General features: G+C 40.5%; 3 protein-coding genes across 5 annotated transcripts in view; all 3 read left to right on the top strand.

Annotated features, from left to right (window-relative positions):
• The first annotated feature begins 6,178 nt into the window (after positions 1-6,178).
• fam171a2b (family with sequence similarity 171 member A2b) lies at positions 6,179-22,234 on the top strand. Of its 2 annotated transcripts, none has more exons than XM_078279595.1 (8): positions 6,179-6,439; positions 11,765-11,992; positions 13,186-13,278; positions 15,479-15,637; positions 16,482-16,661; positions 16,774-16,887; positions 17,840-17,987; positions 18,135-22,234. In XM_078279595.1, the coding sequence occupies exons 1-8, from the start codon at positions 6,343-6,345 to the stop codon at positions 19,615-19,617; spliced, it is 2,502 nt and encodes an 833-aa protein (XP_078135721.1). In that variant the 5' UTR covers positions 6,179-6,342; the 3' UTR covers positions 19,618-22,234. The 2 variants fall into 2 exon arrangements, with proteins under 2 accessions (XP_078135721.1, XP_078135722.1); XM_078279596.1 differs by having other exon boundaries at positions 6,180-6,439; positions 17,840-17,966.
• A 1,630-nt stretch (positions 22,235-23,864) lies between these two features.
• Positions 23,865-46,751, top strand: grnb (granulin b). Of its 2 annotated transcripts, XM_078278923.1 has the most exons (17): positions 23,865-24,016; positions 24,275-24,357; positions 27,745-27,885; positions 29,534-29,680; positions 30,544-30,657; positions 31,525-31,666; positions 32,088-32,179; positions 32,972-33,101; positions 33,211-33,302; positions 34,777-34,927; positions 37,579-37,676; positions 38,716-38,949; positions 39,275-39,511; positions 41,321-41,584; positions 41,937-42,173; positions 43,270-43,527; positions 44,416-46,751. In XM_078278923.1, the coding sequence occupies exons 2-17, from the start codon at positions 24,355-24,357 to the stop codon at positions 44,563-44,565; spliced, it is 2,490 nt and encodes an 829-aa protein (XP_078135049.1). In that variant the 5' UTR covers positions 23,865-24,016; positions 24,275-24,354; the 3' UTR covers positions 44,566-46,751. The 2 variants fall into 2 exon arrangements, with proteins under 2 accessions (XP_078135049.1, XP_078135050.1); XM_078278924.1 differs by lacking the exon at positions 24,275-24,357.
• Positions 46,752-51,614: 4,863 nt separating this feature from the next.
• map3k14b (mitogen-activated protein kinase kinase kinase 14b) overlaps positions 51,615-66,417 on the top strand; it is an 18,588-nt gene continuing 3,785 nt past the window's right edge. The window contains exons 1-11 of the mRNA XM_078279943.1: positions 51,615-51,655; positions 51,757-51,820; positions 53,851-54,130; positions 57,155-57,230; positions 57,392-58,199; positions 62,452-62,586; positions 62,740-62,869; positions 63,708-63,836; positions 65,399-65,503; positions 66,112-66,275; positions 66,379-66,417. The exon at positions 66,379-66,417 is cut by the window's right edge and continues 112 nt beyond it. Of these exons, the coding sequence (XP_078136069.1) occupies positions 51,615-51,655; positions 51,757-51,820; positions 53,851-54,130; positions 57,155-57,230; positions 57,392-58,199; positions 62,452-62,586; positions 62,740-62,869; positions 63,708-63,836; positions 65,399-65,503; positions 66,112-66,275; positions 66,379-66,417 (1,971 nt within the window). The remainder of the gene's footprint in view (positions 51,656-51,756; positions 51,821-53,850; positions 54,131-57,154; positions 57,231-57,391; positions 58,200-62,451; positions 62,587-62,739; positions 62,870-63,707; positions 63,837-65,398; positions 65,504-66,111; positions 66,276-66,378) is intronic.

Raw genomic sequence — 66,417 nt, 5'->3', positions numbered from 1 at the left:
CTCATCAGCCCTCATGTCACCTGTGTCTCATTACAACCCTCGTTGTTGTGTATTCGGTCTGTGTGCTCCCTTTGTCTGGTGTCAGTTCGTCATCGTACTTGGTGTCAAGAAGTCCTGCCTGTTTTCTAGTGTTCCTGGTTTTATCCCTGTTTTCCTGGGTTTTTTTTTTTTTTTTTGGATTGCTGCCTGCTTACTTGGACTGTAAGTCCAAGTAAACTTCAATTTTTTTAATCATTGAAACTCTCCCTTGCATTGCATATTTAAAGGATGATGTGTTGTAGAAGTATGTGTGGCCAAAAATGTACTTATATCTGCTCATAAATGCATTTGTGTGTGAAAAACAATCATGTGTTTTATATCCGGACTAAATGCTAAACAGGTGGGTTTAAAGTGTTACCAGATAAAATGTTCACCTTCCAGTTGCTTTGTGATTGAGTTCAGCAACAATATTACGCCGTCTCCCATAACGAAGAGTGGATATCTGCGCTGAATATGAAATACCAGCAAGCTTTTTTATGGAACGATAAATCTGCTGACACCTCTCCATACTGCCAGGGAATAAAATACTTGCAATACGGCATTTTAATTAAATACTAAAAATGATAAATAAGTTGAGCAGCTGCTGTCGGTGGTGAAAGTCTGCAGAAAGATACCTGGAATGGTCCAGAACTCATCTCTTCTCTAAGATTCAGCTCTGATGTGAGAAACAGACAACAGAGGGAAGTTCGATCACAACCAGTGGTGGAATGTAACTTTTTTTTTTTTTTTTTTTTTTTTAAAGTTATATATACTTGTGGTCCATTTTATTTGTCGTTTGATTTAGTTAGTTTTATAATTAATTGTAATAGCTGTTTTTTTTTATTCTAGTTATCTATATATCTGTACTTTTTGTTTTAACAATTTAAAGTTGATGTACTTATTAGCTATTGTTCAGAGCTTGTATGTTTTAAGTGTCTTGCCACTGGTGTTTCCTCACATATGATGGTGTTTCCCCAGTTTGGTTCAGCTTGTTCTTGTTTGGAATGACATCATTTCTGTCAGTTTAGGGGTGAATGGGGCCGGGGGGGGACATTGTGATAAGTATGCAATATTTTATGGAGCGCTGCGTCCCGTCCGTTGACTGTGTGGCTTAGTTGTTTGATTTAGACCCCGCTTGAAACGCTGTAATGATCATCATTTGATTGGCCAGTTACCGTGCCACTTGCACATGTTAGTGCACGTCAGGGCACAGGTCCACTACGTGACAAACCCTATGGAGCGTACCACGCAGTGGCGTAGGCAGAAATAGTATTTTGGGCGGGCCGGTACACAAGTGAGTGGGCCATTTTCAAAAGACGAAGTAGCAAAAAGGACCAACTGAAAAAACTGCAGCGATTTTTACCTTCAACATACTGCATTACAACGGCCATAACAGTACTGCCCACAACCTGCTCAACCAACAAAACTCAGTCTAAGAAGTTTGTACACAAATATACAGATTAAAAACCTGTCGGTTTTAACCTATTCAGGCTAAAATATATTTGCACCGGCAGAACCAGCAGCATTGGCTCTGCACAGCACTGTTATAAAATTAACCTTTTTATTGCACAAAGTGGCAACTAAACATGAACCCACACAGCAGAGAAGGCGTTTACATACTGCATGACAAATAATAGCCTACATCAGACAGAAATCACACATGTAACGATGCAACAGCATTGTTGCTTCAGGACTATGGTCAGATCATGAGCAGCAAATGGCTACCAGCAGTAAAAGAAAATCAAAGAATGAAAACTTCCAGCCGAGCATTGTTTGAATTATGAAAGATATCATGAAAAGTGGCACCAAATCTTAGTTTATGGAGTCCACGGCAGTGACAGGATCAAAGAAAACTAAAAACTACATCACTCACAGATAACTTATCATCTTATTTAATGTGGGCAAAACACAAACGTGTTTCAGCTAGAAGCCATCATCAGTGTTCCCCATTTCTTACTAAATAGGAAGGTTACTAGGTTAGGTTACTTAATAACACAAGAAGCGTGAAACACGTTTCTGACGGCCTCCTCTCTGGCTGATGGGCTGTCAGCTCCGCTGGGGAAATGTCTGCACATGCTGCAGAACAGCTCGTCCTTATTTACACTGTATTCCATCCAAGAAAACTGTCCATACCACTTTAAAGAGAAGCCATTGTTGTCGCGGTAACTTTTAACAGTACATTGCTTAACACATCCATGGTGCATTGTCTTAAAAAGCTGGCTAGCTAACGTTAGCTGCTGAAGGCAGCCCGGAGAGTCTGCTTGTTACCATAGCAACCAACTATGTTCCGAAGGCGTTTGATTGAAGGGTTAAAAACTGTTTTGTTTTAATCAGAAGAAAATACACATTAAACACACACACAACTAGCTAGTTCTGTTATTTCTTTTTATTTTTTTGCATACATTTGAATATTTTTCATAACAAAACGTATTTTGCTGGCTCGTAACTTGGCTGGACGGGCCAGTGAGTAAAGTGGGCGGGCCAGTGAGTAAAGTGGGCGGGCCAGCGCCGCCCTGGTACCACGTGTGTGCATATTTAGACAGATTGACAGTGTAAGTGAAGAAAAAGACAACGGAACGAATCAGAAGCGAAAGAAAAGTTGTGTCCTGTTCTCTTTATTTATATATTTAATACTGTCCAACCAGTAAACATGTCCTGTTCTGTAGACATGGGCCTTATTTTTTTTATTCATGTTGTACCAGTCCAATATGACATATGATAGTCAGTTGAAATACACCTTGTGTTGTAAGAAAACTTGTTTAATTCGTTATAAATCTATTTTGATGTTTTCCCATAACTTTTGTCATTTTACATATGTTTAACAATATAGAAATCAATATTGATTATTCGTGTGTGTGTCTAAGTTGATTGCAGTATATATACTCCAGTACTGTACTTTTTTGAGTCTTTTCAGGCCACTTTCTACTTCTACTCCGCTACATTTCAGAGAGAAATATTGTACTTTTTACTCCACTACATTCATCTGACAGCTTTAGTTATTTTACACATTAAGATTTCTGCACACAAAACACATGTAGTTTATAAAATCTGATGTTTTATTCTAAAGTAAACTAGCCAACAATATAACGGCTACAAGTCCAACTGAAATGAATAGAACATTGAACACACAACTGGTTGGCTCCTTTTACACTTTCTACAATGGGAGGATTTTTTTGCATTGAGTACTTTTAATAGTTTAACCCCTTTTTTCTGATGATACTTACATACTTTTACTTAAGTAACATTTTCAATGCAGGACTTTTACTTGTAACAGAGTATTTTTTTACAGTGTGGTATAAGTACTTTTACTTAAGTAATGGACACTGACTGCTTCAAAACAACAAGGAACATTTTCTCCTTAAACAAACAAAGAATACAAAATTTTAATGCATTTATATTTAATTTTACTAAGATCCCGTTGTAAATGCATCAGTGGTAAAAGGAGCAACACAATAGAGAGTGATAATAACTTGTTTGTACAAGTTAAAAACAAATCTATAGTATTTCGACCTTATATCAATTAGACTTTATTGATCCCAGGGAGAAATTCCTAAGCTATCCAGCAGTGTATAAAGTTTGTGTGTGTGTATGTATGTATGTGTGTGTGTGTATATGTGTATATATGTGTGTGTGTGTATATATATATATATATATATATATATGTGTATATATATGTGTGTATGTATATATATACACACACACATTATATATACACACATTATATATATATATGTGTGTATATATGTGTGTATGTATGTATATATATATATATATATATATATATATATATATATATATATATATATATATATATATATATATATATATATATATATATATATATATATATATATATATATATATATGTGTGTATATGAGAATACAGTTAAATTAGCTCCACATTAATGCATCAATAATTTAAATCCAGTAATGTATGGTCATCACGGGGCTAAAGAGTTAAAAATCCTTTTTTAATTTGAACGATTTTTCATTCATAATTTTCCAGAAAAAGTGACTTTGTGATTCAGGAGATTAGGAGCAAAGTGTTTCTCATGTATAGAGAAAACTGGTCTGTTGATATATGATGTAATTAAAAAGAATTGAAATAGTTATTGTCTCATAAAGAATATAGTGTATAACTTTACATGCAGTATAATTCAATTTAAACAGTTTTACTGTCCTGTCTACGAGGACATAATGTACTTTTTTATGAAAAATGACCATTTATGTTTTCTTTTGGCTGGATGATTTTAAACAATTTGAGTTGTACTTCAGGATGGGGAACTTTTTTGTAGCAGATTTTATTTTGCTCAGCCTAGCAGAGAAGGCAGAATATTTTGGTTTGTCATTTAGTAATTAAATGAACACTTTACTTCTGGTGTCTTGTAAATCCATGAGGGTTGTTCACTTTGTGCGTTATACAAAAAAAAAAAGAAAATCAAACAATCAATCGTATATATTAAACATTCTAAAATGGACTTTTCTACTAAATGAGTACTTTTATTTTATTGTACTTTAAGTATATTTAAATGCTAATAGTTTTGTACTTTTACATAATGAAGGCTAGACTTTTGAATGCAGGAAATGCAAGAGTATTTCTATGTGCTATATAAATACTGTGAAAGTATCAAAACACTCACGCAACTGTGCCTTTAAAGCTATAGTGCGTAGTTTTTGTCGCCCCCATGAGGAATTCTAAGTAATGACAAAAGTGACTGTTGGCGCATCCACATGACGCAACACACATTATCTTCACTCAAGTTTCTGCGCGGGAAAGTCACCGGACGCCACAATCTTCTGATCATAGTCACACTGAGAAATCCAGAGAGAGTTGTGTGGAGCTGATAGTCTTCATTAGCTTTGTAGCAACTCATTTGGCAATGGTTGAATGTAACGGACGTTCATTAATATCAAAAAGTTAAGCACTTAAGCTTTACGTACGTGTTTTAATAATGAGGTAATGTGGGGAGGGTTAGAGGTGAAATGGGATTGGGTTTGCCTGAGGGCAATAATGTGCAACGAGCTGGGTAAAAAATAGCATGTTGACAGTGTAAGGGGACTGTCATCCCCAATCAAGATTACCTAGCTTGTGATATTCCCTAAACCCCAAATGTAATATCCAGAGAGCCTACCAATCTGTCTGCGGAGAACCATGTCAAAGTCAAAAGTTCTGTAATGGCCTGCCCGTCTAACACACAGAATACAGAGTTGTGTTTATTTTTGGGATTCTTAATGGTGAATAGGGCTGGACGATTAATCGAAAAATAATCAACGTCTAACCGACGTATTAAGGGATTTTTAATCCTGTTAATACTTCTCACACTGTGCGTTCATGTACTTTGTCCTTAAAAACATGCTTGTGACTCACACACACACACACACACACACACATTACAAGCCCTGCGTACACTCGGGTAGTGACAGCGCTGTTATAAAATCTCGTATGTGCACGGCTCGGCGCTCAGACCGTCCGCAGACCCTCCGCACACAGTCGCCCAGGCTGCAGTTGCACAATACCGCCGTCCAGGCCGCAAGAAGCATGAAACAAATTTAAAGGGACAGGCACTAAAACGGAGTGTTTCAGACAGAGGGTGACTACAGATATATTCAGACAGACAGTATGACAAAAAAATAAAGTGTATTTTCAACATTAAAGCATGTAAACATGTTCTGGTAGAAACCCAAAATGCAAGTATGAACCTGAAAATGAACATCATATGGGACCTTTAAGCAAAGTAAAGTACTTTTTCCAACACTGGGTTAGCCCTCATTACACTGGTCACATGTGGGCAAATATTTTCTGTAAACATTTAAAAACCTGTTTCGAAATTAATTTCCCATGCATCCTGACATGTTCCCCACAGTCTTAAAATACATATTAGGAACAGTGTTATGCAGAAAAAAGAAGCAGTTGAGTCGATATTCCACTTGAGATCATAAACATTTAATTTGGTCTAACTTGGTTTGTATTGTTGTAAAAAAAAATAATAATATCATTACTGTGTGTATATGTATTTAGCGTTTCTAAATGAATTCCCCATGCATCCTGACATGTTCTCCATACAGATTAAGAACAGTGTTGTGTGCAGAGTAAGAAGCAGCTCGAGTCGCTGTTCCACTTGAGATCAGCAGAGGGAAACGTTGGACACTTTTCCTCTCCAGCTCAGACAATAAAAACAAGGCGAAGCCCACACACAGACGGCACGGCAGCATCTCGGCACCATTCAAAGCTAAATGTCTGAGGAGTGAAACAGAGAAACTGCTGCTGGGTGAGAAATATGGACACACGGCCGCCGAGCTGGGACTAGAGATGTAGTTGCAAGGATGCCAGCCAGCTCCATCTCTCGTTTGCTCCTGTTCGTCTGGATCTGCGCGGTCCGGCAGGCGCTGGCCAAATCTCTTCCAGATCAGGGAGCATTTGGTAAGCTCGCCATACGGGGGGATGCAGCACAATGAGGAGATGGGAGTGGTTGCATTTTTATGGCTTTTCGCGGAAAAAAAACGTCGGTTCTTTGCACTGCTGCACTCTGATATCATGCAGTCTGAAAAGGCGATGGATTTTAAGGGGAGGATTTTCTCATCGTATCCGCTTGATAATGTTAGTTTGATGGCATATAGATTCATTAATATCAGCGTGGTGGGCCACACTTGTGTGTGTGTGTGTGTGTGTGTGCTGTGATTCTGTTCAGATGTGTGGTGTGAGATCTGTGTTGAAGGCCTTAAACAGTGTCTGTAATGTCAGGCCTAACGTGCTGAAACACAGGCCCTACGTGTCTCTTGTGTTTCTGCTTTAAACTACAACAATGCCAGAGAAACCAGGGTGGATATGTTTCAGCCTCTAAGACAACAGACACTTTTCGTTCTCATAAAGCCCCATAAATACATTTTTGCATGAATACAAACATGAATGTCGACGTAGCAGCAGCTTTAATTAAAAGCAGCAGTGTTTATGTTATGGTGTGCATTTTGAAGGACATTATGTAATTACATTGCAATATGCATGCTTCAAGCTATTTTAGGCTGCATGGATGGTCACAGACAGACCCTGTCAAACTGTAACTAAGTGTCATTTTTCTCCACTACATTTTAAAGGGACATGTTGTACTTTTTACTGCACTATATTTGTCTGTGACAGCTGTAGTTACTTTACAGTACATACAAAACACATGATCAACTAGGGATGTAACGATACACTCAAGTCCCAATTTGATACGATTCACGATGCTTTTTCTCACGATTATTTTTAATACCGAATGAGCTGCAGACAAATGACTGAAAAAAATGACATTACATTTCATTTAGCTGACGCTTTTATCCAAATCGTTCACACACCGATGAATTCTTTCCGAGCAATTCGGGGTTCAGTGTCTTGCCCAAGGACACTTCAATGCTTCGACACAGGCTGCAGGGCCAGGAATCCAACCACCGGCCATCCGATTGGTAGAAGAACGCTCTACCACCTGAGCCACAGTTTTTTATATATATATAAATATAAATTATATATATATATATATATATATATATATATATATATATATATATATATATATATATATATATAAACAGATGTGTCCTCTTATCAAAAGTGCAGCTGACATTGTATTTATCACAAATATTAAATAAGAAATGAATAATTCAGTTTCTTAAACAAATCCCACATCACAATAACTAAATAAATAGAAAAAGAATCTGTTCACATTGATGAACTAAGAAGCTGAGTGACGTCTGAAGTCAAACAAGTGCCGTTTTAAAATTGCATTGTGATTCGTTTTTCATTTTTTCACATTTATATAGTTTTTTAACCGATTCGAGATGCATCGTCACATCCCTACTGTGTACTGTACCTTGTCACGGGGTGGCCGAGTGCTGAGGCAGGAAACAGGATTTCTGTTACAACCCCCCCCAATAATTAAAACTGGCCAGTGCAACCCACCCCAAAAACCTAATATAATTTCCTTTACATACATAAAGACCTTTGCACCAAAAGTTGATGCAGAAAAGGATGAAAAATTCACCAGAATGCAGAAAATGAAGTTGTTTGAAGACCAAAAATTTCATTTTGCTCCCCCCCCCCCCAATGTTGAACCCAAAGTTACGCCCTTAGGAACACATGATGTGTCTAATTCTTTTTCTTTTGTGAATGCAATGCGCTTCTGTAACTTTGCACTACAAACAGTATACAGAGTTCCTAAAATTAGCTTCACCTGCCAGCTACAACATGAACAAGCTGCTTACACATTAATGATCTGATTATTTATATATATATATATATACACACACAACATATGGTGAAAATGAACAGGGCATGAGTACTTTTACTTTTGCTACTTTAAGTACATTTAGCTACCAATACTTCTGCTCTTCTACCTCAGTATCATTTTAAGTGCCAGACTTCTACTGGTAATGGAGTCATTTCTGTCTTTTGTTTGTCTGTTAAAAGCTAATTTAGATTACATTGGGATAGATTTTGCTCTCCAGCTGCTGCTCGACTGATTAAATCCTCAGTTAATTGATGCCTCAGAGGTGTGTTGGAACAGCTCAGATGTTCCTCTCCTGAACTGCAACAACTCGCAAGATATTGTGAACTTAGAGCCGGGCCATATGGAAAAAGATCAAATATCACGATATTTCTGATAGGGATCGACCGATGCTGGTTTCTCAAGGCCGATACCGATTATTAGTAGTTAATGAAACTGATATTTGGAACCGATATGCATTTACAGTGAAAATGAAAATCTTTAAGTCAAAATTATGATTTTGGAATGTTACAAACTCCAACACAAAACTTAGTTTAAATTAGTGCTGTCAAACGATTAAAATATTTAATCGCGATTAATCGCATTAATGTCATAGTTAACTCACTATTAATCGCAATTAATCGCACATTTTTATCTATTCTAAATGTCCCTAGATTTCTTTTTGTCTAATTATTTTTTTCTCATTTTAATGCTCTTATCAACATGGAAAAGTGGATCGGCTTACTTTGTGCTTTTGTCGCCTGGCTTTGAGGGGGGGAGGGAGAATTGGCATCAGCTGTGTTCTTGGCCATCAAGTGGTATTTCAGACTGGACGTGCTGCGATGATAGCTCAGTTCACAACGACAACACACACAGATCACTTTGGTCTTGTCAATGGAACCATTTGGCAACTTTTTAAAAGTAAACTTTCCATTCAGAATCTTCTTGGCATCCATTACGGCGTCTCGCGCTCGCCATCCACTCAAAACGTAACGTTAGCCTACTACTCTTTGGCCAGCTCGCAAGCCCAAACAAGTGTGTGCGGCGTGCCTGTTTTGTTTCCGGTCTAGCTAGATCCGGTGTGGTGTTGTAGTTTTTCTAACGTTACTAGTTGTTGCAACAGCATGTGAAAAAAACTACAAAGTTTGCTAGGCCAAAAAGAACGTTAATCTCTCGATAAAAAAATGTACGCCGTTAAAATGGGTTTGCCCTAACGCCGTTAATAACGCGTTTAACTGACAGCACTAGTTTAAAATATTAACATATATATGTGCATATAATGACTAAGTGGGTAAAGGCAAATAAATAGAACAGTCTGGTAAGTTTAGAAAATGACATCACTTTACTGTAATGCAGCCTTTAAAACCAGAAAAAAACAACACGTGTGTCATATCACAATATTGCAATATCCAAAATCTAAGACGATATCTAGCCTCGTATATCGATGTCAATATAATATTGATGTATAGCCCTGCACTGTAAGAAAAAAATCTTTTCCCTTAAATTAAGACATTTCTGTTAATCCAAAAATGGAAAATTCTCAAAATGTTAAGTGTATCCTCAGTACCTTTAACTAGGGGTGTGCAAAAAAAAATCAATTCATGCTCTACCGATTCAGAATCAATTCATAGACTTTCCAAAAAAAAAAATCATTTTTTTTAATAATTTTCTATTATTTATATATAATTAATATATAAATATTTTTTTTATTGTATGTCTACTGCAATCACATGGGGAAAGTAACTACATTTACATGCTGTGAATCGTTTTTTTTAATCGAGAATCCTTTTTGAATCGAATCTTGAGTCTAAAAATCGATATTGAATCGTGACATTTTCTGAATCGTGCACCCCTACCTTTTAACGGACATTTCTGTTAATCAAACAGATGACAAACAATCAAATCTGTCAGTATTTCTACGGACTTTTCTAACAGTGTATGTGAAGTAATTATCTCCTTAAGAAATCTGCAGTTTTGCACGGCATCATCAGCTGTTCATTGATCAGCCAATTCAATCAGCAACTTTTTTTATACTGAAGTGATTTTTTTTATTTTTAAACCAGTAAAGTCAAACACTCACCACTTCCAGCCCGTCGGAGGTGAATAATTGCTGGTTTTCTTGGTCTGTCTATGAAAGTACACAGAATTCTGGGGGGGGTTACTTTTCACTCTTTCCTGATATGTTTTAAACTAAACAATTACATATTCGAGAAAACAATCAGCAGATGAATGGATGATGAAAATAATCAATAGCTGCAACCCTATTGTGCTCTTAGAAACCAGTGATGATGCGTAGCAGTCAAAGCTGCAGTAACTGTTGATTAGATTTAAAGAAAAGGGCAAAACCTAAAAGTGAAATGACTACATTCTCACTGAATATCAGTTTCCTCTCTCTGACTTTGAAAAACCACAGTGTCACAGTCATTTTTTTTTATCACTCCTCCTTGACAGTAAACTGAATATCTTTGAGTTGTGGACAAAACAAGACATTTGGCATTTTACCATTTTATAGACCAAACTACTTGATTAATCAAGAAAATAAGCAACAGATTAATCAACAATGAAAATAACCGTTAGTTGCAGCCCTAGGGAGTTTAAGTTCTAAGGATTTGTCTGAGTTTTTGGAAGGTTTCCACTCCACTTTCTCAGCTGAATTTATATTCAGGCTCTGTGAGTGGGTGAATTCCCAGACTCTTGATGTGACACTGTGTCTCTCAGTGTTTCTGTCAATGGAGCTGCTTCAAGCCCAGATTGAGGAAATCCACTTCTCTCTCTCTCTCTCTCTCACTCACACTCACACTCACACTCACACACACACACACACACACACACACACACACACACACACACATATACAATCAATCTCTCTCTCTCACACACACACATTCGGGAGCTTTTATTGAACCAATTATGGTAATGCATGTAAGCATTTACACACACACAATGGGTATGGACACACACACACACACACACACATACATGCTGTTTATGATCTGAATTAGTGCGTTTTTCGAGGGGTTTGTCATTAGAGGCCTGGAGGGTTTAGAGGGCGACAGCTCATGTAGTGCTACATGAACTGAGCCAAGTGAGGAAGCAGCAATAACAAGAGTCAGTGTGTATCCATGGAAACATCCCCCAGCGTGACCCACATCTAGCTGTCCAAGAAGCAAGACGAGAAACAAAATGTTCCGGGACTGAAAGACATGGACGGAGCAACGGCGCCTCTACAAAATAGCCTCGGGAACAAACTTGTTTTGGTGGAACGTGTGTACGTTCAAAAGTAGTTTTAGTCGAGCAACAGAAAACTCAGATTGGACAGATAGTCTAGCTAGTTTAAAATTACAACACAAAGAAAGTGGAAGGTAACGGACATCCGGCCGAAAATGAGGGACATCCGGCGGAATTTCCGGCGGCACCCGAACAATACCGGAAGTTAAAACCTCGTCGATATAGACTACTTAATCACTAACTGTTTCCGCGTAATGCAACCTGTCTTTCTGTTCTTCCAGAGGTGCAAATAAAAGTCCAGGTGTTCGACAACAGCGACCTGTCACCGCTGGTGGACGCTCAGGTGGAAGTCCACAGCAACCAGACCATCTTAGCGTCCAGCAGGGCCGGCAGCGATGGCGTCCTGAGAGTCAGCTTCCTGTACCGCCCCGGAACATGGGTCATCATCACAGCCTCCAAACAAGACTACGTCACCAACTCTGTGCCCTGGCACTCCAGCCGCATCCCCCGTAAGTCACAGAGGAAGAAGGTGCAGTTTATTAAGCGGGAAGAGCACTTTCGTTTGAGCGACATTGATATGAATGCCAATAGATTGAAAGTAACGATTTAAGTTGAATACAATAAAAGTTCAATTATTTGTCCTTAAAGTTAAAGCCAAATGAACTGTTCAACTCTAGCTAGTGCCACAAAGATTAATCGTTTAGTTGTCAATTCAATCATTAGTTTGAATTAGTTGTTGGAAAAAAAATGTAACAAGTTCTTGGATTCCAGCTTGTTGTGAATGTGAATATTGTTCTAGTTTCTTCTCTCCTCTGTGACAATAAACTGAATATCTTTGAGTTGTGGACAAAACAAGACATTGAGGACGTCATCTTGGGCTTTTTGGGAAACACTGAACAACATTTCATAGACCAAACAACTAATCGATTAATCGAGAAAGTAATCGACAGATTAATTGACTATGAAAATTATTTGTTAGTTGCACCACTAAACTCCTAGCCTGACGTGGTCATACTCAGATTCTAGTCAGAATATGAGTCTGATGCCGCTCCATTGGGCTGTGATTATGGGGCGTGTTTCAACCCAACCAAGAAAGAAAATGCCTCTGCACTCAATTGGATAGACCTCCAACCAATCAGAGCAACGGATACAGACGTCACAGAAGCTGCCAGTCGAAGGCAGGCTTCGACAGAGCAAAGGCAGAGGCGGCAGTTTCCGTGTCGTGCGGACGGGTGTAGCAATGTGTATACATACGTGATCGAGGTTTTCTGTTCCTCTTTTAAAATGAATGCGCTGTCGATATCTTCTATAACAGACGCGATGGCAGCCATCTTTGTTGTAAACAAATTCAACCCAAGTGCTCTTTGGTGACGTGGTTGATTACGTTACTGTTGATCGTCTGTCCATCGTCGTATAAAGCCCGCCCTGACAATTTGATTGGTCCGAACAGCTCTGGCTCGAGCATAGTTGCTCCACAAGTCCAGACCGAACTTCCCAACCTCAAATGTTGTGGGCGGGGCTAGGTTCGGCTAGCCTCCAGGCTACTAAACTCCTGTACGTGTTCCAGTTTCATTTTCTGTTTATCATTCATTTATTTCAAATATTTGACTTGAGAAAACTGAAACTTTACTATACGTTGGCTGACATGATGGTAAAACTTCTGTTGAGTTAATTTACATTTCTTCCTTTTTTTTTCCTCCAGTGTATGCATCCGTCAGCCTGTACCTCCTGGTTCAGAGGCCAGGAACACTTATTCTGTACGATGACGTGCTGCAGGTGCTGTCTGGGTCACCAGGTAAAGAAAACAACACATTTCTCTCTGAAGAAACATGAATGTTTGATGATAAGCCGTGTACGCTCACTTATCCCGTCCCACCTTGAATTAATGAGGGACTCTTGGCTCACTCCAAGGAACTGAGACACAATTTATGAGTCCAATGTTTTAAAATTATGAATCACAACGGACAGTTTTACAAAAATGTTGAGCTGTCGGGTAACGTTAGTCCTATTTTGGGGTCTGTCAGTGACCCCTTCAACAGTTATTCTGTCATCACATCTTAAATTAGTGCGTCTCCAGCAGAGAGTGATGATATATTCACACCCCTCTCCTCTCCCTCGTGTCTACTCACGCCTTCACAGATTTAGATTTAGATGAGCCTGTGTTATTTGCTGCTACTCACCATAGCAACAGCTGCAGCAGAGTACTTTTTTTTTACAAATATGGGTTATAGTGAGTTGCCACCCCATTAACTTTAATATAACTGGCACCAAAGTCTGGCATCAATGCTTTTCCTTCTTTATATTTTCCTTGGTATCTGTAATTCACTAACTACATTTACATGTACATAGTATTCCTGTTTTTGCCCTTATTTCGCAAAAAGACGACATTCCGACTCAGCTGTTTGCATGGCTAATGAAAGTGAATATTCCACTAATGTTCCTGTTTACATGTAGCCGTGCAAAATGGGATTTTAAAAAAAAAGTTTCCCAAGGGTGGCGGACTTGTTGGACATTGTGAACACAGCATCCCGCTTTCATTCCTTCAACCAGCTTCTTGAAAAGGTCGCCGTTGCGATGTTTGTGCATATCCAAAAACCCGTTAATATCCAAGTCTTTCATAATGTTTGAAATTAGTTGTGTTTGTGTGTTGGGCATGCATCTCAACCATAGAAACACACAGAGCTGACCGTAAAGCGAGATTTGTGGCCTGGAGTTTATACTTGTGCGTCTCTTTAAGAGAATAGCAGGGCTGACGTGTGTGTGTGTGTGTGTGGTAGAGTGAGTGAGAGAGTGACGGTGATTAGCTTCAGAGCGAGTAGTGACTCTAGAGTCCTAGTGAGAGAAACAAAGTGTCTCCCCTGTTCTTTCTCACCACGGTGGGAAATCTGGAGCAGGAAAAGTTAACTCTCTCCTTGATTTCATGTTTATGGAGAATGAGAACAAGGAAATGAGTCGGGGGGGGGGGGAAATGCAACTCTGCCAAGCCACAGCCGAGCGATGTGCATCGCCGCGATGTGTAGTTACATTTTTCAAGAGGTGCACGTCAGGCTACGGCGTTGGGTCTGTGTTTCCACGTTCTTATGTACGTAACCACGGCGTAGATTTAATGCAGAAGCATAAATCACGCTTCAGACGTAAACAGGTAAGAGGCCATAAACTGTCACAAACTGCGGTAAAAAAACACGATTGAGACGCATATTCTGAATGCACTGTATACATGTCCAAGAATGCCTCTTAAACCCAAATAATACAGGCATATCCTACATGTCTTAATAATAAAATGCTAACTTCAGAAAAAGGCCTTATTCTGAATATCCAAATGGAATATGCTGTTTACATTACCTGTATCAAATTTGGAATATCGTCATATTCCAAATAATAGTGGAATATTGGTGTGCATGTAAACGTACTCACTAAAATACCCGTATGTTGACATCTTTAAAGAGACATTAAAGGTCCAGTGTGTAACGTGTTTAGTTGTTCATTATCAATATCTGTGTTGCCCGTTCACAAACTTGTTCTTTTTCATGAATATTTACCACCATCAATTCCAAGTATTCCTATTGCATGTTCCATCTTGAAATACGTTAGCCGGTAAGGGACATACAGGACATACTGCTCCGCCTTTCGTGTTTTCGCTGTCACATGATACACTCACAGGTGCTGCTAATGCTGCTAACGGGGATCGTAGCTTCCCGGCCCCGGGCAAGTTTGAAGAAGGAAACATGGAGGACCACACGTATTCAAAATCCAAATTTCAGGAACAGGAGTCTTCTTCTTCGCCCAGAAAAAGAAAAAGGAGATTGAAAAGAGCAAGAGACCGGCTTTTTGAAGCGTGAAGGCTACCGTAGCTGTAATACATACTTTGAACTGCGTGGTGTGAGAGAGTTGATTGTGATATATGATCTCAACGCTAGATGGGAGAAATTCCTACACATTGGACCTTTAAGACATGAGCTGGTTGTAGGATTTACATACGGATTGTTTCTCTGCAGGAGCTCGTAACCAGCCACTTGTGCAGCTCCAGAGGAAGTCCCTTCAGCTGCCGTCTGACTCCAACTACACAGCGCTGTCTGCTGCGCTGACCACAGCCAGGACTCAGTATGAGATTGGCGGTTTCCCGTTTCTCCTGGGCCAAGAGACCAACAGCTCAGGTGGGTGTCGAGAATGATCTACTATCTGGCCTGAGGTGTGTGGATACGTACGTTTGTGTACTTTACGGGGGACAATATATCGATATCATATCATTGTCGTGATGAGAGACTAGATATAGTCTTAGATTTTGGATAACGTAATATCGTAATATGGCTTAAGTGTCTTTTCCTGGTTTTAAAGGCTGCATTAATTAATTAACATAAGTTATGTAATTTCATGAACTTACCAGACTGTTCTAGCTGTTCTATTATTGCCTTTACCCACTTGATGATGTGAAGATATTTTTTTAAAGCACCAATTGTCAACGCTATAATATCGTTGCAATATCGACATTGAGGTATTTCTTCAAGAATATCGTGAAACCTGATTTTCTACATATCGCCCAGCCCTAATCTAAGCCACGTTTTTCTATCGAAGGGAAATGTTAATGCTACATCACACCATGATATTTTATACAATAGTGAGCTCCCAACTTGTGTCAGCAGTTCAAGGAAGGCTCTTTCTCATTTCAACATGACAAAGCCCAGGTGCACAGATTTTAAACAGATTAAAAATACATAAAAAAACACTTTTTCACCCCAAGAAGAAAACTGTCCCCCAGATTTTCATTGTGGATCACCGCTGAAAACTGTAGTTTGGGTCTGCTGATCACCCAATAAATCACCACAAAATGATGATTCATATTAACTGTTTACTATAGAGTGAAATACTGATTGTTTGTTTGAATAGTGAAAGAGTGAACAAGGGAGTGATGCATCTGCTTCAAAAATCCTGATTGTAAGAACACAACATTTTACAGATTTGTAACAGACGTGTTAAAGCTGATATCGGTGACTTTTTCAGGTGCAGAAACAGGGTGGACAGACTTGACAGCTTTGGCTGTGGTCAGCATTCAGCTCTTTGACAAAAATGGCCGTGAGATCCAGGTCTCAGATCCGATCCACGTCTCGGTGCCACTGCCGTCCGACACCCGCAACAGGATGGCCACAAGTGTTCCTGCTTGGCTGTATCAGCCTAAGACGGGTAAGGGAAGCACAAAAAAGGTTTTTTTTTATCTATACTTTCTGTAATGTAGGCATCAGATTTTCTTATGCGGCATATGTAATAACAGTGATAATATTTTACATTTCTGCAGGACTGTGGGTTAGGAACGGGACGGGCTACATCAAAAAGGACGGCCCACAGTTTGTGTGGAATGTTGTGGTTCCTCAGATGGGATACTGGTTAGCTGCTTTCCCTTCATCTTCAGGTACTGTAATCAGGGTTTTTCCTACCATTATAAGACTTACGTGCAGCCGTTTTGGGCACCATCTAAGCCGAATGAATGTTAACTCAATGTGAGCATCAAAATAACTAAATGACTTTCTCAGATCTAATGATTGTAGTTGGTCCCTTTGGACTTCATTAGCAAGTTTTGTCTTAAAGCTTTTTGAGTGTTACTTATTTACTATGTGCTTTTCCAACATTTTAGACACAGACGGATGGTTATAATTATGGTCTGAAACAATGTAAAAATGCATTTTATATTAAAAAACATAAAATTTTCTTGATGGAAGACCCTTTAAACCCCCTGCCAAATATGTGCACCTAAATTATCCACAAACCTAAGGAAAACGCTGCCGTAACTCATCTCCCCCTCCTGCTCTGCTGCCTGTGCTGTTTTTCATCTTGAGTGTTGCTGCTGTGCCAGCAGATGTTCCTGTTTGTCTCTTGGAGAGAAACAGAAAAACTTAAACTGTAATGTAATGTTCTGTTTGGTGCTGAAGGTCAGGCGTCATTGCATAGTTTAAATAAGTCCATAATAACATACTGAAATCAGTACAGGGAAAGATTTGTCGGGTGGTATTCTCATGATGCATCAAATCTACAGTATGACATTTTGTCTCTGGAAGAAGTTAAATCACGTAACCCTCCCATTCAATGAGGATGAGGCTGGTGATATTCTTTGTTTTTCTTGTCGTTAACACAATAATAATCTCATAAATGCCTGATATATTGTCTTCCTTTATGCCATGGAGCTCCATTGTTGTCCAAAAACTATTTAAAACGCATCAATGAGCCACACTGTAAAGATTTACACCCTCAGTAGGAAACAATGGGCTTGAGGCTGAGTGCCACAGACAGGGTGGTGGGGATATCAGATCATTGAGAGACGCGCTAACAATGATTCAGACGTCTTTGTGCCATGAATTGTCTTGCAGGATTGGGTTTGTCTCATCCAGGCTTGAGGGACATCACCACCTACCACACCCTGTTCCTGCTCTCCATCCTGGGCTCGCTGGCCCTGCTGGTGCTCATCCTGCTCTGTGTGCTGCTCTACTACTGCAGGTGTGGGGAGCGTAGGCGCAGGTCTCAGATTTAGGTTCCTATTAATAGCAAAAATAACGGTGATTTTGGTGATTTTAGGCTCTCATTAGATTAGACTCCTATTGTAATCCCCAGCAGATTAAAGGTGTTTCTTTCATTTCTGACCTTCAGTGTCTCTTTACCTTTTAGGCGGAAGTGTTTGAAACCTCGACGGCAGCAAGGGAAAGTCCACACTTCCAATCTAAATGGTGCAAAGAGAGACCAGGGAACATCCACTTCGCGCCTAAATCTGATCTGTGGTGGCCACGTTGAGTCTGGCCCTTCAATTGACAAATCTGAAATGTCCCCATCTCGAGACTACCAGAGTTCACGGGAGGACTTAACCAAGCATGTTCCAGCTCACATGCTGCGACACGCAAAGGGAAAAAATATTTCAGGTCCCCAACGGGGTGAAAGCTTCCCCATGAAGGTTACACGTGCCACAGAGACCAATAACCTGGACAACCCTCTGCTGCATGAAGACTACAACCGGAGCTACAGCCCTATGGAGAGCAAAGAGTCTGAATATCACCGACACCACAACGCCAACGACAATCGAGGGTACTCCTCTGATCCCCCGTCCCCGCCTCGCTTTCAAGGCTACGTGCCAAGCCAGTCTGACAAACCGCCCGAATATTCGGCAGCAGCTGTAGACAGCCTTGCCAGACCCACCTCCCTCAACACCCAGCCAGGTCAGATCATCTTCTGCAGCTCCATTGACCAGATGAAGGAGAACATGTACCGGAGCATGGTGCCAACCCTGGTCATCCCAGCACACTACATGCGCCTGCCCTCCGAGTTTCCCAAAGATGGCAAGGACCAGAAGGACCAAGATAAAGATGGCGCGGGAGGAGGCCAGCAGCACCATCACCACCACATCCAGAAACAAGGCCAACAGCAGCAGCAAGGTGGCTCCCAAGGCGACGACTCGGAGGATCCGAGTTGGGCATCCGACTCCTCTGGCGGACCCGTGACCATCCCGGTGCTCTTTAACGACTCCACCATGGCTCAGATGAACGGTGAACTGCAGGCTCTGACTGAGAAGAAGCTACTGGAGCTGGGTGTTAAACAGCACCCAAGGGCGTGGTTCATCTCCCTGGATGGACGTAACAACGCTCATGTGCGCCACTCCTACATAGATGCTGGGAATGACCTCAGTGGTGGAGGCGTTGGGGGATTCTTGGGGGGTCCCAGCAACACTGGACGAGACGTCAACCTTGAACCACCTCTGGAGTCCCAAGAACGCAAGTCGGCAATGAACAGGAAGGGTAAAGACGAGTGTTGGGGGACGGGAGGACGGAAGGGCCACGGTGTTAGCAGCAGTGGGGGGAAGTGTTACTCCAAGTTGGCATACCCCGACCACAGCGAGCCCAGCAGCAGCGAGGGACGCCCGGTCTCACCCGAGGAGAACTCCCTCACCCCTCTTCTCGACGAAGGTCCATCCTCCCGAGGATCCACCATCCCCAGACGAGGACGCAGCCGCGTGAACAGCAGCCGCAGCAGCAACAGCGAGAACCGCCGCGACTCCTTGACCAGTCCTGAGGACGATCCCGACGACAAAGACGGGAACAAGAAGAGCCCCTGGCAGAAGATTGAAGACAGGCCTCTCATGGTCTTCCACCCCAGGAAGTGAGCTGTTTTTTGAACTTACCGAATGCTTCTTTTCAAAAGGGGGAAATCTTTCCACAACAATCATGGGAGAAGAGTGATGTTTTCACCCAGAGAGATCACGATAAGCACAACCATGCTTCACTGGTCCATTTTCAGGTTGTTGTTTGACCTTTGTGTTTCTAGTGAGGTGCTTTTGCACTTTCTGATTACTCTCGTAGTCTCACTGTCAGTTAATCTCACTGGATCCCACTGAGATGATCTATTGTGTACTGAAACGTATCCAGTTTATTGTGAATTCTATCATCTATCACATCACTGAACCATCGTCTGAGCCGTTGCATAGACTGACTGTGGAAATAGCCATTTTATAGAGCAAAATATAAGAATAAAGCACTTACTAATGATTTGATAATTGATTGATTGTCCAAGTATTTGGAAGTGGATGACATTTTTTACGAGGTTGATGGTTGTTTAGGTGAATTAGAATTCCTTCCTTGGACTTAAACTACACAAAGGCTCATATAGATGGTAGAAGATGTGCACCTGTGTTTTCCTTGACTACTCCCATGCCCAAAACTGTAATTAGAATAAGTTTTCTTTCAAAGGAAACAGCTTCCCAAAGCTTGAATTTGAAGGGAACTTGTCTCTTTTTTTTTTTAGCCCCTGTGAACGGATAATGCAATTAGAGCTGCAAAGATTAATCGATTAGTTGTCAACTATTACATGAATCGCCAAGTATTTTGATAATCAAGATAAAAAGTAAAATTTCTGATTCCAGCTTCTTAAATGTGAATGTTTTCTAGTTTCTTCTCGCCTCTGTGACAGTTAACTGAATATCCTTAAGTTGTGAACAAAACAAAAAATTTGAGGACGTCATCTTGGGCTTTGGAAACACCGATCGTCATTTTTCACCATTTTCTGACATTTTATAAACCAAACAACTAATCAATTAATTGAGAAAATAATCAACAGATTAATCGACTATGAAAATAATCGTTGGTTGCAGCCCTAAATCCAATCTATAAAGTCCAACGTGCGACTTGCATTTTGCTCCTTCAGGGATCTACTTGATTTCCTCTTCCTGCTGTGCTGTGTTCATGTGTTCAAATTACTTATTCAGATAGTATTATTTTGAAATGTTGAGCATTACCATTCTGTCATCCTCTCTGTCAGTGATTTATTGCCAAAAGTTGGACTTTCTGCCTTTCTCCTGTTTGTTGTTTAGTCAACAGAGACAGTTTCCTGTTGTGTAAATAGTTTCCCAGACATTTGAAAGACCATTTGGGTTTAGAAAGGTTGCATGCATATGAATGTATGAAGGCACCAAAAGCCCCCCCACAGTTCTTCAGGCTGCTGCGCATAAGACAACCCCTAATCGCCAAGAAACGTGGGTAAGTCTAAACAGAAAAAGAACCACTTTACTTGAAGACTTAACCTGTTTAATATTCTACTGAGATCCACAGGGGTTGTTTTCAGACAGGGCCTGCACCACTTCTCTCCTGTAAGTGCCTTCTTTCACATAGGATCCAGTGATAGGCATGCAGGTCCCTTTTTTAAAATGCAGTTAGTCGTCACCAGGCACTAATAAGCACACTGCATTGTGGTAATAACAGCAACGCGTCACTCTGGGGAGCATCGCTGCCAAAAAACTGACAACTTTTCTTGCGGCTCTTACGTCCTTTAATATCTTAATTTCTTGTATCTATCCTCTTTTTCACCAAACTTGTAAATGGTATGATGAACTATATGAGATTTTATGTGTATACGACGTGCATGTAACATGTAGAATAGGGTGTTTTTGATGAAACCTGCTTTTGAAAATTGATCCAGGATGTTTGGCACAAAAATGTGATGCTTTGAATCGTGTTGCCAAAATGAACTTGGTTATATGAAGAAACACTGACTTTTTTTTCCCTTAATCCAGTTCTAACGAAATTCACTTCCGGTCGTAAATGTTTACAACGACAGCATACTGACCAACACGCGCCCGCTGAATCCTCAGCATCATCACTGCCTACGACGCATCAACAACTGTGAACTTAATTGTGTCATCTAGCAGATAAAAGCTCACCAGTTTAGAAAACTTGAAGATGTTTTTTTGTTTTGTTGCAGAGTAATATGTTTGATTATGAAGTGAAGGCTTGTATAAAAGTCACGCTGACTTGTTGGTCCTTTTCACCATTTGCTCGCTGTTCATAAGCCTGTCAGTCGCCTACGCTACAAACTGAAAATGTGATGTAATTCAAAGTCTGAAGAAAAACCATGACGCCATGAAACGATTCCTACTGAACTGTTGTGTCCCCTGCTGTAAATGTACTTCTGTTTGGGACCATATATGGAATTTATAATGATGAGTTGTGCAATTGTGGCTTCCCTTGCTTGTTTTTGTTTACCATGAGAAAATGTGTTTTCTCAGTAGAGGAAGTGTCAGTGACCCCGAGAGGACACACTGAACCTGTCGAACCACTTTGTTGAAGTTTTGAGTACAAATACTCATGAGGGTGGGGAGGACTGAACTGTAGGCCTTCATCCTGTGCAGTAAATCATTTGCTTCATAAATCTGGTCAGTTGTTTGTAAACTGTATATTGATTATTTCTGTACATGAGACGAAATAGAAATAAACTTGTTCCCACGGTCAGTCAGCGTGTGTGATTTTATTTTGAGAGAAGTTACAGAACCCCTCCTAAAAAAATAAAAATGAATGCACAATTTTCTATGAAATAACATGAAACTGACAAAGTAATTGGCACGCACCATCGTTTATTTATATTTATTCATATTATTTATTGTATAGAGCCAAATCTGTATGTATTATTGATAGCTTAATCGTTTAATCTCTTTTTAGAGTGACCTCATACCACCAGTCCAGGGACAGCGGATGTAAAATAGCCTCCAGGCTAATTCTAGCACATTTTACTTTTATGTATTATTAGTGTGCGTTGTCCCTGATAAATAAACCTGAAATAAATAAATATTCCATATTTAATAGAATCAGGCTTTGCTTCTTTAACATTTTGATAAAACAAATGAAAATGGCATGGACAAAAATGATGGGAACCTTTACCTAATATTTGTTGCACAACCTTTAGAGGCAATCACTGCCATCAAATGTTTTTTGTCGCTCTCAATGAGACGTTTTTTCCTTTATTCGGATCCCCATTAGCTGCTAACAATGTAGCAGCTACTCGTTCTGGGGTCCACATAAATCAATCACAACACATACATAAAAATACCAAACGTACATTTAAAACAAGACATATAGTGCAAGTAAAAGAATATCACTGTGTACATGTTTCGTAAATTAGGGTCAAATAGAATAACACCACATTCCGACAGTTATAGTCCATCATAGTTAAATTATATAATGTTTAGTTATTGTTTAAGTTTTTTGTAAGTAGTCTTAAAACTGGCCTTACTGGATGCCTCCACTATGATAGTTGGCAAGCTATTCCACATTGCTCTAAACATTACAGACACTGCCTCGGTCGGGGTCTTCTGCACCTGTTAACAGGTTGATTGGCCCACTCTTCCTGAGCAAACTGTTCCAGCTGACTCAGGTGCCAGCTCCTTAGTCTGTCTTTTTTTTTATGTTTTTCTTTCAAAAGTGGAGTCCTCCTGGGTCTTCTTCCATGGATCTCACTTTCCCTCAAAAAGCAACAGAAACTGACCTACCTTGACCCTGGAGTTAACCTGTATCTCTTTGGCAGCTTTCCTTGGTTCTTTTTCTACCATTCACACTGTCCTTCTGTTTAATCTTAGATTGATGTTCGTGCTTGTGACAGTGTGAGATGGGCCTTTTTCACGGCAGACATGTAGACATGTCATAGTAGGAAAAGCACAGGTGTATTCAGAACCATTAATGATGGCTGCATTCCACTTAGGAGAGGTCCTGGTATTGTGCATGATGACTCACTGAAATAGCTCACTGGGACACTTGATGGAATTGAGCCATCGTTAAGGTTATCAATTTCAGCTGTGCTTTTCCTACTATGACAAGTCAAAAATGTCTGCTGTGAAAAAGGTCCATAGAGTACTCCTCGGCTGAGCTGTAATTAGCTCATGTGACCTAACAAATTTAAGTAAATGTACTGAACGTTGTTACTTTCCATAACTTTGCTGCTTTAGTCATGAATATGTCATGTTAAAATGAATAAATTAAGGTTTTTAAGATGGCGTAAAGGTGCATATTCACTTCTATTTTAATATTCAGTCCTGGTGAAGATTTCCGTTGTAATGTCCCTTTAACGCTAAACTGCTGAGTCACGTGTATGACTGTGTCATGTGATAACTGAGTCAAAAACAGCTTCAAAACCTTCAGACTCTTTACATTCAATTCTTTGTTACTCTGAATGTTTGTGAAGCAGCGTAAATACACAACATATATGTTTACAAGTTGGGCTCATTGGATAAATCCAACCAGGTAAGAAAAACACGTTCGCTTTTCCGTTATCCGCTAACAGTCATTCAAACAGGCAAGCTTTATTGTTAGCCAGCATGCTAAGCTACCTTGTTTTTCTATGGATTAGCTAGTTGGAAGAAAGCTACTCGTCTGATGTTAGCTCGCTCATTCCAGTTAACGTTAGTTTAAAGTCAAGTTATTATACGTTAAGTAATCTATGCATTAGAGTATTTTATGACAGTATGATGGTGAATAATGGTGTTTTTCGTGTCCTTTTAGGTTGTAGGAGGAGTATGCAGTACAAAGCTGTCTGTTAATAATTGAGCTCATTCTGCCTGTCTCCAAGTCCTCTGCTTATAATGGTAAAATACTCTCACTACTATAATAATAATAATAATAATAAATACTACAAAAGCCACAGTTGTAAAAGGTAACTAAGTGCATTTATTCAAGTAATGCACTTGGGTACAATTTTGACTGTGGTGGAATGTAACAAAGTACATTTACTCAGGTAGCCTACTGTACTTAAGTACAAAATTGAGTTCCTTGTACTTTACTTGAGTCTTTTCTTTTCATGTCACTTTCTACTTCTACTCCGCTACATTTCAGAGAGGTTTTATTGCCACAATAAGTTACACTTATGTGGGAATTGCCTTGGTGAATCAGAATCAGCTTTATTTGCCAGGTATGAGGACACACATGAGGAATTTTGCTTTGGATTATACATTGCTCACAATGTGCTTACTCATACAAAACAAACAAAATATATATATATATATATATATATATATATATATATACTATAAACAGAAACAATATAGACAGGTTGAGGCAGTAGTGCAATGAAGAGTGCAAAGTGTGCAGGAGTGAATTATTTTTGTGATAAATTATTATTTTAATTATGGAGCATAGTGCAAAGGATGCTGGAATAAATAAGTGTTATGTTATTATATAAGTATTATATTACAGTATGAACAGCTCTGAAATAGAGAATGATGAATAAATAATAAGTGGAACCAGTAAACAGGTGCTGATTAGAGACAGTGTTGCTGGGTTATTACACAGGAATTGAACCTGACACTGAGTCAGAAGTCAGCTGTTCATCAGAGTGATGGCTTGTGGAAAGAGAGAAAGGTGTATAAACAAACACGCATATTAAACATTAATATAAAATTAACAATAAATACAGGCACAAAACAAATGTATATACAAAGTAACTGTTGCATAAGAAAAACAAAGGTACTAGTTACTTTACAAGTTAAGATTTCTGCACACAAAACACATTTGTTTATAAAATCTAATGTTTTTTTATTATAAATGAAACTAGTCAACAAAATAACTGCCTACAGCTGAAATTATTAGCCAATTAAACTGAACTGTTTTGATAATTTCCAGTTTCTAAAATGGGAGGATTTTTTGGCATTGAGTTCTTTTACTTTTAATACTTTTAATGACATTTTCCTGATGATACTTACATATTTTTACTTAAGTTCAATGCAGGACTTTTACTTGTAAGAGAGTATTTTTTTCAGTGTGGTGTTAGTACTTTTGCTGAAATAAAGGATCTGAATACTTCTTCCACCACTGAATTTCGAGGTACTTCAGAATCCGCTTTAATGGCAAAGTAAGTGTGAACAAGTACAGGGAGTTTAACTCTGACTTTCTCAAAGTACATACACAGAAAAAGACATATGGCTAAAAACAAGGGCAACAAAGCTGAACATAGGTAAACATGAACATTTGACTACTATGTACAGATAAGTTTGTATATAAAGCTGTAAACAAACGGCTCTATAAGGATTTAATTGGAGTTATGCAATGACCTCAACCATTTGCTGCTTCCAACTATAGTTTGTTTTTGTAAATGGAATATTTTGGGTTTTTGGGCTGTTGCTGAGACAAAACAGTGTTAGACTTCTCTTTTTTTGCTATTTTCTGTAGATCAAACAACTAATCAATCAACCGAGAAAATAATCAGCAGATTAATTAATCCTCCAAATAATCATCAGTGGTAGCCCTACTTGTTCATATACCTGATGAAGCTTCTGAGACGGAGTTCACTTTTATAAAAGGTGTTTCTTTCTTCAGTACATTATCAGTTGCCACATTTCTACTGCTCTAATTAAGTTGACTGACAATAGTCTTGCATTGCCAGACCTTCCTCCACAGTGCGGAGGAGGAGGGTCTGGCGAGTCCACGCAACATTCCTGGATGGGAGAAAACATGCTCTGGTTTATTGGCATTTCTTTAAACCAATCACAATTGTCTAAGCTAAGCGCTGGACGGAGCAACGATGCCGCTGCAAAATAGTCTCAGGAAGGAACTTGTTTTGGTGGAACGTGTACGTTTTAAAAAGTAGTTTTAGTCGTGCAACAGAAAACTCCGATTGGACAGATAGTCTAGCTAGCTGTCTGGATTTACCCTGCAGAGATCTGAGGAGCAGTTAACCATAGTCCTCACAAATCCACCGGAGGTTAGAATTACAAAACAAAGAAAGAGGAAGGTGACGGACATCCAGCCGAAAATGAGGGACATTCAGCCCGAATTTCCGGAGGCACCGGAGCAATCCCGGAATTGAAAGGTCGTCGATATAGACTAAACTGATCATAGCTCCGCATTTTTTTTTTTTTTTTATATTTTTTTGGGGCATTTCCCTTTTTTTATTTTGGAAGTGGATAGCCATGAAAGGGGGAGAGAGATGGGGGGTGACACGAAGCAAAGGGCCGCGGGTCGGATTCGAACCCGGGCCACTGCAGGACTCAGCCAACATGGGGCGAACGCTCTTACTGGGTGAGCAAGCGGTCACCCTCTACCCCCGCATTTGTGCAGTCTTTGCTCATGAAAGATGAAAACGTGAGCTCAAATCAATGCTCTGTTATTCCTTTAATGTTAAATAACCCTTTTGTCTTCTTGAATTGAGCAATTTTCTGTTTTATCAGACATTGTTACTCAATAGACGTCTTTTAAACACTTAAGTTATGGACTACCAGAGCTGCAATGATTAGTCGATTCTTTGAATAGCAGAAAATTAATCAACAACTATTTTGATAATTGATTGTTTCATTCATTCCTAAAGCAAAAATGCCAAAATATTCTTCCAGAAATGTTACGATTTGCAGTTTTTCTTTGTGATATATGACAGAAAATGTAGTATCTTTAGGTTTTAGTTTACTGTTAGTGAGACAAAGCAAGCAAATTGAAGACATTACCGTGACATTTGGGTATATGTGAATGCCATTTTCTTCACTAAATGATTAATCGATGATGAAAATAAACATTAGTTGCAGCTCTAAAAAATTACAAAATGAGTGCTGGAGGAACAAAATCCCTAACAGTATATTCATTAAATCTTCGACAGTGACTTTGGGCATTGTACAGCAGTTGTTAAGGGATATGAAATGTCAAACATACCATGCTATACACGAGAAAGGGGACATGAACTTTACAGGAAGAATGTGTTTGGTTAGTGTTGAAATCATAGATATAAAACAGGTTTTTTTTCTGTTTTTATATCTATGGTTGAAATCCAGTTTATCAGTAGGAATTCCTGCTGAGCTGCTGTACATGCCTATCTTTGTTATCCTTCTCCACAATGATTTAACTTCTCACAACCAGAAAGAAACACAGAAACCAGGAAGATTAGAGGGAATTTGTTAACAGAAGTTCAGGCTCTTTGTATATGGTCAGACCACGTAGCATCATGCTCCATTGCTGACAGCCCTCTCCTCTCGTCTGCTGCTTGTGTTCAGATGCTGCAGATGGGGATCTTGTGTCTGGCTCTGCTGGGCCTGAGCTCAGCGCTGGTCTGTCCGGATGGAGGCATGTGTGAAGACAAAAACACCTGCTGCAAGAACACTGTGGGAGGATACGGATGCTGTCCACTACCTCACGTGAGTTACCATTAAAGCTGCACAATATATGTTTTTTTTTTTCTTCTTATCGTCATCGCGACATCAACTGGAGCAAATAAACATCGCGAAAGGCTGCGACATATCACAAACGACACTGATATTTTTTGAGTTAGTTGAAAGAAAATGTCGGCAGAAAACTGCACTTTAAAATGTAGCTGTCATTCTTTTTTAAGTGCTGCCTTTTACATAGTTATTTGTTCAATCAAATAATTTTTTCGTTTGTCATTCAACGATAAGCAAAAGTTGCATTTTAGCAGAATACTGAAAGGCAGAACTGAGTACACTTTAATATGTTTGTTTATTGCAAGTAATATTGTTATTGTGATACTCAACAACGTTAAAATGTTGCATTATTTTCCTCACATCGTGCAGCCCTAGTTATCATTCAGTTAGGCGTCTGACACAGGAGTGACTTATTTAAATTAAAGTCAAAGTCAACTTTATTATCCCGCAAGAGGAAATTCATGTGGTCTACACGTCTTACTTTAAAAAAAAAAAAAAATAGTCTGAAGGAACAATATAAATACAACACATACATTAGACAATTAGACAAACCTTTATGCCTTTTTTCTACTGTCCAAAATTGAACCAGATAAGCTTCATGTTTAAGTTTTTGAAGAAGGTTCTCTCTTTGGCTGACGGCTCTAAGAAACAAGTCGGGCCCTATTTTAACGATCTAAGCGCACGGCGTGAGGCGTCTGGGGCAGGTGCGTTTAGGGCGTGTACAAATCCACTTTTGCTAGTTTAATGGCAGAAAAAAGGGTCCGGGCGCATGGTTCTAAAGGGTTGTACTTCGTGTCTTGATTAATCATAGGTGTGTTTTTGGGCGTAACATGCAATAAACCAATCAGTGTGTCATCTCCCATTCCCTTTAAAAGCCAGGCGTGTTTGGACCTTGGCGCATTGCTATTATGATGGCGGATTTGCTGAGAGATTTCCTAGAGAAGAAACCGATCTGCTCGTGCGTGAAGTGAAAGCGCGCAAGCAGATCATATCTTAATACTATTTCTCATTGTAATATTTTTTATTTTTAATCTTTTGCATGTTTGTGTGCTGCTGCGCTTCCCTGTGTGTGTGTGTAACAAGCATAGTGTGCGCACACGAGCCTAGGCACATTTTACTAATGCGCTGTTAAAATAACAATGAAATGCTGCATTATTGACTTTAGACCAGGTTTTTGTTGGTCAATGGCGCAATCACTTCCCGCTGCCACAAGATAACAATCCGGCCAAGAATGCACCTGAACACACCTCCCTGTAAGACCAGCACACCCATGGGCGCACAGATGGGCACAGGTGCATCTGCTATTTAAACGACATGGGCGCTGGACAGGAAATTGACAACTGCGTCGGTCTTAAACTAGCAAAGACACTTGCGTCGGGCTTTGCGCTGCGCCGGGTGCATGATAGGACCCTTCGAATTATAGACCTTAAAGAATGATGAATTAAATGCTCCTGCCAGGTGCAAGATAGGGACTGTCAACACACTTATTTAAGAGCGGATTGACATCAGATGACAGCAATTTCTTTGCTCCTTTTTCTTCTGAATTTAATATTTGAAATATCATATTGTTTGAGTAAACCCTTTGTTGTCTCTCACCATCTCTTTGTTTTGAATCCACCTGCAGGCTGAGTGTTGTTCAGACCATCTCCACTGCTGCTATGAGGGGACGGTTTGTGATCTCGTCCACGCCAAATGTGTTAATAAAACAGTGTCCCTGCCCTGGATGAGACGCGTTCCCACCAAACGGGCTCTGCTCGGCCCTCGGGTAACGGTAAGGGCTTCATCAAGTCAAAGACATGTTTTCGTCGCTGTTACCCTGAAACCTCACATCTCATTTTAATTTTCTTTTCATAAATCAATTGTATTGTTCACCCTTTACGTTTGTCTGTGGATTTTACAAATATTTAAATATTTAATCTGACTGTGTCGAAGGTAAATGGCTCAATATAATGTTCTTAATGAGCTTTTTATTTCCTGAAAAGCAACGGTTTGAAAAGCATACAAGGTTTTTACCCGACAGCGATGTTATTCTTTTGTTTACTGTCTCTTCTGAGCTCATTAGACTTTTAATTTGTAGGATGTTTGAACTGTTTCTTGACCTTTACACTAGAACTTATGGGGCATAAAGTTCTGACAGCCATTGATTGTTTTCTGGACTTCATCCTTTAGACGTGCAAATGTCGTTATTTAAAGAACGTAGGTCAAACAACACATTTAACACATAGACACAAATGTATCTGCTGCACTTTGTGAAGTCATATCTCTCTTTACTGTTATCTAATACACAAAAAAGCACGCAGAATAAGCTCTTTTTGGTTGAAGTGTACTTTAACACCTAAAAGATTAGTACAAATTGCAAATGAGACATAAAACTTCAGCGTAAACTGAAACAGCATAAAGATGCCACAGAAAACCAGAATCAAGAAAATCCAGTGCATGTTTGAATTTGGAAACTAAACACCTAAATAATGTCATGACTTGAATTTGTTTACAATAATTATATCAGTAGAAAAGAAGGCTACAAATTTGTTTCCGCAAGTAACTACATTTCCAGTCCTGCCATTTACATGTTGTTTTTTGTTTCTGTCTTTTTGTTCATTGGTATGCGTGGGCTGTGACGTGCGACGGCTTCAGCTCGGGGAGAGAGTGAAAGCAGTCACTTGTCCGGACGAGGAGTCTGAATGTCCGGATGACAACACTTGCTGCCAGCTTATTGATGGCTCCTGGGGCTGCTGTCCATTACCTAAGGTGATATACATGAGCTCACCCTCGCATACTAAAACACAATCCCTTCACACCAAGAAAGGCCATTGTAGGAAAAAACAAATGTTACAGACCCCGGAGAGAGGGGTAATATTCATAGAAAAAACTCTTTCTAAGATTAAAGTCGTACATTTACAGAAAATAACTCTGATATTCTCTGAGAATAAAGTTGTAAATTTGGAATTGGAATTAATTACTTCTCTGCAATTTGCAAAGTCAACCAGTGGGCCTGATAGGACCCTTTTGGCAGGCCGGTTCTGGCCCACGGGCCATATGTTTGACACCCCTGATATAGAACATAGGTCTAGCTGTTTTTAGACATTTTAATGCCAAAAGAACAAATTTGATAGATTCTCATTAAAAACATTAGTTTTTTATTAATTGTTTATACAAAAAAACATAAGAAATCCAGTAAAATTACCCCAAAAGATATATTTCCTTCATTAAAAATGTTGGTGGTAGTCATTCATATCCAGTATTGAAATACTAGCTGATCATTTTGTTTTCTTTACTACTTAAAGCTAAAATGCAAAGTTGTCAACATAACTGTCCATAACTGTTTTGGTCAAGGGGGAAATATGTTGTTTTAACACTCAACAGTATTCATTGGTCACGGTGCTAATGTTGAAGAGAGGCGTTTAATTTGAAAGTATTTTATACGCTATTTATCGGCAAACAAGTGTTACGTACATTTGATATCTGGTAATTCAGTTTCCACATTATTGTTTGCTTGTTATACATTGAGAATCCTCTACCACTGACGGCATACAACATGAGCATCTGTTAATTTCCATCTGCAGGAAACTGACGAGTGTTCCTGACTGTCTGAAATGATTTTCTTCTCTTCTACAGGCAGTGTGTTGTGAGGATAAATTTCACTGTTGCCCCGGGGGAACCAAGTGTGATCTTGCTCACTCAAAGTGTGTGTCTGCCTCGATGGAGTCCTTCCCCATGCTGCGGAAACTGCCTGCCAGTAGGAGGGTGAATGATCCAGGTGGGGAATTCATCATGTAGATAGTAGAAGGTCTGCTTGAAAAATCCCATGTGATAAAGATATATTTTCAAGTGCTTGCTCTGGGGGGGGGGGGGATTGTTGGGTCTCTGTAAATTATAGTGTGGTCTAGACCTACTCTATCTGTAAAATGTCCTGAGATAAATTCTGTTAGGATTTGACACTACAAATAAATTTGAATTAAACACTTCCTAAAACCCATCTGTCACTCTACAGTTGTATGCTGATACTGTACTAATAACTAAAGACATTGTTCCTTTTTAAAGTTTGTAATGTGTCTGTTTATGCCGATGATACTGTACTAATGACTAATAATGTTTCTGTGTATGCTGATGATGCTGTCCTAATAATTAATGACATTGTTTCTTTCTCCATGTTTCTGTAACGTCTACCGTCGGTTCAGTGACATGTCCTGGTGGGAAAAGCAGCTGCCCAAAGAGTTTTACATGTTGCCTTCTAACCAGTGGAGACTACGGCTGCTGCCTTTACACAGAGGTACATTTGAGTCTGTTGCAAATATATTACACAATTTCTCAATTTATTGATTTGTTGATCTACAGAAAATTAAGCACCAACGGTTTTAATTATCAGTTATTTGTTTAAGTAATGTACAATTGTTTTTATTTGTATACATTGGCAGTTTATAATGGTCATATAATTGGCATTTTATTCTGTTTTCTGACATTTTAGTGGCTAAATAACAAGTCGGTAAATTGAGAAAATTAGTTAGCTGCAGCTGTAAATACATTGTTGTGTGTGCTTTAGATGAGACAACTTTTTCTGTTTTGCAGCAAAAATGAATGTTACGTACTGTTTTTTTTTAAATTATTTTTTAATTTTTATTATGCCAAATAATGACCAAGTCGTGTAACTGTATCACACCAGAGAATATTGAAAAACTGCATGTTGGGAGATACTGCGAAGGGGATTTTATTGTCAAAGTTGAGCACTGTTTTACCAGTTAGCTTTTGTATTCCATTTCATCAAATTAAAATCTTCACAGTGGATCATTGCACAGCTTGTTTTTAATTCACAGCTGCACAGTGATGCACCCCTGTGTATTCCAACTTGGATATTCAGGATGCAGAAATAGAAAGTTATACGTTGTTGTGGTTCGAGGGCTTGATTGGAATAAATTAAGGTTTATGGTGTGAGACTCGTGAACATCAATTAAGGCTGTTGCATACTGTTTTGTGTGCTTAAGTGTAAAGAAAATAATGGATTTTGCTTCTTAAACAGCAAACTTTTTTTTTTACTGACTCTGTTTGATATTTGAATCTTGTGCAGGCTATGTGCTGCAGCGATCATATCCACTGTTGCCCTAGTGACACCATATGTGACCTGGAGCATGGTATCTGCAAGTCTGGTGACACGAGCGTGCCAATGCTGAAGAAGATCGCTGCCGTACCCAATGACGGTCAGCACTTATTACTGAAAAGGGACTGGATGTATTTTTTTTAATTGCTGATTTAAGATTAAACTGTGTGTAAGAAATAATCATTTGTTCTGGCTTCTCGTTCTGTCAGTTGAGTGTCCAGACAAGAAATCGGCATGTCCTGACGAGACAACATGCTGCCAGATAACCAATGGCACATATGGCTGCTGTCCGATGCCCAATGTGAGTAACCTGAACTAACCTGGATACGCATTTCTGCCCAAACAAAACCAGAACCTGCAAAACCCAGAGTCCTAATCTCTCATAAATGTTGTTGGGTTATTTGCAGGAGTCTAGTTGACACAAGTGTTTGTTGTGTAGTTGTTGTCGGAAAATTACAGCTTGCATCACTGTAGCACTAAGCAGTTTCTTTCCTTAGTTTTTTTAAAAGACTTAGGTGCACGTATCTGGCGGAGGGTTTAGGGGTCCTCCCTCAAGAAAATGTTACGTTTTTCAATATAAAACATATGCAAGATAATAGACCAGATAATAAATAAATAAATAAATAAATAACACTCAAAAAGCTTGAAGAAAAAACTTGCTAAAGAAGTCCACTGGGGACCAACTACAATCATTAGATCTGAGATAAGTCATTTAGTTAGTTTTGATGCTCACATTGATTTTACATTCATTCGGCTTAAGCGTGATTATACTTCTGCATAAAATCTACGCCGTGGCTATGTACGTCAGTACGTGGAGACACAGACCCTACACAGGACCCTACGCCGTAGCCTGACATGCACCTCTTGAAAAATGTAACACGTCGCGGCGACGCACGCCGTATCTTGGCAGTGTTGCATTTTCCCCCAACTCATTTCCTGGTTCTCCTTCTCCATAAACAACATGAAAAAAAATAAATAATAATAAATTTAATTTATATAGCACTTTTCACAGACTCAAAGTAACTTGAACATCAAATCAAGAAGAGGGTTAAGTTTTCCTGCTCCAGATTTCCCACTGTGGTCAGAAAGAACGGGAGAGATACTTTGTTTCTCTCACTCTACTACTACTCACTCCGAAGCTAATCACCGTCACTCTCTTACTCACTCTACCACACACAAATGCCGGCTCAATGCGCACACGAACGCACAAGTATAAACTTCAGGCCACTTGCGTAGGCTACGGCGAAAGCTCTGCGTGGAGCCTCTGCAGAACCATAAATCACTTTTTAAGATGGTGCCCAAAATGGCTTGAGTGCCGTGCCTACGCCTTATAATATTAGGGAAAACCCTGGCACCAGTGTCATCGTGCTGAGAGAAGGAAAAAGTTTCCCATGGAGAATCAAAACCATCTGATTTTCAACTCAATGCAGAATTAAAACCTTATTATTTTGAAACGAGCTCAACATTTCTCAAACAGTTTTGAAAACACATTAAAAAACAGTTTAAAGATATTTTTTTATGACGCCACACTTCACTCAGTTCTGTGTCTGAAACGTTATATTAATGTGAATATAAGTAGCAAATTAATGAGGACCACATTCTTAAGTCATTAAGGAGTGCCAGCTTGTTTATATCATGTGTGAAACTATTTATTTCTTCTGCCAAAGTGCAGTAGATTACGAGTTTCCCTATTGACTCAACACTTAAAACCAATAAACTGCCCTAAAGTTCAGAGGAATAGACCCTGATTTAGATGCTTTCCTCGTTTCTTCCAGGCCGTCTGCTGTTCAGATCACGCCCACTGTTGTCCTGAAGGAACAGAGTGTGATCTCTCCCACAGCACCTGTGTGTCCGCCCGAGGAGAGAACACTTTGACCTCGAAGATCCCCGCTGCTGCCACGGAACTGGTGGCCGTTCAGAGCAAAGGTCAGAGTGGGACGGTTGCCATCACCAGGGGAGATCCATCTTAAAGCAGACCTTCTCGTGATCCCACTTGGCATTGACTAGTTTTCTCCAGCAGCTTTCATCTAATATAGTGTAGATACTGAATATTATTGCTTCATGCAGCAGTTTAACACTGAGATTATGGGCCCTATTTTAACGATCTAAGCGCACGGCCTGAAGCGCCTGGCGCGGGTGCATTTAGGGCGTGTACCCAGGGTTCAAATTACATGGGAGCCAGTGGGAGCTGAGTTCCCATAGAGAGAGGATGAGCTCCCATGAAAGCAGTAAAATCATACACCTGTGGGGGTCTCTAAAAATCATCAGCACCATTATTTAAATCACAAATAAAGCACTTTTCCCAAACACACGGAGCTCTGAAGCAGACCGCTTAGTGTCCACTCTCGCTGTAAAAATAGAGATGAGCAGCGCGCCTTCCGTCCGTAGTTTGTACAGCTTCAGGTTTATAAAGGACGCGCTCTGCTGTCGACATGCTGCGGCAGACGTGTCACGTTTGTGCTCCGTGTATTTCTGTCGTAGTTTCGGTTTCCCACCTCCGATGTAGAGCAGCGTACAGCCACTTCCCTAAACTTTGTCTCCTTCAGAGACCAGAGTCTCAAACGGGGCTCTGAGTCTGTCAGGAGGTCTGAGATCTACCGTATCAGCAGAGCAATCACGTAATGCACAGCAGGCTATGGTGCAGGTGGATTATTTTCTGAAATATAGTGACTTTATTCTTGTAATAGCCTATTATCACTTTATTTTTCTCAAAATATCACGACTCCTCCAGAACACAGATGAGATCTATTTTGAATGTGCACAAAGTTTTGAACATGAGCAGTAATCTTGCTCAAACACATTTGAAATATAACAGTCCAGGGCTTTATTAATCCATTAAAATGAATAATGTATAATTGCAGTGAATAATTGTCATGTGCACATTTAAGGAGGTTACTTCCTCAACAAAAGATGATAAAGTAAATGATGCCTCTAGGCTACATGTGTGCTGACTCAGATATAATAAAGTCGATCTACAGGAGAATAAATAGCAATACAGAATGCCTGAGAGCCTTATTGTAATATATTCCATTATGTTTTTATATTTGGATTGTAATCTAGGTTCCCTTTACATAAAGATATTTCCAGCATACATTGATTCAGAAAAAGGTGAATAGGTGCATAAAAATTCACCAGAATGCAGGAAATGAAATGTTTAATGCTCAAAATTTGCTGCTCATAGTACCAATCCACTTTTGCTAGTTTAACGGCGGAAAAAGGGTCAGTGCGCCAGGCGCATGGTTGAAAAGGGTTGTACTTACTGTCTTCATTAATTCATAGGTGTGTTTTGGGCATAATATGCAATAAACCAATCAGAGTGTCATCTGAGAGATTTTCAGGAGAAGAAACTGATCTGATCTGCTTGTGCGTGAAATGAAAGTGCACGAGCAGATCATATCATAATACTATTTCACATTGTAATATTTTTATTTTTAAACGTGTGTGTGTGTAACAAGCATAGTGTGCGCATGCTGTGCACGAGCCTAGGAGCATTTTACTAATGCTCTGTTAAAATAACAATGAAATGCTGCGTTATTGACTTTAGACCAGGTTTTTGTTGGTCAATGGGGCGATCACTTCCCGCTGCCTCAGGATAACATTCTGCCAAGAATGCACCTGAACACGCCTCCCTGTAAGACCAGCACGCCCATGGGCACACAGATGGGCGCAGGTGCATTTGCTTTTAAACAACACGGGCGCTGGATGGGAAATTGACAGTTTTTGTCCATTTCCCGTCCAGTGTCTTTGCTAGTTTTAAACTAGCAAAGACACTTGCGTCGGGCTTTGCACTGTGCCGGGTGCAGGATAGGACTCTTCGAATTCTAGACCTTAAAGAATGATGAATTAAATGCTCCTGCATGTTTTTTATTTTCAACAGTCGCTCCAGGTATATTATTTTGATTACTTTTCGTGTGAAGTGTTATAGTTTCAGGTGTCCGTGCTATGATGCCGTTTATGTAATCCCTAATAAAAGGAATAAATAATGGCAAATAATGTAGCACTTTTTAAAAGCAAGTTACACAAAGTGCTTGACAAAAGACAAAAGATGCAAGATGCAAAGTGCAATAAAATCCAAATAATTCAGATAAAGCAAAAAGAACAAATGCAGTAAAAGCACATAATGAAACAATTAAAGACTAAAATGATGCTGTTATGTTTCTAGGTGAGATTTTAAATGAACATAAAGAGCTTGCCTGATCAAACGAGCACTGCAACAATCGGTCATTATCGATTATCTTGTACATTTTTTGTTAAATTAATTGATTTTGTCCCTAAAATGTCAAAATAGTTAATGTGCATCACAAGTTTCCATAGCCCAAAGTAATGTCTGTAGCAATCAATACACAAATGTGTTGTTTTGTCCAACCAACAGTCGAAAATATATTCAATTTACAATGATTTAAAAAAAAAAAATGAAAAAGGCACCAGGCTTTGACAAAGAGGAAGTTGAAATGTGTGGAATAAAATATTTGATATCTTTGTTCTGCTGCATTGATTTTGATCCTACAGGAATGCAGTGATACTCCTTTTCAATAAAGTTGGTCACGTGTGCACTGATAATAATGTTTATCTTTCAGTCGGTGCTGTTCCCTGCAACGACTCCGTGGCCTGCCCTGACGGAAACACCTGCTGTAAATCACCAGTGGGAGAATGGGCCTGTTGTCCGCTACCTAAGGTACCAACATACTGATGTGTATGAGTCACACAGACTCTGACTGTGCCTACATCTACACTACTGTTTGTTTTAAAAACAAATGTCTTTTGCAAAGTTTTTTGCCTCGCATCCACACTCCTCCGGGGTTTTCTGAGCCCCTAAAACAGACATTTGGTAACACTGCTGACCCCGCTTTTGAAAACTCGGGGTTGCATTTTATTCTGGACGGGCACAAACAGAGACCTTATGCGTTAAAGCTATAGTGCATAGTTTCTGCCGCCCCCATGAGGAATTCTAAGTAATGACGACAACAACACTGTTGGCACGTCTTCATGATACAAGCCTTCCATGATCGCGCATGACCCCTCCTCCACGCAGTTGCTAGTAGCCAAGGAGGACACGGAGGATTAAAAAACATCTCTTCAGATAAGGTAATTATCTTCACTCGAGTTTCTGCGCACGAAAGTCACCGGACGCCAATATCTTCTGAACATAGTCATACTGAGAAATACAGAGAGAGTTGTGTGGAGCTGATACCCTTAATTAGCTTTGTAGAAACTCATTTGGCAACGGCTTGAATGGAATGGATGTTCATTAATATCAAAAAGTTACGCACTAAAGCTTTAACATGGACGGAGATTAGTTCTGCTACTGACAGATGGTTTTAGTCTCAAAACGCTGTGTAAAAGTGAAAATGTAGTAGCTTAGATGTAGCCTGTTTTTGGCCTCTGTCCAGCTGCACTCAGTTACTCATGATCATCACAATTCATCTACCGTCTGCTTTGAGAGTTTAGTTTTTTTTATCTCTCAGTGAGGTCAACAAATGACTTGTCCCCTAATCTCAGCTAAGTAACACTCAAGGAAATTTGAAAAGGAAGTTTTGAAAAAGTCAATATGATTAATGCAAGTCTTGGCACGTATTCCAGTTCGGTGTCCAGTAATGGAGGTCAGCGTGAAGGAGGAGAAAGGAGAGCAGTTCTCCTGCACAGACACACATTATAGTGGTAGCTAAATAACATATATGTAATGCAGATTGTTTGTTTGTATCTCCTCCCTGTAGGCCGTGTGTTGCGATGACCACCTGCACTGCTGCCCCCACGGCACCACATGTAACCTTGCAGCCTCCACTTGTGACGATCCCTCAGGCAGTACGGTGATGCCCTGGCTCAGCAAAGTGCCCACCTTCCCCTTACTGACCGATAACAGTAAGTGTGACAAGACTACGTCGTGCCCTGGGAAATCCACCTGCTGCAAGACGGAAAGCGGAGGCTGGGCCTGCTGTCCTCTGCCGCAGGTAATGTGGGACCTGAGTGATGATTCTGGGAAGGGAAATCTGTAGGCTACCGTTGGCATTTTATAATCAGGAGTCCAACACAGAGACTCAGAAAAAGCTTCTTTAGGACTGCAACTTACTAACTTTAGTGCCTCAACTTGCATGTAAAACAACAATCGCAGGCGATAACATCAGAGTAAACTAAACATTAGAATAATGTTTTTTTTTTTTTAAAGCATGAAAAACAAAGCCTAAAGTAAATATTCAGGTATTGCACAAGGTTTGGTTTTGTGCTACAAAGCTTAATGAAACAGTAAAAATGGTGTGTATTCTGTGTTCCTGGCAGGCTGTGTGCTGTGATGACCACATCCACTGCTGCCCTCACAGTACAGTCTGCAACCTGGAGGCTGAGAGTTGTGACGACCCGTCTGGGTTCTTACCTTCCCTCCGCTGGGTGGAGAAGGTGCCGGCTCTGACCGCGGAGGTGGAGGATGAGAAATGTGACAAGCAGACGATGTGTCCAGGAGGCACCACCTGCTGCAATAAAGGATCGGGACAGTGGGCCTGCTGCCCCTTACCTCAGGTCAGTGTCTCCTTCTTCACTTTAACCCTCATAAGAAGACCTTTTAAAAGATCACCAAAGAAAAACCACTTACCCTAGAAAAAAGCTATAAAAACCAAATTGTTCGTCGGACTCTCAAAATTCCAACCATCCCTGAATGCGTCTCAGTAGAATGCGCCGACATTATATAAAAAGCTCCAAAGTTAAGTGAATAAAAACACTTGGTGGATAAAAAAACTTGCATTGAACATGTCCACAAGAAGCTGTAAAATGCATACAATTCTACGCTTTTTTTTAGCTACAAGGAGCAATCATTCGGTTTACAGTGTGACGCATAGCCATGTGATGAAAATTCATCCAATCTGTGACTGAAACTGCAAGCCTCGGCACCAAACTACAGCACAGCCTAGTGTTAAGGGCTTGTTGAGCGAATGAGCCACTGCAGGTCAGATGACAGTGGTGTGTTTGGAAGTACTTGTTTCTGTTCTTGTTCTAGTGTCAGCTGTAATTTAGGTGGGAGTTATTACAGGCTTCCAGGGTGTGAAAGTCCTGTTAATATATAATAACTCACAGCTGGAGCTTTTTCAAACCTTGGATGGTCATGAAACTTTCCTGGTTGAATCATCAGAACAAATTGATGAACAACTAAGTTAGAAAATTAATTTTAAAAAAAAGAAGAAAACCTTCGGGACATAAAACCTAAAAGAGAGAAGTTAATTAAGACTCATAAGAAGCATTTTAGTAAGAAACTTCCAATCGCAGAGCTTAGAATTCTGTTATGTGCACCGCTAACGACTACACCGATTACACTTTTTAAATAACAGATAAAAGTCTGTGTTTTGTACATAATTGGAAAGATGAAGCATTCGGAATTTGCTACAGCTTTGATTGTATTGTACAGACCATAATTATGAGCAGCAAAGTGGGAAAAACTTTAAAGTATTTTACTTATAATTCCTTGTCAAAGATATCAGGGATTTCTGACAGCTTTGTTATCTCCCAGCTGGGAAAAAGAACTACAAAAGTCTCCACAAATCTTAGGCACCATCGCTACAAATACAACACCACCATTATTGTTAGCTTTAATACAACTGGTAATTCAAAGGGTGTGCTTCGTCGTTTGCTTCGTTTCTTATGCTTCATGTTACAGTAATATAAATAGGTCGTTTAGGCATTATTAATCTTTTTTTTAAAGATTATTTTTTTGGGGGCTTTTCCCTTTTTATTATGTAGTGACAGTGGCTAGACAGGAAAGGGGGAGAGAGATGGGGGAAGACACGCAGCAAAGGGCAGCAGGTCGGATTTGAACCTGCGCCATGGCAAAGGACTCAGCCTACATGGGGCGCACAGTCTTACTGGGTGAGCTAGAGGCTGCCCTTGTCATTATTAATCTTGAAAGAATGTGTGTTCTTTTCCTGTGTGTTTTTTTTTTTTTTTTTTTTTTCTGCCAGTCAGATGTGAATCATGCTGCATTCATGCCTCCATAACGACCCTGACTGCGGCTTATTCTTATGTAGCCATCTACCAAACTAAACTATAAAAATAAATTATAAACTAAAACTATGAAACTTATAGTAACATGAAATCATGTTTTAATGACATTGTTAAGGAATCGGAGACATGACTTTCTGATTACTGAATGATCAGAACAGATGAGATTAGGACAAAAGAAGAGCCCGTACGTTTCACTTCTGCATGACATTCTTTGACTTGTATGTCATTTTTTTTGGAAGCCATGTTGCATAAAATATCTTCCATCTGTTCTGAGAATCTGACATTTGCAGGGATTTCAGGCAACATTAAAGAGCTATTTTGTCTTCTTCCTTCCAGGCTGTGTGCTGTAACGATCATGAGCACTGCTGCCCCAAAGGCTACAAATGTAACGTGGCTGAACAGGCGTGCGACAAACCCGGTGACCTCAGCCTGCCCTGGCTGCAGAAGATACCGGCCCTGCAGAAAGAGCCCAGTCGGGCTGTTTCCAGTCCAACTCTTCCGGCCAGGAACATGTGTGACGCCCAGACCAGCTGCCCCAGAGATACGACCTGCTGCTTCATGGAGAAGACCCACAAATGGGGCTGCTGCCCTCTGCCGAATGTACGGGGTTATTAAAACAGCCTTAAACACTCGCAAAGATAATTACATGCGATTTATCAAGAATTCAGAGTAGGGCTGCAACTAACGATTATTTTCATCGTCGATTAATCTGTCGATTGTTTTCAGTGTTTCCCAAAGCATGATGACGTCCTCAAATGTCTTCGTTTGTCCCCAACTCAAAGATATTCAGTTAATTGTCACGGAGGAGAGAAGAAACTAGAACATATTCACATTAATCAGCGATTTTATTTTTATTTATTTTTTTTGCTTCTTTTCAAAACAAATTACTCGTTGACAACTAATGGATGAATCTCTGCAGCTCTAATTCAGAGTCATGTTTGCTGTCCTTCAGGCGGTGTGTTGTAGGGATGGAAACCACTGCTGCCCCGGTGGTCACACCTGTGAAGCTCACCGCTCCTCCTGCTCAAAGGGCCCCCATGTTGTCATACCCTGGTTCAGCAAGCTGAGCGCCCTGACCGAGCCGGGCGCCGTGACGGACGTTAAATGTGACGACAAAACCAGCTGTGCTGCAGGAACGACCTGCTGTAAACTGCAGACAGGAGAGTGGGGCTGCTGCCCGCTGGTCAAGGTCTGTAAATCACTCACTGCACATTATTTGGCTGTTAATTTGATGTAAGATCATATATTTTAGTGACTGTGAGAAAGCTCAAGTGAGTTTGAAAATGCACGAATAAACACGGATTAAAATTACGTGGCCAAAAGTCCTGTCTTGGTAATAAACATTTTTAGTGCATTTAAAGAGCCATTTGACACACATTTTGGAATAAACTACAAGTCAGTGTTGCTTGAGACATTTGAGATGAATAATAATAACCTTAGTGTTTCACAACATGCATAAATATGTCTTTATTTTTTCAAGGAAGTTTGTCCCATTGTTTACCTTGGGATTGGTATCAAATCTTACTTTCTAAAACCTAAAAAAAAACAACACTTGGGCCCACATGGACTTACAAGACAACATATATACTTTTGTCAGAAAAGAAACTCTTTTTACGGGACTACAGATACATCTGTGGATGTGCTGGAACACATTATCAACATCATACTAAAAAGTATATTCTCGTCCACTGAAGAGCTGAAACATACGGTCTGTGTGGAACACACACGCCTCTTCTTCTGCCATGAAATAATGGAGAATTAGCTCCACCAGCTGTTTATCTTGATTAATATCACAATATTCACATATATAACAGTAGTGGATGGAAAAGTGCATTAATTAGTTTTTTTCTTTTGCCCATTTCTAGAACGTTATGTTAAAAGTTGGCACTACATTTGGATGGAAGCCTGGAACATACCATTGTAACCGGTTATTAATTGGAAATTAATCCTACAAATAAAGATTTCCACTAACTAATCCAGGGATGTCAAATTAAAAGACCTTTCTAGTAAGCTGTTCAGACACACAAGTCTCCCAAAGCTGGATCGTCTCACATTTACGTCTGGTGGTGTTATGAAATATTATGACGTCAGTTTAAAAAACGGTTTCCTCATTTGTTTTTTGTCACTAAATCTGAACATTGTGGTTCAGTTCAAATGTACAACCTCTATCAGAGGGCACAATGACTTCCAATACTATTAACTGTTGACATGTTTCACCTGTGAACGTACGGACGGTATGAAATGCTCATATCAGATTTTGGATTCTTGTTCGGTCTCCTCTTCAGGCGGTGTGCTGTGCGGACCACGAGCACTGCTGTCCTCAGGGCTACACCTGCAACATGCAGACCGGAACATGCGAGAAGGAGGACCACGACGTGCTCATCCTCAGCCTCCCTCAGAGCAAAGTGGTACAGTCCGAGCTGAGAGACACCGAGGACGACGCAGACGTTCCCTGTGACGGCACGGGGGAGTTTCACTGCCCCAAGCAGGACACGTGCTGCAAGGTGTCAGCCACAGAGTGGGCCTGTTGCCCCTCACCCCAGGTACGATCACACTTTACTCACATCAGCACTTTTAGGCTCTGTTTACACGATAACGCTCGCGGGTGAAAACGACAAAATATTTTATCAGATGTGCCTTTTGTTTAGACGCCGACGGCGTTTTTGGGGCTTAAAAAACGCAAAAAAGTGAAACCACCCTCCAGAGTGGAAATCTTAAAAACGCTCCACCATCGCGGTCCAGTCTAAAGGGTGATAACGCAAAAGTCTGCTCCGATCTGCTCACGGTGGCTCTCGTCGCGTACACGTCACAGGCATGTGCCAATACAGGAAAATGACAACAAACATGTCGGATTATTTCCATACGTCGGACCTTCAAGTTGCCCTAGCAGCTCTGATAAACAGACAGGAGTCTTTTCAGCAGTTGACTCCCAGTTCACGCCCTTTTGTGCCTTTGTAATCTCAGGTTGTTTGGAGCAATAACTCCACCTCCTCGTCTGTCCAGACAAAATTGTCAGCTTTTGTTGTTCGCTTCGCCATGTTTTGGTTTCGCGCTACAAGGGAGAGAAGTAGAAGGAAGGTTCTACGCAGGCAGGCAGACTTGGTGGTGTTGTGTGGCAGTGCTTCATACCACCTAGCCACCTGGTGTGCATACTACATCGAATTTCACACACTTTTGCGTCACCATATGCACACAGATTTCCCTCCTATAACGCTTGTCTAAACGCGGAATAAGAAGTGAGAACGCAACGCCACTTTTGCGTTTTCTCTTCAGATCGTTTCCGTCTAGAATTAGCCTTATTTGACCGTTTTCTAGCCCTACTGACTAAAAAATAACATCTGCACGTTCATCCCTTTTTTACAGTATTTTAACCAGCAAGAATCAAACTCCCGAGCATCTTAATCTAACTGATGTTATTTTTCCTCTGACAGGCGGTGTGCTGCTCCGACTCTAAGCACTGCTGTCCTGCAGGATCCTCCTGTGACCTGAAGGCTGGAGGTTGCACCCTGCACCCCCAGCTGACCTGGGACACTTTGACTGGGGAGAACAGAAAGAAAGACTTTGTCCGACATGGACTTTAATCCCACTCAAAGGTGCAGTGATCTTCTTCCATATTGATCCATAACATCTATCTACAGCTCATGTTGTCTAAAGACAATACAGGCTTTTTTTTCCTCCACTTCCTGTTTGTTTTATCATTCACAGAAGTGTATTTAACAAATGTGTGCACTCCTGAGTATTTTTGGTGGTAGGTGTGGAGGAGACTTGGTGGCAATGAAGACATTATAATGAATTAGAAGCAATTTTATACCTTAACTTGAAGTGCAAAAAGTTGTTTTGCACCAAGCAGAAATGCTCACTTCTTGGAAATCAACATGTAGATGATACACTGTGAGAAGCGCAGTGACTTACTGTGTCTCTACGATATAACGGATAGCGTTGGTTTGATTCTATATTTTTCTTACTGTCAACATATCCCCTGCAAAGATCAAATGTTAGTCCGTCTCTCAATTAGTCGTGGGCCGGTTACCGTTCTGAAGGTATACCGCGGTTTGAAAAAGCCAAGGTTTCATACCGTTGCTAAGGTATGAGCTGTTTTTTATCAGTGGACATAAGGACAGGAAGTACAGTTTAGAAATCTGTCTCCCTGCCAGTGTGCAGCGTGTTTAAAAATCAAATACATTGTGTTCAATGGGGGAAAAAGACATTTAAAAAAGAAAAGGGGGAAAAAGCTGTAATTGCAAAACCATAAAACGTGATATTTTTGCTGAAGGTTATAATAACGTCAGAATCGTATACCGGCCCATATCTACTCTCAATACTTTCTGAGTCAACTACGAGTCTGTTGGTTCCTACAAAGTTGGACAGGGAGTTTCTCTTTGACTGTTTACGGGTTCCATGTTCACAAATGACTTGTGAACCATAAAGGGTTCACAAGTCATTTAATACACGCACCGTGGTTTTTATCAAACGGGAGGAAATGTCCCCAAAACTGCATTTGTTGGGGACTATTTTCAGCGGCAGATTAATCCACATTTGGTGCTCTAGTATTTGTAGCGGTAGTGGTGTGTGTGGGATTGAGTCAAAATAAAATACAGTGTGTGTGTGTTCATGTGAAGAACAAAGAAGCTATATCTTTATTACACACACACCATACATGTTAGCAGATACATTCAGTATTGATTTTGGTCTTTTCATGGGATTCATTGACATTAAGAAACAATACAATATCACAACTTGTATCCGTGAAGCCCACTTCATTGTTTTTGTTTGATTACCCTGTTTCATTTCTCTATGGAAAACGAGAAACATATATACAGTTTATATCATGTACTTGCAGCCCTATTGTGGGCAACATTTGATCAGTTAACTCCTATTTGGTCGAAGGTGTTTCTAAGAATAGTTATGTTCCTCTCTATGGCCCTACTTGGAAGGAGGACGCAGCATTTCCTTGTTTATTGCTTCATGGGCACAAGTTTTTGGCTGTTAATCTGCTCGCCTGTGGAGGCGATTTTGATTTCTTACGATTTAGATTTTTTGCTACACACTTACCGGTAATTAGGGCACAATAAAACAATAACTGACCGTACGAATATCTCGTGCCTTCTATGATTTTACTGTAAGAGGGGCTGGTGGGTCAGGAAAATGCATTTCAACATTGGAAAAGAACAAACCATGACTTTTTTTGTTTTCGGACATTTTGGGCGGTTGAGTGACGATTTCTGTTGACGGGCCAAGAAATAAGAGCCAAGCGTGTCATCTTAATGTCATGAGGAAACCAATCCAGGGCTCACTCCATCAGCAGAGGACAAAAAGGGACTCTGATCTGGTTTGGAGCTTTTAAACTACACAGATGAACCTGTATGTCTACGTTTTTTGTGTGTTCAGTCATTTCAATTGCAGCAGCTGTAGATACATGTTGCCATCGAGAGACTTTTGAAGTTTCCAAACACTGAAAGTTGTAGAAATACTGCTCCTTGAATTGTGTAATTGGGTGGATGTTTTCACAGAGCTGTTTCTAAGCCATTAGGGAAATTGTAATTTTATTTCACTTTTTATGAATAAAGATTGGACCCAGATTGAAAATAAATTGCCTAAACATGTGCCAACCATCCACATTATGTTGTCACTGCTACTTTTAGATGCTCGTCATGAATGTGTTATTTTTATTTTATTTTTTTTATTTTCTTGCTGTGATTTTGATATTTTTGCGGCCTTTCAAGGAAGATTTCACTCCGAAGAGGGAAAATAAAGTTCTTCAAATATATATCGGTTTGGTTGATGTGATAATTAAATCCAGTGAGGTCATCGTTGAAGTTTATCAGTTGGCAGGATGTGCAGATACTCACACAGGCCCACACACTTCCTCTGGCCTTTTCCCTCCGTATCCTCTTACCCCCACCTCCACCCCTTTCACTTCCCTCTCTCCTAGTCATCAGAAAGTTGTTATGACGACCCGAGAGTAAACACAAGACAGCCGAGTGGAGACAAAAACTGTGGGGGGTTGTGTGTCCCACTTTGCTTTCAGCTCGGCAGGCCGGCTTCATCTTATCTTCTGCCCTCTGGTGGTCAGAAACAAACATGGCTGCTCTTCTGCTTGAGTTGAAAACAATGAGCAACGCACGCTGTTTGAGCTCTGAATGAGGTCAGATACTCCTCCTGTGAGGCCCCATTGTTGAGGATCTCCAGGACGGTTAAGTGAAAGCCCTTTAACACAGGCGGATGTCTCTGGAGAGTAGAGAGCTGGCTGTTGTCACTTTGAATTCATTTGGAGAGTTTATTTAAAATGACTATTTGTTCCTAAACGGCAATTTGCAAATAACATGTTTTATGTACAAAACATTCCTGCATGACAGCGCGCTCTTTAAAAACTGTACTCAAAATGAAAATGTTAATGATAAATCTCAGTACTTTTTGATTTAAAGTAATCAAATAATGTAAGTTGTACAGTACCAGTCAAAAGTTTGGACACGCTTTCAATTCAAGTGAATGAGAAAACGTGTCCAAACTTTTGACTGGTACTGTAGTTTATAAAAGAAATGTAAAAATGTATTCATAGTTATAAAAATGTATGAGAAACCTGCTAATGGTAATAATTCAATATTACCACGAAAAGTTAAAAGGAAATGCTTTTATTTTGAAGTTGCAAGTTAGTAACCCGCCACTACTTTATTCTCTGCCACGTTTTTGAAAAATGAAAATGTTTTGGTAATTACTTGAAGCTTCGTCTACAGCAGAGTCACCAGCAGTTTCCAGTCTAGCTTGTGTGCTAAGCTACCTGGCTGCTAGCTGGGGCTTCATATTTAACGGACTCTCAACGAGAAAGGAAATGAATGTATTCTCCAAAAAATGGCGTGCATGTGTGTGTCCGTGTGCGTGTGTCCTAACCCCAATGCATTTCCACCATAAATTGTTGCATACAAATTCACCACAATGCAGGAAATAAAATGTTTGACGTATTAAAATGTGTCGGGGCTGGACCATCCGACCCCCTGATACTACATGTCCCCTCAATGTAGAAAACAAACGTACGTCTTTTTAGTTTTAGTGCATTCATTTATCAATCAACCAGTCTACTGTTTATGAGTTGATTAGTTTGTGTATGTAAATGAGCTGTGTAAGAAGCTTTATTTAGCCTCTGTGAGGCTTTTCAGCTCTATGTATAGCAGACTTGACCTACCAACAGCAGAGAGGACTAAAGTGACAAAAACCCTTTGACGTGAGAGCAAACTTTCTCCTCAGCTTCACTATTGGTCAGCCGCTGATCCCGTTCAGATGTTGCCAGGGAGAGGGACCCTCCACCCTAAAAAACACACACACACACCCCCACACACACCCACCCACCCACCCTGCTCTGGTATTTTGTTAATTCCCACAGGAATGTTCAGATTCCCAGCCTCTTTATGTGGGACAGCCAATATGTTGGTGGAGAGGAAGCTAAACTACATTAGCAGATGTTATCATTATTTTTTTCTTTCTGTAAGAGAACTACACTTTGACTATAAATATTCATTGATCAAACTCAACCTGGAAACAAAACTTAATTTTGAGTTGTTACTAAATTTGACCGTCTGGTTCAACAAAAGTACATTTAACTCCTGATGTCAGGTGGATGACCCTCTCCTTCTGCTCTCTGTGCAGCATTAACAAACTTCGAGCTAGCGAGCTACACGCTGAAAATGACAAGATTTGGATCGTGCAACAAGGCAGGCCTGCTTGGTTCTTTCGGGGAATGATTGTAGAGATTTACAAAGAATATGTTTAGGGCATTTCCTCTCTAACTGGGACGTTTTTTGGATTTGCATTTTGGTGGGATTGCTGTGGACGAAGTACACACGGAGATACACTGGTAAGAGCTAAAGGCTCTGACACACCGACCCGACGGCCGACTGTCGGCAGAAAAGGCAGTCGGACTGATCAGTCTCCCCGAGTTGGTCAAAAAAGTGCCTCAGAACACACAGAAGAGACGCCGACTTGATTACATTACATGTCGTTTTTTTTTGTTTTTTTTTTATTATATATACACACACACACACACAGACAGACAGACAGACTTAAGTGTTACAATCTCATATTTTACGAAAGTACTTCTTTCTGTAAACATTTTAAGCGAGAAATAGTCCGTGCAGTTGCTGAATCTGTCTTCATTTCAGATCGACAAAGGTCAGTTTAAAAGATTTTCGTCAGATTTTGAGCGACTCTAGTCACGCTCATTCCACTCGCCATTTCCGGTAATTGGTCATTGAGTCCGACTGCCCACCCACTGACTCAACAAGTCAAATCAGCCCAAATGAAAGTCAACGGCTCCTCTGACTGACGACGGCACGGAACACACCGAACAGACTCGAGTCACCGACCTCGCCAGACTGTCCGGCGGCCGATAATGGGGTTGGTGTGTCAGGGCCTTAATGAGGTTTAACCATGTATCCAGCTAATTTAAATAGCTCACCTTACTGTATTGTATCTACCTGAGACTATTTAGCAGAGCCACCGTCGCTCTGTCCAGAGCTTAGCACCGCCCAAGATGATTGTGATTGGTTTAAAGAAATGCAAACAACCCAGAGCATTTTTTTTTTCTTCTCCTATCCCAGAATGCATCTGTGGTGAAGCCAGGCAATACGAGACTATCAAATCTTAGAAACACCTGAATACACCTGACCTCAGTTACTTTGAAAATAAAGTAGTTTAAAGGAACCTGCCGACTTATTTGGTCTTTAGCTTATTCCCCGTAACCCCCAGAGTTAGATAAGTCCATACATACCCTTCTCATCTCCATGCGTGTTGTAACTGTCTGACGCACCCACCGCTAGCTTAGCTTAGCCGAGATCCTGGAGGTAACCAGCTCCATCTAGCCTACTGCTCCCAATAAGTGACAAAATAACGCCAACATGTTCCTATTTACATGTTGTGATTTGTATAGTCACAGCGTGTACAAGTAACAAGGTCACTATGCTTTTACTATCTAGTAATTGTTGACTCTATTACTCCCAACTCTGAGTGAACTCCAGACGAACTCTGCTCCTCACCGTGGGGCTTCTCAGGCGCTGCTAGCAAATCACTCCGCCCAAGTAGCAGAAGGAGCAGTGCTTCGCCTTTCTGAGAATATAGTTCCCAGTTTATATACGGTTAGAAGATGGCTGTGTCTCATGTGACCTTGTTATTTGTACATGCTGTGACTATACAAATCACAACATGTAAATATGAACATGTTGGAGTTATTTTGTCACTTATTGGGAGCAGTAGGCTAGATGGAGCCGGTTACCTCCAGGATCCGTGCTAAGCTAGGCTAGCGGTGGGGGCGTCAGACAGATTTACAACACGCAAGGAGATGAGAAGGGTATGTATGGACTTATCTACTCTGGGGGATACGGGGAATAAGCTAAAGTCCCAATAAGTTGGCAGTGTTCCTTTTTAAAGAAGGATGAGATATGGGCCTTTTAATGCTCATTCATTTATCTCATACATATTATTGTTTGTTTATTAACTGGCTCCTGGCCTCCTGTAATTCTGCAAACAATTATTTTACCGGGCAAAGCAAGCTGAGTGTGTGTATATGTGTGTGTATGTATGTATGTATGTATGTGTGTGTGTATGTGTATGTGTATGTATGTATGTATATATGTGTGTATGTGTGTGTATATATATATATAGATCTATATATATATATATATATATATATATATATATATATATATATATATATATATATATATATATGTATGTGTATATATATATATATATGTATGTGTGTGTGGTATACACACATATATATATATACACACATATATATATAGTGTGTGTGTATATATATATATATATGTATATGTGTGTATATATATATGTATATGTGTGTGTATATATATATATATATATATATATATATATATATATATATATATATATGTATATATGTATATATATATATATATTAGAGATATATTAGAGATATATTAGAGATAGATATATAGATCACGTTTCAGCAAGACGGCAATTCAAAGTGGAGCTGCAAGGATGAAACGATTAGTTGTCAATTATATCAATTGTTTGAGTCATTTTATTATGAAAAAAAAGTCTAAATCCCTTGATTCCAGCTTGTAAATGTGAATGTTTTCTAGTTTCTTCTCTCCTCCGTGACAGTGAACTGAATGTCTTTGAGTTGTGGACAAAACAAGATGTTTGAGGACGTCATCTTGGGCTTTTGGGAAAAACTGATCCCCATATTTCATCATGTTCTGACATTTTATAAACCAAACAAACTAATCCATTCATCGAGAAAATAATCGTCAGGCAATGAAACTAATCGTTGGTTGCAGCCCGGATTCAACGTGCTTTACATAAAACAAAGAGCAGTTCAAACAATAAAAAAATAAAAACATTTAGTTGAGAAGAATATAAAAACTGCTTAAATGGAATAAGACAGGTATGAAATAAAGGAATAAAAGATACAGTGCAGTGTATGAAATGAATGAAGATCCAAAGTGTCACAGAGGGCATCTGGGGAATCCATCCGGAGTGTGTGGGTGGTGGGTGTGTTGGGTGTATTGGTGGGGTCGGGGGGGGGTTGGGGTGTGTGTGTGTGTGTGTGTTGGGGCCGGGGTGACTGAGGTGTTAGAGCTCGTAACTCACACACATGGTCGACCAATCAGCAGAGCCTGTGGGGGCAGAAAGCCGGTAGGTTCCACTTGGACATTAACACGCAGCAGGACGAACAAAGAGAGAGACAGACAGACAGTCAGGAAACTTCTCTCCGTGTTATTCTGCTCTTTCTACAGCCGAGGGATCTCACCTGAACCTGAGACACAGAGAAAAGGAGCCACTGATCCGCACTTTTCTGAGGTAATGTGCTCTGCTGGTGCACAGTTTCACCCAGTTAGAAACTTTAAACCACGGCGTCAGGCCGACTTTTGTTCTATCGGAGGTGTTCTCGCTCCCGGGTCACGGGGGGAAGGAAGCAGTGGAGCCGACAGGAAGTGTAGTTAGTGGTGCACCATGGGAAGAGTATTTGGGATCAATGATCTTGCATGTCCTGGAAGATTGAGGGAGTCTTAAAAAGTCACTTAAGTACCAGAAAGTTGAAATGATGGTTTATAATAGTTCGTTGTCACTTTAACTTCTAATGTGTGTCTCCAAGTGCTTGTGTATAATTCTGTTGTTTTATTCTATTCCTATTTTAGTTTTATATATCTTTATTATTCATTAATTTTACTCTTTTTTTTAACTGTATCTCTGTCTTTGTGCTGCTGCAACATCTGAAAGGTTAATCTTATCTTTGTGTTGTCTTAGTCTTAGTCTTTGTCTTAGTCCTTATCTTAAAGTCTTTGTCTTATCCTAATCTTAGTCTTTGTCTTATCTTGATCTTATGAGTTTCTATACTTTTTTATTTTTCCTGTCCTCAACACCTTTTTTTTAAACAGCAGCTCTGTAAACGTCACAATACTAGCGTAGTTTTAGTTCTGGGTCAAAGCAAACACGTGTTGATTTCCACGTTTTCAAAGTTTCACGTCCTTACATTGTCAAACAAAAGTTCTTCAGATATCTCCAGCACCTTCAGGCTCTGTAGGACTTCAGGTGTGTTTGTTTGTTTGTTTGTGTGTGTGTGTGTGTGTGTGTGTGTGTGTGTGTGTGTGTGTTCGCTGTCAACATAGCGAGTGTTTGAGGAAGAGAGACTTGGACAGCTGGCCCGGCGCAGTGGAAGGCATGCGGCTGCTTCCCTGGGTGCCAAATCTTTGCATGCTATTTATACTCGCCTTGCCAGGATCGTTGCTGGTGTCTGTTCATTCACGCCCGGCCACGAACATTCCAATGATTGGCAATTACAAATTTGCTGTTTCTGCCATTTTTGATTTGACATGAGGTGTTTTTGTATTACAAAGGCTTTTCTTCTTTGCAAAACATTAGTGTGGAAAAGCCTCTTAAATGATCTGACATCACTTAAAATCTACTGACAACCACAGCTAAAATAATATTCTGTGTCTTAAGGATAGCTTATAATTGATCAACATAATTAGAGGTGGATATTTCAGCCACGCTAGCGTTGGTCGGTAGGTCCATCACATTTCTCCAGAGTTAAATATTTCAACAGTTATTGGACGAATTGTCATTCAATTTCATACAGATATTCAGTCTCCAGAGGATGAACCCTAATGATTTTGGTGATCCTCTGACTTTTTTATCTAGCGCCACCCACTGGTCAAAATGTACACTTAAACTCCAGTGAAATATCTCAACATCTACTTAATGGATTGGCAACAGATTTGGTGCAGACGTTCATGGTTCCACGGTGATGAGCCTTATGACGTTAATGGTCAAAATGTCACATACATACATACATACATACATACATACATACATACATACATAGGGAGGTTGTTGATCCCCCAGAGGAAAATTTGCATGTCAAAGCAGCAATATCCAAACAAACCACGTATGGTGCAAAGAATAATGCAAAATACAAGTACTAAGTACAACTATAAAACTGACCTAGATCAAAATGGAATAACAAACGAAAGTTGAATCGAACGTGCGACAATGACATTACCTTGAGCAATATAAAATCAGATGGATGTGATGACTGTTGTTATATATATTATATATATATATACACTGGCTAATGAAGTAGTCTAACCCTCAGTTGAACACTGAAAACTTCTTGCTGACTCCCTTTTTCCGCCTCTTAATTCTTCGTAGAGCTTGTAAAATTGTTGATGAAACAAATTCATGCTTCACAGTGTCTTTTTGTTATAGGTTACCTTTCTGTGTTTGGCTGAGATTTCCATTTTCAGAGGGTTTAAACATCTCTGGACTTTAAGTGATTCCCAATAAGCAACATCTAAATGCTGACGTGTTTTGTTCATCCTATTTTCCAGTTCCTACAGCAGATGCACAGCAGCAGAGAAATGGCCATACCCCGGATGTTCAACTCCAACACGCCATTTGTCATTGTGACCGGAGGATCTGAACTCTCGTTTCTTGGCAAAGAGGACAATAACAGCCAAGGATGTGAGGAGGAGAAGGACTCGCTGGTCCAAGCCATCGCCCCTCATCTGAGTCGGGTGATGCAGCTCGGCACTGCCAAACATGTGGCCACAGAGGGGAAGGAAGTGACGGAGGAGGATCCCTGTGTCTCCATCGTCGCACAGGCCGAGAGTACGTGGATCAGTGAATGAAGCATGGGAATGACCACAAAGAGGCCGGGGGCTTTTCGCTGTGAGGCTAAATTATCATTGGGGAAACAGGCTTAGTTTTCACTGGTGCTATCTGTAATGAACAAGTGTAATCATGATGGATTTTTAAGGGGATTTGGGTAAATACCTCTACTTGATTGGCACATCTTTTCTCCTGGATGAAAAACATATTGCGCAGTGTGTGATTACTTTGAGAGCACTGAAACTTTCCCACATCAAACGATGATAAAGAAGTGGATGAAAGTGGGCATGAGGTGCATTATGGAACATAATCCAGGGTTTTTTATCGTAATTCATCCAGGCTTAAAGTCAGGATATGTCAGCTTTTGCTGCTTCAATTTAAAATACTAATTTGGGCTTTTATGTGGTTGTAAGCAAGACAGTTTAGTAAAACAACATTTAAAGCACTGATGTATGTTAAAGGAGTGCTTCAACATTTTTGGAAAATACGCTTATTTGCTTTCCGGTGTTTCTGAAGTTGGATGAGAAGATTGATACCCCTCGGGCGGCTAGCCTAGTTTAGCATAAAGACTGGAAAGAGAGACAAACCGCTAGTCTGATTCCGTCCAATGGTAACAAAATCCACCTACCAACACCTTTCAATCTCAATTATTGACATGTTATATGCCGTTTGTTTAATCTGCACAAAAACACAACTTTTAAAAACAACATTTGACCATTTTAACGGGGACGTTCTGGCCGGACTATTTCTCAGCCAGAAGTCTCACCTCGTTGCCTCCTTGTACAGTTTAAACAAACAAAATATATAACATTTTAATTAGTGAGCTATAACATGCTGGTATAGGTGGATGGTGTTACCTTTTTGACAGAGACAGGCTTGCTGAGATTTGTGCAAGTTAGAATCTACGGCCCCGACCATGGCTCTGAAATATCAGTAGCCTAAAGGCTCTGACACACCAACCCAACGGCCGACCGTCAGCAGAAAAGTTGACTGCCTCCCTGAGTTGGTCCAAAAAGTGCCTTGGAACACACTGAAGCGCTGCCGACTTGAGCGTACGGTCTGCGCATGCGCGAGACATAATACGTCTCCATAACAGCAGGCGCCGCAAATCTGTATTGTCGCCCCAAAAATGAAAACCGGCAGCTGATTGGACGAACGCGTCACGTGGGTCTGGCTGCTCCCAGATTTGATAATGTCGGCTCGTTCGGAATACGATCTCATATTTTACGAAGAAAGTTCACCGAAACGTGTTTCTGAAAACATTTTAAACAAGAAATAGTTGCTGAATCTGTCTTCATTTCAGATCGCCAAAGGTCAGTTTAAAAGATTTTCGTCAGATTTTGGGAGGCGTTACTCAGGCTCATCCCGCTCGTCATTTCCGTTTCGTCATAAATCCATGACACTGTCTGTGGTGCTGAAGTAGCAGACAGATTTGTAAACTCTCCGTCCCACCCTGTTAAAAATTAACTAGTCTACATCGCTGACGATTGTTCAGCTGCCTTCCTCTTCCTTTGTGTTGGCGTTCTAACCTCTGGTGGATTTGTGAGGACTATGGTTAACTGCTCCTCAGATCTCTGCAGGGTAAATCCAGACAGCTAGCTAGACTATCTGTCCAATCTGAGTTTTCTGTTGCACGACTAAAACAACTTTTGAACGTACATGTTCCACCAAAACAAGTTCCTTCCCGAGGGTATTTTGCAGCGGCACCGTGGCTCTGCATGGTGCTTAGCACCACCCAAGACGATTGTGATTGGTTTAAAGTAGGGCTGTCAGCATTAACGTGTTAATCGCGATGCAATTAAGGGCCGAGCATAACGCGTAACTTTTTTTTAATCGCATGCCGCCATTGATTAATTTATTTAACACTTCACTGGGCTTTGCGTCGTGCCTAACAGGCTACTATTTTGACCCTTTGCCGCACCATTACTTATCATCAAGCTGCCATATTTCCTTGTAACACATCCTGCTGCTGCAGGCTGCAGGCATGATGGAGAAAGACAGCAGCAATGAAATCCTGAATGGCGCTTTTTTATTTTCCAAAACTCCCGGACGGGTCGAAAGCCATATGCACATTGTGTAAAGCCGCATTAAAATATCACCGAAGCACGTCAAGCTTGAGCTACCACCTACGAGCTAAGCATAGTAGTACAGTTAATGTGACTCAGGTTGATGCTACCCACTCAGGCAAAGCACTATTTTGGAGAGTGCTACTTGCCGACCTGTGGATGAAACCAAATCCAAAAAAATTACTACCGCTCTTGCAAAATGGGCGGCAACTAACTGCAGACCTGTTAGCATCGTAGAAGACTCGGGTCTTAAAGAAGTACTACGGTTGGCATGTTCTGACCTGTCTCGTTGCCGTTGAGGGAGACAGCAGTTTCACGCATACACAGCCTGTACGACACGGAGAAAGCAGCTAAACTGGAACTGCAAAGTGATGCAAGGTGATCACTGGACGTCAGTGAGTAATCAACATTATTTAGGAGTTACTGCACACTATATTGACTCTAGATTCAGTGTGTCTAGATTCACACATTTTTCTTCTTAAAGTCAAGTTCATAAAGTCACTTTCTTTGCATTCATTTGATTCCCAATCAAGATCCACTGGTAAGAATTACTTTCCATTGTGAATATGTACTTAAAAACACTTCTGAAATGCAAAATAATATAATTTTAATCATGTGATAAAACATGCGATGAATCGCGATTTTAAAAAAAATGAATCGTTTGACAGCCCTACTTTAAAGAAATGCCAATAAACCAGAGCACATTTTTCTCCTATCCCAGAATGCTGTGTGGAGTAGCCAGACCTTCCTCCGCAGCGCTGTGGAGGAAGGTCTGGCAATGCAAGACAAAAAATGTACAAATTACCTACTTGTAATAAGTGTATTTCCCAAAATGTCGCACTTTTGCTTTAAAGAGCATTCTTTCTCTTCACCCCTCTTTGTAGTATTTGGCTGAATGTCTTATTGTTTTTGAACAGCAGTTTCTATAACATCACAGCTAAACATTTGTCTGTCCCAGGAGAAGACTTTCAGGAGTTCAGCCCTACCAACACACAGTGCCCTTACTCAAGATCTAAACTGCTCAAAAAGCAAAGGTACCTCACCACGTACAATCCACATCACCATCAGTATGTCTCAAAAGAAACACTACAGCTGTGAGAGCACAACAAATTTCAGTAAGGGTTAGGTATTGATCCTTACACCTGCAGAGCTTTAGTTAGTACGCTGATCATGACGTATATCTTCTACTTTGCAGGTCTCTCAGCATGGAAACTTCCCTCCTGAGTGACACGGAGGACGAGGACTTTGCTGTGGCCGCTAAACTCCCGCTCCACCACCTCCAGAGGAAACAACGCAGGAAAACCAGACGACAGATCCAGGAGGACGGGGAAGAACCTCCGATCATCCGGGGCCTGTGGGTGCAGGAGATTGATTGGCTGAAGTCTGCAGGCAGAGAGACGACGTCGTCATCATCCGCTGAGATCATACCGCCTCCTCCTCAGTTTACTGACCGCTGTCTGGGAGACTCCAGCGTGTACGAAGGCTGTGCAGATGTGTGTATAAGAGGATTACTGCCAGTAGATACGGACGACACCTCCAGCTCTGACCCCGGAGGAGGCTCGGACTCTGATTGCGGCCTGGAGCAGGACTCTGAGTCTATTTACACTCACGAAAGCGAGTCGGACTCGTCCTGCGCCACAGAGGACGACACACAAACACCAGAACGTTTTGGAGTTGAAGACAGAATGTCAAATTTAACCTTTGACCTGATGCAGGTGTCTGGTTTTACGTCCACCTGTCATACTGAGTGGGATTTTGACTCTACAGGGTGTGTTCAAAGCCTGCTGGGAAATTCAAACAACACAAGCACTGTGAATACATTCCAGTGTGCCTTTAGTTTCGAAGACATGAGTGATATTGACACAGTTTTGGACGGCCTAAGAGGCAGAGTGACACAGCTGCCAAAGCTCTTTGTTTCACCTTTCTTTAGAGATTTGATCAAACGGACTCTGAACGACTGGAAGATCACAACATCTGTCAATGAAGGACTCATATTTCATAATGTAAGACATTTACATCCACTTTATTTACACTGTCTGATATGAAAATGAATCCCATTATGAGCTACGAACAGCAAACACTGCTCATGATGAGTTCAAAGGTTTCAACAATGCATTTTTATCCATATTAACACATCCAGTAGACACAGAGCAACATAAGCATCCATGTGGCAGCCCTGTCTCCTAGAAATTACCTTCACAACAAGTCAACTAATCGTTTTGGTCTTAGTCGTCTAAGAATTCTTTAGTCGATTTGTCATTTTTTATACTTTTTCATGTTTTCCAAGAAACTTCTGAGCACATCTCTGATGAACACAAGACTTAAAGCTTTAGAGTGGGGCAACAGAAACTAGGCACTATAGCTTTAAAGTGGTGCTTTTGCATGATTCTTTGTGGGGAAGCGTGTTTTTACAGATCTGTCGTTGAATCAACTAATTGATTTGTCGACCAAATCATAAATATCAACAATTCACAGTGACTACAGCGTTATTAAACATATTTCTGGTTCTGTTTAGGCACTCACGGCACCTAGTTGAGCTTAGGGAAACATGAAGCACTGTCACCAAAACCCCCATGTTTCCCTAATCTAATCCTGGTCTTGCTGCACCTTGTGCGCCCACCATCCATCCCGAACACCTCACTGTTACTAAACGGTCGATAAATAAATGTAGCGCTTCATTCACTCAAAAAATCGTTAACCGTGAACATAATCCAGCCAGCGATCACGTTTATCAGCACAATGTAATTGGGAAAACATTATATAAACGTATTTTCTAGGAGACAGGGTTGCATGTGGAGTTGTATTCCAACTGTCACATTTAATTTGGTATTCTTTCTCTTTTAGCTCTGTGTTTGGTCTCCATTAGTCTCGCATTGCTTTCTTCCACAGCGTTGTGGAGGAAGGTCTGGCTAGTCCACACAGCATTCTGGGATGGGAGAAAATCGTGCTCTGGTTTATTGGCATTTTCTTTAAGTGTCTTTCTCCATCATGCCTGCAGCCTGCAGCAGCAGGATGTGTTACAAGGAAATATGGCAGCTTGATGATAAGTAATGGTGCGGCAAAGGGTCAAAATAGTAGCCTGTTAGGCACGACGCAAAGCCCAGTGAAGTGTTAAATAAATTAATCAATGGCGGCATGCGATTAAAAAAAAAGTTACGTGTTATGCTCGGCCCTTAATTGCATCGCGATTAACACGTTAATGCTGACAGCCCTACTTTAAACCAATCACAATCATCTTGGGTGGTGCTAAGCTCCGTACGGAGCCACGGTGCCTCTGCAAAATAGCCTCTGGAAGGAACTTGTTTTGGTGGAACATATATACGTTCAAAGGTTGTTTTAGTCGTGCGAGAGAAAACTCAGATTGGACAGATAGTCTAGCTAGCTGTCTGGATTTACCCTGCAGAGATCTGAGGAGCAGTTAACCATAGTCCTCAGAAATCCACCGGAGGTTAGAATTACGACACAAAGAGAGAGGAAGGTGACGGACATCCGGCCGAAAAGAGTGACATCCGGCTGAATTTTTGGAAAATCCTGGAAGTGGAACGTCGAGGATATAGACTATTGGCGCATACCCACTGCTAGTACCAGCTCGGCTCTGCTCGGCTCGCCTCAACTTGGCCACGGTGCCCCGTCCTCCATTTTCCATTGCAGATTTAGCACCGCCTCATGATGTGCGAGGCAAGCGTGGCTGGTCGTCATAGCAACGCCGCAGGAAACTGCCATGACCTAACGCAACACACAAACAGAACGTTGAAGGTGTGTAGTTTTTGATTCTCGACATGTGTCTGTCGCCACAGCCAGAAGACAAATTTAGTTTCAAAAGAAGCTGGAGGCAGCAAAAAAAAAAACACCGCTGGCTAAACTATTTAAAAATGGCGGGTTTGTTCAGGACACCGCCGTCTGTCGCTAGCAATGATGATTAGTGACGATTCTCTCTGACCAGTCAGTAGTCTGCAGGTTTTCACGTCACCTTTTGGTATCACCTCAGCTCGTTTGGAACCTCGATGGAGGTGGTACTAATAAAAGTACCTGTTGGCAGGTACCAGGGAAAATTTTTCATAATGGAAAACCAAAAAAGGCGAGTAGAGGCGAGTCGAGCAGGTACCATGTAATGGAAAAGCGCCATAAGGTAGCCATCAACTCCTGAGAAAGATATCCATCTCTTAAACTGCTAAACACTCCACTATGTTCACCAGCTAGTCTCTAACTGTGTCTGTCTGCTGTTTGCTGCTGAGCTGGTTATGTACAGTGTCTTCATCACCTTTTTATTTTGGCTAAAAACATCTGCATGCTGCTGCTGGAAACAGAGCTGATAAGAACAGTGAGAGTGAACCAAAACAGTGAAGCTTTTGTCTGTGTAACTAAAAGAAAGAGCTAAAAAATGCTGAAATGCTTCATAGTTTTAGGAGAAACTGCAGACTCAAGTAATTATTGTCTACATCTATTTGTCACTATGAATAACCTCTCTCACATTACACATCGTCATCTGATCCATCCATCCATCTTCATCCGCTTATCCGAGGGTAGCTTAGCTCCAGCAGGGACCCCAAACTTCCCTTTCCGGGCCACATTAACCAGCTCCGACTGGGGGGATCCCGGCGTTCCCAGGCCAGGTTAGAGATATAATCCCTCCACCTAGTCCTGGGTCTCCCCGAGGCCTCCTCCCAGCTGGGACGTGCCTGGAACACCTCCTAGGGAGCGCCCAGGGGCATCCTTACCAGATGCCCGAACCACCTCAACTGGCTCCTTTCGGCGCAAAGGAGCAGCGGCTCTACTCCGAGCTCCTCACGGATAACTGAGCTTCTCACCCTATCTCTAAGGGAGACGCCAGCTACCCTCCTGAGGAAACCCATTTCGGCCGCTTGTACCCTGGATCTTGTTCTTTCGGTCATGACCCAGCCTTCATGACCATAGGTGAGAGTAGGAACAAAAACTGACCGGTAGATTGAGAGCTTTGCCTTCTGGCTCAGCTCTCTTTTCGTCTAACGGTGCGATAAATTGAATGTAATACACGCACCTGCTGTGCCGATTCTCCGACCAATCTCCGCTCCATTGTCCCCTCACTCGTGAACAAGACCCCAAGGTACTTGAACTCCTTCACTTGGGGTGAGGACTCATTCCCTACCTGGAGAAGGCACTCCATCGGTTTCCTGCTGAGAACCATGGCCTCCGATTTAGAGGTGCTGATCCTCATCAGCTGCTTCACACTCGGCTGCGAGCCGATCCAGTGAGTGCTGAAGGTCACAGAGCCGATGATGCCATCAGGACCACATCATCTGCAAAAAAGCAGCGATGAGATCCCCAGCCCACGAACTGCAACCCCTCACCACCCCGACTACGCCTCGATATCCTGTCCATAAATACTACAAACAGAGTTGGTGATATTTTGTTCATATCACATTTTGATTAGATCAGCTATAATACAAGCACCTCAGCATTGAACCTAATGTTTTCCTTTGATTGTTTTTAGTTAAAAAAAAAAAAAGCAATATACAAAGATGCAGGTAAACGACATAAGCACATATAAATAAAAAAAATATTTATACAAAAAACATAAGTTACATATTAAAAAATGAGTACATGTATACACAAAAAAAAACATATTCCGTCAGAGGTTTCGGGGGGAAAAAAGCTTTATATTTTCCCAAAGCGTAATGCTTTTTTTTGTTGTTTAACAAACTGAGTGACTTGAGTAAAGAAAGTGTGATTTCCTCTGACTACAGACAGCAAACACCTGCTGTGACATCACTGATTGGGGTGTGGCCACAGTGCAACAGGCTTTCTGATTGTGTTGATTTACCCTTTAACTTCTCAGCCCCGACTTACACTGTCAACGTGTACTTTAATCATAGAAATAATTATTTAACTAGAGAATGCAATTTTTGAAGAGATTGCAGTGTGAATGCTGTATGTTGAACGGCTGACGTTACACTGAATGTATGGAATAGGTGAAACATTTTGAAGTGAATTTGTGTCAAATTAGAAAATTCCCTCCATTTACTTGAATGGGGAAAACTTCCCCGAAAACGTTGAATATTTCGGAGAGAAAGTTATGCAAATGTTGTATAGAAGAAAGAACGTCCTAATTGTGCTGAACGTTTTGATGATTGAATGAAGTTTCTATGTTGAAAAATGTGGAAGGAGTTAATGTGCAAAAAAAGGGTACAGAAAAATAATAATAAATACATAGCAGAACGTAGCAATGCCTTCAGCATTCAAATTTATAATATTTCTATTACTTGTATCATCCTTCAGCAACTTCAGCCCAGCAGTTCTCAGTACAGGGAGGGAGAGGAGTACTGCATCCTTCACAACATCCAGAACGGCTCGTATGGTGATGTCTTCTGTGTCCGGGATAAAAGGACTGGATTCCAATGTGCTGCCAAGAGGGTAAGCCAAGAAAGAAAGAGTGAGTCATTTAGAAACATAAAGAGCCAGATATGCACCACCCAAAGTCTCCTGCTCCATCAACATTGAAACACGATGATTGAGTTAAAAGAGATTGAAGTGTTATTCAACACATTTTGTTTCCACTGATCTCAGATCCCACTGAGTCACTTCAGCAGCGAGGAGGTGAGCACGTGGAGCGCTCTCAACTCTCCTCGTGTTGTGGAGCTCTTTGGGGCTGTGAGGGAGGGCCTCAACATTGTGCTTTTCATGGACCTGAAGCCAGGTAAAACTGCTTCAGTCTCAATAATACAAAACACAAATACTCTACTCTTTATGCATTATAATTACCCACTTATAGCCAGTAAATTGCACTGTGAAAATAAAGATTTGTCCAAAATCTCTTCAGCATGTTTGGCCCAGCTTGTAAAAGAGATGCTTCAGACTCAATAACAGTGAAGGTTACGATTGATATTGAAATGTATCAATAAATAAGGTCTCTGCTGTATTACTGTGTTGCATGTAATCAAATGACAAAATGGTGCGGTGTGGCAGGAAAAAAAGCAGTTTGATTTAAAATTACTCTCATCGTATCATCTGGATTCCCGTGTTTTAGTCCATATCCACGACGTTCCACTTCCGGGATTGCTCTCGTTCTGTCGTAAATTCCCCCGAATGTCACTCTTTTCAGACGTGGGTCCCCTTCCTCTTTCTTTGTGTTGGAATATCTGAGGACTATGGTTAACTGCTCCTCAGATCTCTGCAGGGTAAATCCAGACAGCTAGCTAGACTATCTGTCCAATCGGAGTTTTCTGTTGCACAACTAAAACTACTTTGGCACCGTGGCTCCGTCCGGCGCTTAGCACCGCCCAAGACGATTGTGATTGGTTTAAAGAAATGCCAATAAACCAGAGCACGTTTTTCTCCCATCCCGGAATGCTGTGTGGACTCGCCAGACCCTCCTCCGCAGCGCTGTGGAGGAAGGTCTGGCATGAGACTACCGTGTTTTGACGGAAGTTAGAGTAACTAGAGCGGTCAAAGGTTATATTACGCCACTGACGTGCAACTTTTTTTGTTGTTTTCAGACATTTTAAAGCAGAAATGTTACATTTTGTACCTTTCAGCATGTTTGGCCCAGCTTGTAAAAGAGATGCACTCGCTCCCCGAGGATTTGGCCCTGCACTACCTCCATCAGTCACTGGGGGCACTAGAGCACCTGCACCACAGAAAGGTCCTTCACCTGGATGTCAAAGGTATGTTGTATTTTTAGTACTTGTTTTGAGCACCAGATCCTACATTCTCAAGTACAATTTTTTTCAAGCTACTTGTACTTGAGTATTTTCATTTTATGCTATTTCAGTGCCAGAAACGCTTCTGATTTTTGACCACATTACTACTTTTACTTCTAATTGTTACTAACAGTTTTATTAATAGGTGGATATTAATATCAAAATAGGCTGTGAATCATCATTTGTTGGGCAAAACCATGCAATTCTATGTAAAATCAGACATTCAGCACCCCTATATAGGCTGAAGGAAATTATCCTTTTTTTCATAACCACATTTTTCAGACACTGCGACGATTCGAATCAGGCTCCAAAGATTGAATCGTTGACTATTCGGGGTCATTTTATATATATATATATATATATATATATATATATATATATATATTATAATAATAATAATAATAATAATAATAAATAATACTTGTACTCTACTACATTTCAGAGGCAAATATCTCCACTATGTTTATTTCACAGCTTTAGTTGGGCACAGCACCATCTCATGTCAAGTCCGGTCAATTTGTGTGGTTCAATGTTGAGGGAAATTCATGCTGTCTCCTTTTTTCCCAGTAATTATATTATAGCTGAAATGATTAACATTCATTTTTATTATTATTTTTTTAATAGTTTTTAACCTTAGTAATAGTTTTTCTTAAAGCTATAGTGTGCTACTTTTTTTATATTAATGAACGACCGTTCCATTCAACCCATTGCCAAATGAGTTAAAAGCAGGAGGAAGGATTACTCGGGACAAGAGTGTAACGTTTATCTTCCTTTACTGTGGAGGATGGCAATATTTGTACAGTCTGTACCGCGGTGCAGACAAACTTTTTGGGTCCACACCAGAGCCAGCGAGCGATCACAACAACATGTTGTACAAAGCGGAACTAGTAATTTAGTAACTTGTAGTACCAAGTACTAAAATATTTTTCACTGCTGATTTTCGTTTTCGTTTACTATAGTAGCTCTGCTGTGTACTTGCAGTCTCTGGACAGGGCTCTTTATGTTGTTGATATGTGTACATTTAGATTCAGCTTGTTTAGTTTTTTTGTGAGGCCCTGCAAGTAGATTGGATTTTGATATTATCAGCAGTACTTACAGGGAGGGAAGGAGGGAGTCCAGTAAAGCCTCTAGCTGCTGTTTCTACTGTCAAATCGTATCCCCAGTGTTGGTACCTAATCCTAAACTGACACCTCACCCCTAAATCCTCAGTAATCCCCACTGAGAGGATTGAAGAGGAAGGGGCTCGCTCAAATCGTCTCCCTCTGTTTCCCCTCAGTGTTCACTCAGGCAACAAACATCAAGTTAACCAGTCTCATCATATCAAATCGTCATGACCGGGTGGAAAAAGTGCTTTAAAAAAAAGAAAAATGTTAACTTGTGCTACCTCCAGACAGCTTTGGCCCCCTGTGAACCCATCACTCTGACAGGCTCCGACAGCCTTCTGATTTCTCACTCAACTGTTTCATAATGAGCACCAAATGAAAACAAGCTGTCCCGCTGAATCCTCTGTGTTGATTTTATTCCAGTTGACAATGTGCTGCTGTCTGCAGACTGCAGAGACACATTCCTCTGTGACTTTGGTCTCTCAGAGACTTTAGATGACAACGGATGGAGCACCAAAGCATTCAGGGGTGAGTAAAGTCTAAAAAGTCAGCAAAAAAGTGTGACAAAATTTACATTTAAACACAATTATTCACTTGATATTGATCACATTATTGGATTTGGTTGCACAAATTAACTTTAAATAGATCAGCAATTTCCCTCTGGATAAATAAAGTTGTATCTTATCTTAAAAGAGGGCAAAGAGTTAATTAAACCTTTTTATAAATTTACCATTCATCAAATGTATCTACAATTCAACTTTTTTTACAGGGAGAAATAAGCAGTTGTGATTTAAAAAGTCATTAACCCTTGAAACGTTTTTATATTTGCTCCCTGGATTTTTGCCTAATGGTCATTCTGACTGGTGGGTTTTGTGTTATCTGGTTCTTTAGCAAGTCCATGATAATTAGCCATGTCAACATGTATATAAACCACAAGAGTACCATTATCAAGGCAACAAGTGGTAAGGGTTAATGACAGAGCCCTGTGCCACTGACTAACCATTAAAGATTGATTTCCAGAAACCAAACAAACTTGGACAGAGCCAGAACATGTGAAGCAGAGAAGATGGAGCCTGCCTGCACCTTTCACATGTAGGGTCTGGTTTAAAATGAATTCACTGTTTGTTTCGATATAGGAGCTGCCTTCCCCGGCACAGAGACCCACATGGCCCCCGAGGTGGCAGGAGGGGATCAACTGAGTGCCAAGGTGGACGTGTGGAGCAGCTGCTGCATGCTACTGCACATGCTCAACGGATGCCACCCATGGATACGCTACTACTCTCACCCACTGTGTCTCCAGGTGAGAGTCCTCTTTATCTTTATTAGAAAGTATGATGTTTTCACCCTGAAGTGGAAAGAACTGCATTGAGGTTTTCTCACATTTCCTGTGATGTGTTCGTCAGATTGTCAACGAGCCTCCTCCTCTATGGGAGGTACCGTCC

This window comes from Sander vitreus, chromosome 21 (assembly GCF_031162955.1).
Source record: "Sander vitreus isolate 19-12246 chromosome 21, sanVit1, whole genome shotgun sequence".
Lineage (NCBI taxonomy): Eukaryota > Metazoa > Chordata > Actinopteri > Perciformes > Percidae > Sander > Sander vitreus.
Note: the sequence above shows the minus strand (reverse complement) of the source record. Positions and strands in the feature narration are given on the sequence as shown.

Coding starts and splice junctions, on each gene's coding strand:
- grnb (XM_078278923.1), top strand. Junction 33,303..34,776: donor GCTGCTGTCCGATGCCCAAT/GTGAGTAACCTG, acceptor CGTTTCTTCCAG/GCCGTCTGCTGTTCAGATCA. Junction 38,950..39,274: donor CCTGCTGTCCTCTGCCGCAG/GTAATGTGGGAC, acceptor TGTTCCTGGCAG/GCTGTGTGCTGTGATGACCA.
- fam171a2b (XM_078279595.1), top strand. CDS start 6,343: ATGCCAGCCAGCTCCATCTCTCGTTTGCTCCTGTTCGTCTGGATCTGC. Junction 15,638..16,481: donor CCAAGAGACCAACAGCTCAG/GTGGGTGTCGAG, acceptor TGACTTTTTCAG/GTGCAGAAACAGGGTGGACA. Junction 16,662..16,773: donor GCTGTATCAGCCTAAGACGG/GTAAGGGAAGCA, acceptor ACATTTCTGCAG/GACTGTGGGTTAGGAACGGG.